The sequence below is a fragment of the Elgaria multicarinata genome, chromosome 2 (assembly GCF_023053635.1).
Source record: "Elgaria multicarinata webbii isolate HBS135686 ecotype San Diego chromosome 2, rElgMul1.1.pri, whole genome shotgun sequence".
In the NCBI taxonomy this organism is placed as follows: Eukaryota; Metazoa; Chordata; class Lepidosauria; order Squamata; family Anguidae; genus Elgaria; species Elgaria multicarinata.
In genome coordinates, this window is record NC_086172.1 from 126,358,284 (window position 1) to 126,430,372 (window position 72,089).

A 72,089-nucleotide genomic window follows, 5' to 3' on the forward strand; every position below is an offset into this window, starting at 1 on the left:
GTTGTGACAACCCGGTTGTGGAATGCCCTCCCCTTGGAGGCCCATTTAAAGCTGCAAGAGACTACTAGAGTGACCAGATAGAAAAGAGGGCAGGGCTCCTGCAGCTTTAATTGTTGTGATGAAGAGGGGAATTTAACCAGGTGCTGCATGCATAAGAAATGACACCTGCTGAAATTCCCTTTTCTACATAACTGTTAAAGATACAGGAACCCTGTCCTCCTTTTCATATAGTCACCCTACTGTGCAGCTATAGCCTGACAGTATTATATCATATACAAAAGGGCCCCCTTAGTTAATGCAACATCAGTCACCTTGTAAACTATCACCTATAAAAATAAAAAGCTTTTCCTGTTTCATTCTCTCTTAGAGGGAAATCTTACACATGTTTAGACTGAAAAAAGTCCTACAACTCCCAGCACCCGTCAGGTAGCACTTCTTTTCTGCCAAAACTTGCATGGGATTGTACCCTTAATTGCTGTTCTTGCTTCAGTGACAGATCCCAGTTAAAACACTTATGCAATGCTTATACCTCTTCTCCTGATCCACTTGTCTGAATAAGAGACACTTTTTAATTTTAATTTTTTTTGAGGGGGGGTAAAATAAATATGAATGGCAGCACCTTATATAAGATTGGGAAATAAATAATGATGATTAGCTAGACTAGTGTTGACAGATTTTAGCAGCAGTTGCTGAACACACTAAATTTCAAAATGAAAGGCCTGAGGACACCGTCTGTGAAGAGTAGAACATGCAGATACAATCTATGGATTGCTCCTTTGGGGATGAGAGAGTTTACCCCTGATGTTGTTTCTCCACTCAAGATGCCTGGCAGTAGTCACAAGAGAAATCACTCTTAACTCTTGAGGGAACAAGCAGTACTTTCCCCCTCTCTAGCCATAATTCCCATCAGGGTTTCTGGCAGCAGAAACCAAAGGAAGAATTAAGCCTATTGGTTATAGCAGTAGTTTTCAGACAGTGTTCCAGAGAAACATGGGCTTCCTCAATGACAAGGTCAGCAATAGAAGACAAGCTTTCCTTAGTGACATCTGCCCACCAATCTCCATCGTCCCCTGCAATGAGCAGTAGCAGGAGAGTGTCAGGTATGTTCTAGCTAAGGATGTCGTGGATATCTGGGTTGGAGCTTGGGCTCAGAGAGTTATGGCCAGCTTGGCCCCTTGGACATCAGTTGGGTAAGCTCAGGGATCCCTGCTTACCCATGAGCCACCATTTTGTGGAAAATCCCCGCTTACCAATGAGCAATCATTTTGAGGGAAACCATAGGTAGGTGATTTATGGAAATTGCCATTTGCGCAAAATGGCAGCCATAAATTGCCCCATTTATGCAAAATTGCAGGCCTTTTAATTACGGTGACCATATGAAAAGGAGGACAGGGCTCCTGTATCTTTAATAGTTGCATAGAAAAGGGAATTTCAGCAGGTGTCATTTGTATTAGGGCTGTGCACGGACCCCCCGCTCCGATCCGCACCCAATCCGCAAATTCCGGATCGGGCCCGCTCCGCCCCACGTCGATCCGCCTACGGGCCGCTCCACTCCGCTGCGGAGCTCCATCTCCGAATTGGAGCTCCACAGCAGCGCTGGTGGTACCAGGTAAGCCCCCTCCCTCCTCCCCCCTTACCTGCGTCCGTCGCAGTCCAGCGGCTGCTTCAACTGAGCCCGAGGACTCAAACAGGACTCAACCAGGTTTGAGTCCTCAGGTTCAGTTGAAGCCGCTGCCAGAACGCGACGGACTCAGGTAAGACCCTTCCCCCCTGCCCCCTTACCTGGCTCTGCTGCCATCGCCGCACGGACTGCAGTGGCAGCGGCAGCGCCAGGTACGCCCCCTCCCTCCTGCATCTGTTGCGGTCCAGCAGCGGCTTCACCTGAGGCCGAGGATTCAAACAGGAAGACCAGGCCGCAGTTGCATCCTGGTCTTCCAGTCTGAGCCTCAGCCTCAGTTGAAGTCGCTGCCGGACCGCAACAGAGGCAGGTAAGCCCCCCTCCCTCTGCCCCCTTACCTGGCTCTGCCACTGTCGCTGCATGGACTGTGGCAGCGCCAGGTAAGCCCCCACTTACCTTTTTTTCGGAGCTCCGGATCAAGGCGAAGGATCCACTTGGTCTTTATCCTCTTCGCCTCGATCCGCAGTCGTCCCCCCCCCCCCCGTCTCGCTATTGCTTCTATGCTCTGATGCGATGCGGAGCACAGCCCTATATGGAGAACCTGGTGAAATTCCCTCTTCATCACTACAGTTAAAGTGCAGGAGCTATACTAGAGTAACCAGATTTAAAAGAGGGCAGTGCACCTGCAGTTTTAAATGTTGTGATAAAGAGGGAATTTCACCAGGTGCTGCATGCATACAAATGACACCTGCTGAAATTCCCTTTTCAATACAACTGTTAAAGATACAAGAGCCCTGTTCTCCTTTTCATATGTGGTCACCCTATTTTAATTAGACCACTTACACCCAGGGCCAGGGCCAGACTATTTTGTGCCCTAGGCAAGGGGAGTTACTTGCACACCCACCCCAAAACAATTGCCAGCTTCAATTCAGCTGTTCAAGAAGAGTTTCTGAACTATTATATTTTCCTTTTATTGCGTTTTTTCTTAAAACAGCTAATTTGTATAAAACTGTGACCCTTAAAGGGCAGTACTGTGCTGCTCTGAGGTCTTCACCCTAGGTTGTTGCCTAGTTGGCCTAATGGTAGTGCCAGCCCTGCTTACACCTGCAATTTCGTTTAAATGGAGCCATTAAAGCCGGCATTTTGCACAAAAGGGTGGTTTCTGTAAATTGTTTACCTGTGGTTTCATGCAAAATGGTGGCGTGCAGGTATACAGGATGCTGCTCACTGCTCATGGACTGTCTGGTGGCTCACGCTGTGCACCAGCCAGTGTCAGCTGGCCTACAGGGATCCAGCAAACAGTGTATGAGGTGGGCACGGGTGAGTTCGCCCATCCCTAGTTCTAACATGCATTCTCAGCTCACAAAATGAGGCCAGACATGCCATGTTAGTATTTATTTATTGTTGTGGGGTGTTCTTCATCTCTGGGAAGTCTAGCTCTTCCTTTGATGAGGATTCCTTCAATGCGGGCATGACAATAAGCCGGGGAGGCTGGTAGCTCCAATTTTGATGGGGCTGTGAATCCATTCTAGGTTTTAGTTACAACTAGCCAGAAGTCTAAAGGAGCTACCCAAGATGCTGAACCCCATCCCCAAAATGGGTCCAGTACCTTGGATAGCTCCTTTAGACTGATAGCTGGTCGTAACTAAAACCCAGAATGGAATCCCTCCCCACCAATATTAGAGCCACCAGCCTCCCCTGACAATAAGGCTACCAATAGCTACTAGTCATGACAGCTATTGGCTACCTCCAGAAACAGAGATAGCTACAGCGCACCTCTGAGTTCCAGTCACTTGGAGACAAGAGTGTGAGAGGGCTATTATCCACATAACCTGCTTGTGGACTTCACGGAGGCATCAGGTGGGCCACTGTGAGGAAACAGAATGCTGGACTTTGGTCTGATCCAGCAGGACTCTTCTTATATACCTAATATAGTGGGGGCTGAAACAGCCCCACATCTATTTCCATCATAAAGCAGCAGTGATGGGAGTAAATGCAACAGGTGGAACTTAAGAATCACTCCTGCATTTAAGCTGGCAAATGCATACTCTGCCCGGACTGGGTGATGGTCGCATAATGCACTGGGGTCTATGTGTGTCATATGTCTCTGAATCAGGATTGGTCATTCTGACAATTCCACTGCTAGCATTCAGGGGATGTGTCAATCCTTAGGCTGGCGATATGCAGCCCAGAAGTCAGAATGGGTTTCTTTTCGCATCCGATAACTACTTTCTGACTTACCAGTCCATTACCTTTTAAAAAACCAAAATAAAACCAACACCTTGTATTACAGCAGCACCCCAAGAAACCTTCTCAGGTCTCTCCCAGCTAAAACGTCCACCCTCTGAGTGTTACTCAAATAACTGCCTTCTTCTTGGGAATCTACATGTTTAAAAATTATCCCGTGTAGTTTTATCTCCCCTCCACCCCCACCCTGCCCTGGAATGTGCATATGATCTGCTATGAAGTATAAAGTACCCTGGCAGATCTTTCAAGTCAAGTATGGACATGGACAGGTTTTCAATCCCATTTGCATTGGGTCTGTAACGTCAACAAATGCTGTCTGTTGCAGTCATAAACATGCACATTAAGCACATAATCATAGAAACTCAGACAGAAGAATGTCTGAAGATATCCTTGTCATAGTGAACCAATTCCCTTCTCCTGAGCCAGGGTGATTTTAATCTTTTAAAAAACTGAATAATCTTCTTTTTAACAAACAAAGCTGCACATACTTGCATTTGCTCAAATTTATCCCTGAATACCCTTACTTTGCCTCTCCTTCCATTCTCTCCTCACTGCCAAAATTATATTGTAAGTTCCCTTGGGCAGTGACCTGTGTTGTTGTTGCTGTTTTGCTCACGCTGCAAATTGCCATGTACATTGATGGCTCCCTTCAGATGACAAATAAGCAAAAAATAAAAACCAAACTAAAAAAAAAACTGGAAGCAGAGAATTACCCACCCACCCCAAATAGCCAATGTGTAAATTTTCACAAATTGCAAACAAAGCTTCAAAGAGAGGGGGGGAAGGAGAGAAGCATTTAGCATATATAGCTACTTTACACAGTGCCAGCGGCATCATCAGATTTCAGAAGTTGTTGAGCTGTAGCTATTTGGCATCACTCTGTAGCCCAACACCTACGACTACAAGGGTGGTGTGCTGAGCCTGTGTGGGGAGTGGCCTGTTTATTAGGGGGTGGAACCAGCATGAGCAATAGAATGCTGAAGGCCAAACTAGATGATATGTCAAAGGTATGACTGCATTTAATGTGCCTAGATTTTTACATTTAAAATGTGTGTGTGTGTGTGTGTGTGTGTGAGTGACTAGGATCAGAACTGTTGTACACAGGGTGTGGGGTTTAATGCTTCCACAGTAGTCGTCGTTCCCCACCCACCCCAAAAAAATTATGAGAAAATAAGTAGAAGATAACAGTAGGACTGTCAACCAATTAATGATTTGCAGTTTATTGTTTGTCTGGATTTTAGTGGATAAAGCGTTGGCCTCTGATAAGGGAGATATAGTTCAAATTTCAGCTCAGCCATGAAGCCGACTCAGTGACTTCGGACTAGTCACAATCTTTGGGCCTAACCTACATCACAGGATTGTTGTGGTTGCAATAGGATAAAATGGAAAAACCTCATTTGAGTCCATTTTTCCAAAACAGGCAATTGAGAGCAACTTCCTTGCCCATTGCAGACACCATGTCAGTTCTTGGCTGGGATGGAATTTGGAGCCAAGGTCTTGGGTCCAAGGAAAAACACTCTGTTCCCTGTAGGATGCTGTCTCATGTGCCATACAAAATGCAAGTACGGCAAAACTGTTGTCCTTCAAATAGCTCAGTGAACAGAGAAAACGCTTGCCCAGTTTTATATTTTAGAGACAGTTGATTCTAACACCCATTTCTGGAGGGAAATGTGCTATTTATTAGAAGAGTATAATATAATATAAAACACAGAGACTTCATCATTGATCTTGTCTTTCTTGTCTATAGCCCTGATAATTTTGGTATTCAAATTCTATATCAGTTGTGAATGGACTTTCATCCCCATTCTTCTTTTTATTTTATCTCCTTTCCAGGCTTCATCTGTCTAGCTTTTTCTGCACTAGTAAACCCTGCCACATGTGACGAAGTGCGTCATGCGCTGCCTTCTTTCCCTGAAGCAGTGTAGGAATTGGATGCCTCCTTTGGTGTGGACAGTGTGAGGTAAGTGTTGACGCCCATGACAATGAAAACACTGCTAGCTCCCTAGGGCAATTTCCTTTCACACCCCCGTCAGGCAAAGGAAATACTATAAAATTCAGCCCTGTGCATTTTATTGTGTGGAATTCATCAAAATGCAATTAAATGCTATCAACAAAGAGATTGAGTGAGACATTTATACCTGAATTGGATGTTGTTGCCAAAAGATGACTAAATGCAGCCTAGTAGGAATTTTGTATCCTCAGTTTCTATGAGTCACCTGTAATCTATATGATGAAGATGCACACATTCTTTCCCTAATTTCTGCTACATGTCATCTTTTGTTGCATAATTTCTCTCTCTCACACCCCCACAAGTCTTTCATTTAATCACACCTATAACTATTTGCATGCAATCTAACCTACATGTTCATGCAGAGGCATATTTGCTTTCTATGAATGTTAGACCATGCACACCCAGTCAATAAAAGATGAGGATTATTATTATTATTATTGTTGTTATTGTTATTATTATTATTTATTACATTTCTATACCGGCCCATAGCCAAAGCTCTCTGGGCAGTTTCCAAAAGGTTTAAATATCTCCTAGGAGTTGATTTGAATATCTCCCAAGTAGGCCCTTTTCTGCAAATGTGAAGACCAAGTCTTGGCAAGATGTTTCAGCTGTTATGGCAGTTCGGGTGAACTGCTCAATGTGAAGGGAAAGGTGTGTCCTGTAAGGACAAAAGTTCTCCAGTGATAAGGTGGGCTTTTGATAAACTACCCTATGTGAAATGGGCCTTTGTCAAATGTATTTAATCCTGGGTCTGCATTGTGATTCTATTTTCAAACACTGCTAATTTCTTCTATGATGCCAAACATATTTCCATTATTATAATGTGAATTTTCAAAAAGTAGGGCACAATCCACCATGCACATGTTCTACTGAAATGAATGGGAGTAGTGGAGGTATCGCAGTGGGGCTTGCACAAGACAACTCCCTGGTGGACCGTGTCCGTAAAACTTGTGATCCTAAAATAGATCACCTTCCACAGACTCCACACCTGCTGCTCAGATCTTTGCCAGTGTCTGTACTTGTGCATTTGCACCGCTCTATTATGCTCCAGTGGAGCGGGGCAAAGAGCAGAGCTCCCCCATCCCCGCCCCACATCTGTTTGTACTGCCTGGATCAGCCTACTCAGGTGGAACTCGACAAGCAAAATGGCAGTGTGTGATTGTGGTACACTGGGCGCGTCCTCTTTGGGCAGCAGCTCTAGGACTTCCATTCACCCCACCTGAGTCAAAGTGGAAACAGAGCTCTTTGGGCAGAGCTTTCCACACGTGCTGCTGCTACCACCAAGGAACTGGGCACAGTAGGAGAAGGTGAACAGCTGGGGATGAGGAGAGGCGGCTTGTGGCTACGTCCGGAAGGCGAAACCTTGAGAGAAATGGTTTGTTGTGGATGTCGGTGTAACAGGACCAACAAGGGGATAGCAGAGCAGGCCACCTCAGGTCAGAAGGCCCTGAAAGTTGCCACCGGGAAGAAAATAAGATTTCAAATTGTGAGAGTCCCATGTTATGTGTCATCCATGACTCTTGGCACGAGCACATTCCAAAATAAGGAGCATCTTTCATATGAGGTGCTGCGCGCCGGGGATCACCGCATCAGGCTGCTGCGTGCGTTGTGCCTGCAGCGGGCGCAGGAAAGCGCGGGCGAGGGCGAAGAGAACTCCCACTTCGACAAGGAGGCGTTCCAGGGCCGCAGAAACTCAGCGGGTCGCTCGAAGCCTCCGGCTCGGGAGGAGTCCCACTGAGCAGCTGGGCTTCCCTCTCTCCACCCCAGTCGCTGCTGCCATTTCATACAGCGAAGCGCATATGATCTACCTACAGCTCCCGCTTGCTGCCCGGGGGCCATAAGCCGGCACCACAGGCTTACGCGCCTATCGCCGCCGAGCGCGGCCGCTTGTTCCCGTCTTCCCGCTTTCTCTCCCTGTCTTCCCGCTTTCTCCGCAAGGGTGCCTGCGCCTTTAAGAACCCACTTACCTTGCTGTCAACAGCAAAGAAGGTGGGCTTTTTGGCCCGAGTTGTTGTGCGTTCTCTCTCTCTCTCTGCCTACGTCACCTCATAGATTTTCCTGCTCCTCTTTCCTGTTTCCCCTAATTCCCTCAGGCCGCCGCCGCCGCACTCTCTCCCGGTGCCTCTCAGAGCCTCGCAGGTCCGGGTTGAGCTCCCTTTTCTGCCGCCGCCGCCTCGCCTTCCTCTCCCCGTTCTCCTGTGTGCAAGAAGCTCCTTCCGGGTTAGCCAGAATTGCCCCCATCCTAATCATCCTCCCCATCATATCCCAGCACCCGGGAGCCAGCCAGCCAGCCAGCCAGCCAGCCAGTCACCCTTCGCCTGGAGGAGGAGCGGCGGCGGCGGCGGCGGCTCCCCACACCTCGCTGGAGGATGGGAGCAAGGAGCCGCGCCGCGCCAAGGGGTGGCACCAGCCCCAGCAAGCCGGGAGGCTGCGCCGCCTTGTGAGTCTCTTCACAGGCAGGCAGGCAGGCAGGCAGGCGAGGAGGCGGCGTCGCGCTCGCCCGCTGGATTCGCCGCCCTGAGGAGGAACAGCAGCGGAGCAGCGGAGCAGCGGCGGGCATGGAGCGGAAGAGCCCAGCTGCGGCGGGGAGGCTGAACCCGGGCAGCCGAGCAGCCGGGGACGGGCACTGCGCCCTGGGCAGCGAGAGCGGCGGGCCGGGGGCGGCGGCGGCTGCCCTGCACAGAGGCGACAGCCAGTCCGCCGCCGGCGCGACTGCGGAGCCCGACGAGCTGATCCGGAGAGCGCTGGACTTCAAGGGCCAAGGCGCGCAGTGCTACAAGGACAAGAAATTCCGCGAAGCCATCGGCAAGTACCACCGGGCGCTGCTGGAACTGAAGGGGCTGCTGCTGGCCCAGGAGGAGCACGACGGCGGCGGCGGCGCCTCCTCCTCCTCCTCCTCGGCCGCCGGGGCTGCGGGCAGCTCGGGCAAACTCACGGACGAGCAGCGGCAACTCCTGGAGAGCATCGAGGTCGACTGCTACAACAGCCTGGCAGGTCAGCCGGGGGAAGCTCCCTTCTTTCCCCGCGGGAGGGGGTGGAGGGGAGACCCCGTGCCCTCGCCCGGGCAGCTTGGACTACTGCGCTGCCGATAAACTTCGTCTTGGAAGCCGGACCGGGGGGCGGGGAGTGGGGCGCCGGGCACGAGGTTGGCTTGGGACGGGCGGCGGGGATGGCAGGTGCCGTTTCTCTCCCCCGCGCCTCCGGGAATCCTGGCTCTGGCGTGAATTGCGGCGGGGATTTTGGCCAACTCTTTCCATGGGGGTCAGAAGGCATCAGCAGTGCAGCTAAGGGGGCCAAAGTCCCGGGCCCGTCCAGGGCGGGGATGGTGGGGGCAAATGACCCCCCGGAGAAGGGCAGGTGCGGAGCCAAACTCCATTTTATTGCTGTGGTCGAGATGGTACTATGGCTAAAATGAAAAACTGTCCATGCTCAGAGGTTTCTTCGTTCGTTTGTTTTTAAATCAGGCTTGGCAAACAGTTTTCTTGTTGTTGTTCTAACATATCAGGAATGTTGAAGGAGTTTTAAAGCATGCAATCGAAGTTGGGGCGGCAGGATAGGGAAATATTAGTAGTGTGCTTCACAGATGAAGTAATACAGACAGCCGTGTAGAGGGGGAGGCTCTAGGAGACCATTAAGTCGAGCGACTAAAATTGCCTAGCTGCACCACTGGATGAAGCCATAGATTAGATAGAGAGATATTCAAGCTACCCCAAACTCTTTCTGAAGGTTTCTCCCAGACAGGCAACAGACAACAGAGAGGTGCCATTTACTTAGGATGGCAGGTGGTTAATTCTCAGAGGTCTGCTTTGTGTGCTGTCTCTGTTGTTGATCTTTCTGAGTATTAATAGCTGGAAAGCACAGAATATGCTGTATTGAAGCCTTCTTCTTTTTTTATGCTCTTGTGATTTACTTGTGTGAACATGCCAGTAGATAAATTCATCAGGGATGTACATGGAGCTTTAAAGCAAAAGGTTAGGTCCTTCTCCTCAAGGAGCCTACAATCTAAATTTTAGCAGCCGGTGGATTTTTCTCAAGAGGGGGAGGAAAGAAAGACTGAATGGAGGATAAGAGGAGGAAAACATCAGTTTTGTGGCACCAAAAAGACTAACAGATTTCTCCTGGCACAAGCTTTTGTGGACTAGATCAGCTGAGAGTAACACTTCATGCATCCAATGAAGCGGGCTCTAATCCATGAAAATACAAACTACAATAAATCTGTCTTTAAAGTGTGTTGTTTTTGTTGCAACAGACTAACACAATCTATTCCCTCTTGATTTTTTCTCTCTCTAGGGAAAAATATGCATGAATACAGCCCCACAGCAACATCAAAATTATTGTTGTTGTTGTTGTTGTTTAATAAAAATAGGAAGGGCACAGAAGAGGAGAAAGGCATTTTGGGAGTGGGGGTTGAGCTACTTTCCTTCAAGGAATAACAAGGGACCAGTAATGGTGTTATCCATGTTGCAGTGGCACACGCATAGGCTTAATTTCTGTATGGAGTGAGGAAGACAAAGAGGTTAAGCCAGAGGCTTCCTGGAAAAGAAGAAATATCCAAAGTAAGCCTTATAAAGAAAAAGAAAACATTTCCATAATTGCACTGTGGGGAGAGGGGGAGGGAGAAAGGGGGGTGCAGCATTTCGCATATCTGCCTTGGAACTTATAACAACAAACACAACAAGTGTATATCTAGCAATATTTTAACACTTAATGCTCATTAGGATTAATAAGAACAGTGACAACAACCTACAATGCATTGGGTTAGCCATCTGTGTTCTTTATATTTTTCAAGATTATTATTATTATTATTATTATTATTATTATTATTTATATAGCACCATCAATGTACATGGTGCTGTACAGAGTAAAACGATAAAATAGCAAAACCCTGCCGCATAGGCTTACATTCTAATAAAATCATAATAAAACAATAAGAAGGGGAAGAGAATGCACCAAACAGGCACAGGGTAGGGTAAAACTAACAGTATAAAAGAGTAATGTAAACATGAACTTGCAGTTTTGTGGGGCAGCTAATTTGATGATGGTAACTTTAAAGTGATCAGACGGTTCTCCAAATATTACAAGCCATACACTTATTCCTGTTTTTCTCCTCCCCCCGCCCCGCACTTTCTATCCTTCAAGCTTATACATCAGCCTTTTTCCTCTGCTGGTTTCCTGCAATTGTTTTATCACTGCTTCATGTCATTAGGAATATTAGAGAGAAAGTTGTCTGTTCTAGGATCAGTGATTGTCCAAAGCCACTTATATCAACAGAACGGTTTTGCATTGTACGTATAATAGCTAGGTTAAAATTTAATTTGTGCTGGCTATGGGACATCAATAGAAATAGGTAACCAAGCTTGGACATGAAAGAAAAAAACATCAACTTAATTTTTATGGTCTTCAGAACAAACATCAGTGTGCCAATATGATGAAGGGCCCTGTGCAATTTGAAAGCTCTCAAGAGCTTCTCCAAACAAAAAAGCATTATCCCCCCCTTTTGCTGTTAGGTAGGAAGCCTTGGTTCAAATTTCACCTCAGTCATCAAGGGGGCTTTAGGTGAGCTATTTGCCTTCAGCACTTCCCTTTGAATCTGCAATATGGAGAAATACTGTCCTACCTTTCAGTTTTGCTGTAAAGATTACTGTGATAATATATGTGATGCTCCCAGAATGCTACATAGAATAGATCGGTCTTCTTCAATGCAGTGCCTTCAGCTGTATGGACTACAAATCCCATCAGTTTCAGTTAGCATGGCTGTGGATGATGGGAGTTATAGTCCAAAACATATAGAGGACACAACTTTGGGGGAGTCTGGAATAGGTGCTATTATATCTCTTTTCTTTTCTTGTCATTGCACTGCATTTGCCATTGGCATCTACTCTAGTACAATACAGCAAATGGTGGGGAGAGGCATATTTGGAAGAATCACATTTTTCATTCTTGTATTGCAGTCTTTACTCAAACTGTACAGTTGAGGTGAGAGGCTTGCCCAAAAAGGAGATGCAGTTTGGTACCAAAACTCCAGTTGTGTGTGTGCCTGTATATGTATGGGTGTGTGATGATACAACGGGGAGAGAATTATTTCAGCAGTTGCACGTGAAAGTTTCTGTTCCTTGTCCTCCCTCTTTCTCAAGGGTTTAATTACTCATTTAATTAAACATATGCTATGAATGTACAAGAATCATAATAATGCACTTTTGTATACAGCAAAGCACTGACGACAGCGGTTTTTGTGGGCTGGATCCAGGCTTAGTCATACTTGGAGTAGAGCCATTGAAATCAATGGGGCTTGAGTCAGCCATGACTAACCTAAATCCCATTGTTTTCAACAGGTCTATTCTAAGAATGTCTGGGCCCAACCCTGTATATTTAAAGACGTGTTTGTCTGTTTAAATCTCACCTCTTCATGAGCTGCTCAACTGATTGCTGGAAAACAGCTGAGCGGCATGGGAGATTGTGTGTGTGTGTGTGTGTGTGTGTGTGTTTGTGTTTGAAAGAGAGGGAGAGAGAGAGAGAGAGAGATGGAGGTGTGTATGTATGTATGTATGTATGTATGACTGTCCTATGTATCTGTGTGTAGTTTTGGCTTTCGCTCTACTCACCACCAGCTCTGCATCCACCCACTGCTGCCTCCATCCACTTTACTCTGGGGGAATGTAGGCTCCTTTACCCCTGATCGAAGGCATAACATTATTGAACACCTACCACTACCACCAAGATGATGATGATGAGCTATGGGGAGGCAAAGACGTAGTCTGCTAGAATCAGCCACACTTAGCAGTCTGAGTAGTGCAATGGCAAATGGAAAACTCTGTCAAGGGAGGGTTGGATTAATAGCAAAAGAGTTATGGCCTGCTCCCATGAGCCACAAAGGGAGCCCCGAAAGCCTAGCAATCAGGATGAAAAGTCAGCTCATCCCCTTGTGCTGGGAGTATGATCCAGCCCTGCATGGTAGCACCTTCACACTGTGGTGGCCTACGGTTTGTGCCACTCAGAGAGGAGAGAAAGGGCTACGGCACAGAGCCCTCTGAACTTTTTCCTTCCCACAGGAACTCCTGAGAAATAAAGAATTTCCTTCTGAGCTCTTCACTCCTCCTCAGGCGTAGAATTGCACTTTGCAGTTACAGGATGGAGGTGTGAGAAAGCAACGATTTAGGACTGCTCTTTTGCTTCTTGCCCTTCTGCTCTTTGCTTTTAAGTCAGCTGTGATCTCCATGCATCTAGAGGGTTGCTTTGTACCTGCGGGGGCATCCGTTGACGCTTTGTCTCCCCATGTCCTGCTTGTTGAACATGTGAACAACCTCAAGCGGCAGGGATGGGGAACTGGTGACCCACCAGGTAGTGTTGGACTCCAGCTTCCATCAGCCACAGCCAGCATGGTCTATGGTCAGAGGTGATGGGAACTGTAGTCCAACAACACCTGGAAGGCCATGGGTGCCCCATCCCTGGTGTGTGGAGAGGGATTGGGTCCAAATGTAGTCAGATGCCATGCAAGCTCCGTCTGGTGTTTTGCTCTGCAGTGTCTGTTTCATGCATCTGATGTCAATAGCATTAGCTGGTGCGACAGGATCCCCCCAAATAGCTAATGCTTGTGGTGTTGCACTGGAGAACACGTAACGCTAGTGCAACATAATTTCTGTGAACAGCATGGCGTAGTTGGATACTTCCCTGTATTTCTAATCTGCCCAACAACCAGCATTCTCTGGGCAGGTTACAAAATTTGTGATGCATTGAAATGTGATTTCTTCTTTTCTCCAACAAACACCCTTTATTCTACCTGAGCATTTTGGAGAGAGGATTTCAATTGACATTGGGGTTTCTTTCCCCTCACTCTTCTGTATTTCTGTGGTCTGACATTGGTACCCTTATCAAAGTGTAATTCTGTCCATTTCCGGGTTGGGGAGGGAGGAGAGGCAAGCTCTGTGCTGCAGATTTGTTTCCATCTCACATTGCACTTCATGCTTACAAGGTACTATATAGATTGTCAGGGCTCTATAGCATTAATAATTCAGTCAATGCTGAAGTGCTCCCTAGTTTTGAAAAATAGAGATTGCAAACTGGAAATATTTGCATGATCATCAGTATAGCAAAGCCAGTCGAACAGCTCTGGAAAGGGAATAGGTTTGGAAAGATTGGATGGCGTGCTTGCAGCTTTGGAGCTGAGCATACCAGTTCCCAGGGCTGGCTCTAAGATTTGAGGGGCCCTTGAGAAAGACACCCTCAGTGGGTCCCTCCCTCCACGAATCCACCTTCTTACTACCATTGTCACCAGCCTCTATTGCTTCTCATCCTCTGTTTCATCATTATTTATCATTGCATTTATATTCCGCCCTTTTTCCCTCTTAAGGAACCCAAGGCAGCATATATAATCCTCCTCCTTTCCATTTTATCCTCACAACAACAACCCTTTGAGGTAGGTTGGGCTGAGAGTCTGTGACTGACCCAAAGTCACGCAGTGGGTTTCCATGGCTGAGTGGGGACTAGAACCTGGATCTTCCGACTCCCAGTCCAACACTTTAGCCACTGCACCACACTGGCTCTCATTACTGCCACTGATTTGCAGGGCCGGCAGACAACAGCCATTGAGCAGGTAGGCAGTAGTGTGTCTGCTGATCCTACTTCTCACTATTCCCATTGCCTGGGCCTCAGTGAGAGGCAGGTGAACAAGGAAGAAATAGCAAGGAGGAGTAAGTTCCGGAGGTTCTCGTCAGTGGGCCCCTGCTTGGATGTGGGCCCTTGACAGAGGCCCGCCTATGCCTACCCTTCACACTGGTCCTACAAGTTCCCTTGTCGAAAATGCCTCTCGAGGTGGCTGCTTTTCTTGGTTGTGCTACAGCAAGAGCAGAACACATTTCTTGCACTTTTCCGAGATGTTCCTGCAGAACTCTGCCTAGGAGTGGCAGCGGCAATGTACAACAGGCATCCCTTCACAGATATCACCAGCACATCATCTTTTTATGTGCAAGACGTGGGATAAGTTTGTGTCCCTTTCCATATGAATCCCAGGCTAGTACCTACTGCTGTATATCTGGTTTATGCAGACATAAATGACTTCATAATGGTCAGAACGCTTTCAGAGTTGTGTGACGGTGCCCTTTGTCCTGCCACTCATGGCTCTTCTGAGTGCTGTGGCACCAAGCTGCCCTTCTGCTCAGCTTGACAGCTCAAGCCATCTTGCAATGCCAACGCACCCTAATGAGTCATAATAATAAGCTGGCGTGCTAGTTGTGGTGCCTACGCTGGTATCATGAGTGTTAGAAACAGCTTGCTAGAGAGAGGACAGCATAATTCACCTTAGAGGCTAGGGCAGCCTGCTCCACAAAGCAGTGAAACTTAAATATACATTGAAGCTAATGAGAATAAATTAGCTGACTTCTAAACACTCTGGCATAATTTAGTGGTGAGTCAAGTCACCTTGTGACTGCTCCATACTGTATAAAATTCTCCCATAACACATGAAGAATATCTATTACGCTTGTGCTGGGGCTGCAAATGGAAAAGGCAATACACTGACTTCAACACAGCGTTCTAGAGTTAACTTTGGTGGTGTCTTAAAGTGATTGATATATCCTATCCTATCAAAATGTGATCTTCAAATGAAAAACTGCAGGCTACCACCTTAGAGCTGATGTCTGGTAAGAGAAAGAGTCAGGAGACTCCTGTTTAAAGCATGGGTGGTTGGGAACTGGTGGCCCATGCACTGGATGCAGGGTGGGGGAGGCATCGTGGCCACGTCCCCTGCACAGCAGTTTGGTTTTTAAGGCTTCCATTGGTGCCAAAATTAAAAACAATTGCGGGGGCAAGGGATTGATCAGGGGTGGTTAACCCTTCCTTCCTCAGCTGCAGACAATACATGGGACAAAAGTGGTGTGTGTGTGTGTTTGTGTGTAAAGTATGAGGGAAGTAACACTGCCTATAACTACTAGCAAGCAAAAATTAACTCTCAGGGTGGACTGAAACAAACAACAACAAGACTAAATCAAAAGTACTAAGAACTGGATTTGGTGAAAGGATAAAGATTTTAGGATAGGAATTACTTGGAAAGGAGAGGATTTTAGAAAATGATTGATTGGAATAAAGAAGGAATAGATAGGATAGATGCTAGGAAGAAGCACGTGTCCCAAACCTCCTAAATACACCCACAACTCTTTAAGTGTTCCTGTTCAGAAGGGAGAGGATTAGCAAAAAAACACAAAATAAGACTAGAAGCAAGTTGATATATTACTTCTACATCCCTCTCTGAAAGCACTGTGATTGGAGAGCCCTGTTGAAATCATCCTTGCTGACTAGTAACTACACCTGTTGGTCACAAAACTACAGCCCCCAATTCTCATTCCCCCTTCTCCCCTGCAGTGTTTTTCTTATATGAAAAGCTTGGGGAGAAATGTTGTCATTTTATAGACACACGCTGTCTGCCTGTCAATTGGCCTCTGTATCCCAGAATCACTCGCAAAGTGTAGAGAGGACCCAGATTTGCCTCGGGGTGATTTGGAGGACCCTTGTTTTGCTTTGGGTGAATCCTGAAATTGTCCAAATCAGCCCCAAATGGTTTGGGATTCAGGATTTGTCCAAATCTGATGCATAGTCATATTAAGAATAGGTTTGACACACGTCTACATGCATAATATAGTTATGCTGCCAGCATCCCTGGGATTCTTTGGTTTCATCTGCGTAGAGCCCCCTCAGGTTCAGATTTGGAAGATCCAGCATTCCCATGATTTACCCTGGCTTGCCAAAAAACAGAAAATTCTCTCTGGAGCCTTTTTGATCAGTACCACCACATACCAATGCAGCTGCATCCTGAAACTGCTTGGCCAGGAAGGACACCTAAAAACCCCTCATACAAAATAAAATCCCATCATTTCAGCATATGATTACAAGGCAAGCCATGCTTCGAGCAACCATTCGGTTATGACTCATTGCCTGTCTGTGACTTTGAGCCAGCAAAGGACGTGACCTTCTTTTGCCACAGTCTGAATGAAATGGTGAAATCGGGGTCGGGGGAAGGAGGGGGGAAGGGGCTGCAGAGATGTCCTGACGTCGCAATGAAAAGTAGCTTCCCTGGGTCAGTAGGTTAGACTCTAATGGCCTCATCCGTAATTACTTCATTCCAATGGGACCAAATAATGGGCTTTTTCTGCATTTTTACACACTGTCCTCATCCATTCTTGAGTCATGAGTCACACACCTTTCCATTCCTGAGCTATTTCTAACCACCTGGGTCAATCACACACGATTAACTGCTTATTGGTTTACACCGGTTCTTGCCCCTGCTCTTCTGATGTAGACCTTGGCTGCACTTTCTGCCAGTCATGGAAAGTGGCCCTAGACATGTATCAATGGATTTGCTCTTCCATGTGACGAAGGGTGGTCCTGATAGTCCCAGGACACTCCCCCCCTCCTCACACGAAGGAGCTCTAACCCAGCGGTGGGCAACTTGTGGCCCTCCAAATGTTTTGGCCTTCAACTCCCATCAGCCCTAGCCGAAATAGCCAATGGTGAGGGGTGGAATATGCATAGGTCCCCTTCTCCAAGCTGCCAAATACACCACAGCGAGCAGGGGGCATGGTTGGTGCTCTGTGCAGCCCCATGATTTATTAATTTTATTTATTTATTGCATTTTTATACCGCCGAAGCTCCCTGGGCGGTTCACAAAAATTAAAACCATTCAAAGTATAAAACAAACAGTATAAAAACATGATGTAAAATACAATATAAAAGCACAACCAGGATAAAATCAGCAGCAGTGCAGAAATACAAATTTAAGATACAAATTTAAAATAGCAAAATTAAAATTAAATTTATATACTGTTAAAATGCTGGGAGAATAAAAAGGTCGTCACCTGGCATCTGAAAGAATATAGTTTATTTATTTATTTATTTATTACATTTTTATACTGCCCAATAGCTGAAGCTCTCTGGGCGGTTCACAAAAAATAAACCATAATAAAACAACCAAGAGGTTAAAAGCACAAATACAAAATACAGTATAAAAAGCACAACCAGGATAAAAACCATGCAGCAAAATTGATATAAAATTAAAATACAGAGTTAAAACAGTAAAATTTAAATTTAAGTTAAAATTAAGTGTTAAAATACTGTGAGAATAAAAAGGTCTTCAGCTGGCGATGGAAGGAGTACAGTGTAGGTGCCAGGCGGACCTCTCTGGGGAGCTCATTCCACAGCCAGGGTGCCACAGCGGAGAAAGCCCTCCTCCTAGTAGCGACCTGCCTCACTTCCTTTGGCAGGGGCTCACGGAGAAGGGCCCCTGTAGATGATCTTAAGGTCCAGGCAGGTACATATGGGAGGAAGCGTTCCTTCAAATAACTTGGCCCCAAGCCGTTTAGGGCTTTAAATGTTAATACCAGCACTTTGAATCAGGCCCGGAGCTGGACTGGCAGCCAATGAAGTTGGAAAAGGACTGGTGTAATGTGGTCTTGTTGATCCCCTCACCTGTGCTTTTAATGAGTGAGAGGGTTTATCTCACTATTGAGATAGGCATCTTAGCAGCTATTAGCAGATTTCCAATTAACTCCAGAATGTTTGCAGGATTTATACTTCTTAAATAACCCAACATGATCCAAATGAAGAAGATAATCTACTATATCTCTTACCACTTCTAGAACTTATTTCTTTTTTAAAAAAAGAACCAAAACATCTTGATTCAGACATCCCATAAGCAGCGAATAATATTTTCTGTGGTGAACTTCTAGGGGCTAAAAAGGGACTTTTTGACAGAATCTTTAGTGTTGCCTAAGGCTTACTCTTTGCTCTATGGAGCAACGCAGCAACCAAGTGTTGGTCAATTTTCCTTTGCTCAGAGAAACTTAAAAGGGGGACAAGAACAAAGATGTTTATTGTGTAAATTCAGAACAGAGTTGTGAATCAACAGATCTGTGTTTTTCTGCCTAACTCTGCTACAAATATGCATTGTGGTTTTTGGCAGGTACTATCAAAATAAGATAATGAAGCTTACCATCTCACTAGGGGGTCATGAGGCTTAATGAATTAATTACATCAATTTTGGTTTTTATCTTAATTAACAGAACATTTTCTTTCTTAATCTAAGGGGTTGTTAAGTATCCCAGCTGGAAGGTGCTACATAACTGCAAAGCCTTACAGAGTATTAGTCAATAATCAGAAGGCAAAAATTAGCAACATTATACTTGAAAGAACAGGCCACAGGCATTTTAATGATGGGTGAATAGGTGAGGCCTTCAGTGCCTATAAAATAGAGGCTGGGAGCATCCAGTACAGAACAATGGCCTATCTTCACAACATAGTTTATTGGGGAGGGATGTAATTAATTTGCATTTTATATAGGGTGACCATATGAAAAGGAGGACAGGGCTCCTATATCTTTAACAGTTGTATTGAAAAAGGAATTTCAGCAGGTGTCATTTGTATATATGGCGAACCTGGTGAAATTTCCTCTTCATCACAACAGTTAAAGCTGCAGGAGCTATGCTAGAGTGACTAGATTTAAAAGATGGTAGGGCACCTGCAGCTTTAACTTTTGTGAGGAAGAGGAAATTTCACCAGGTTCTATGACATGACTATGACATTAGAAAAACATAAGTTATGTAAATGTAAGTCTTTTATTTTAAAAAATGACGGGGAAAAATTAGGATAGTTCTCCTGACTTAAATGAATGGGCACTGCACAAGAGATTATGGCCTTAGCTAGACCTACCTGTTAGCACACGACAGAGGAGGGAAGATCTCACAATGTGTTTATCGCAAGATCCCTCCTCTGTTTACATGGGAAGACCTCAGAAGGAGAGGCGTTGCGCCCACCATTTTATTAATATTAAAGGGCCAGCAGCGCACGAACGGTCATGCACAAAACGTAAGTATTTTTTTAAATTTAAATTATTTTCCCTGCTCCCCCCCACCCTACTCCTGATGGGTGCAGCTCCCGGCTCCTCGCAAGGAGCCGGGTCAACCCGTGGTGGCCGGCCACACATTCCGCGATCTCGGGCTCAGCTCAAGACCATGAAAAAACCAGGCCTAAAGGGGAGGGAGAGATCCTGGGGCAAGGGAGGGATCATCCCTCCCTGATCCTGGGATCCCCTGTGTGTCATGTGGACACACAGGGACGATCCCGGGGATCACCCCAGGATTTTGCCCCGACTAGCTATGGCCTATGTAGTTGATCAGACAGGCTGATTCAGACATTTTTAGTACGCAGTCACCTTTACAATCGCTATACAATGGAATTCCCCCTAGAAGGGGAATAAGGTTCAAGCATAATGGATTTCATAGCTGTCCTGCTCCCAGCAAACAGGATAACCGAATCACAGGGTTGCAGCTTGTTCTAAATATGGTGGCCATGGAGCCCATTACATGTTGCACCCCTAGTTTTTTCACATGACCAACAGAAATTCACCCTCTGACTTAACCTTGGACAGTTAAGATGAGGATCATCTCATTTATACTTCAGTCTCATGAATTCCTTCATGTTCCAAGCAGATAAATACTTTAAATGGCCAGATCTGACCAAGCCATGCAATTGCTCAGCAGCTATCTTTGACAAACTGGCTGTTGCCACAAATGGGATTTTTCATCCATATGCTGGAAAGTTTTGAGCCCCATTTCCAGATGAAATTTCCTTCGGAGGAAAAAGTACTGGAGACTCGCAGCGCCTCTCTGCAAAGCTGTTTGTTTACTTATTGACATGGCTGGAAAGCAACACTCAGCACAGGGACTTGCAATGCTATTCCCAAGACGCAATCTGTGCATGTCCCCAGAGCATAACAAGCAAAGAACACACCAGACTGTTCCTGCCAAGCATCTCTCCTTCCAATAGCCAAGGCAAGTCATTTTGAAACTACATCAGGCTCTTATTTGCAGCAACTGTGCTTAGTTTCCAGGAAACCTTCTCCATCCGCCTTCCCCAACTGCTAGGGTGACCATATGAAAAGGAGGACAGGGTGTTAGCATAGGTGTCTCCATTTTTAAAAGGAAACTGTGAAGCAGCCATTATACAGTAAGCGAAGTGTCACGTATGCGAGAATATCTCCTTGAGTGCATCCTTGCATCTGTCTTATCTAACATAAACAAGAGCCTCGGCTCCAGTGCTCCTGTGTCAAAGTTAACTTACTGTAACTTACTGTAAGGCAAAGGGATTGTTTAGCAAAAGATAAGAAGGCTCTAGTGTTACGTTCTGATTGGTTTATGCTGCAACAGGGCCCTGCCCCTTGCAGGCTTGAAATGCTGTGCTGAATTCCCTGTTCTCTGTCTGACTGCTCGCCTTTCAAGAGACTCAGATCTTGATCATAATCAATAAAGCGCTTTTGAACCCTCTGTCGCTGGAAGTGTGGAGTCGTGCTTAGGGGCTGTTTGGATTTCGTCCCTGGGTGAAGAACATTGATCTAACAAGGGCTCCTGTATCTTTAACAGTTGTATTGAAAAGGAAATTTCTGCAGGTGCCATTTGTATATATGGGGAACCTGGTGAAATTTCCTCTTCATCACAACAGTTAAAGTTGCAGGTGCTCTGCCCTCTTTTAAATCTGGTCACTCTAGTATAGCTCCTGCAGCTTTAACTGCTGTAATGAAGAGGGAATTTCACCAGGTTCTCCATATATACAAATGACACCTGCTGAAATCCTCTTTTCTATGCAACTGTTAAAGATACAGGAGCCCTGTCCTCCTTTTCATATGACCACCCTAGCAACTGCGTGCACTCCAGATGTGTTGGCCTGCAATGATGGAGATTCCAGGCCAACACATCTGGAGAGTATGAGGTTGGGGAAGGCCGCTCTCTGTCCTCTATTGGTGTGACAGCCATGAAGTTTTGTGATTCTTTGCCTCAACAAGGACATCATTTAATTTACGTGAATTTCTCCCTTTGATTACTAGCACCCAATTTGAAAAGTAAGCCATCCTCTTCTTTTTCACCGTTTGGGATGTCGCCTGGCAATAATAAAACTCGGTGATGGGAGGTTCGTTCTAGGGATGAAAGTAGACAGCGTCTCTATGCACACATCTAGAAGACGTCCTTGGCTTGAGCAGCTTGCTGTACAGTAGAACTATGTAATAGGATTCATGCCAGTTAAAATCCTGTTTGCACGGCCTGCACTGCATAATTTTTCTAACCCCTACCAGGACTAAAATCTCCATGGCCGCTTCTCCAGTATTGGAGAATCTTAGCACTTTAAGGGTGCAATCCTATGCATTTTTACACAGAAAAAAAGTCCTACAACTCCTACAAGCAGCAAAGGAACTCTTTTCTGTCTAAACATGTATAGACCTGCACCCTAAAATGTCTGAGGAGGGTGTCTTCATACAGGATGGCCATTTACACATTGCCAAAAAAAGAGGAAATTCATCAGCAGAAAAGAGGATGAAAGAGGAAACTAATCTGCATAACATTTGCATATGTAGATGCATATGTATAAATGCAAATTTAAAAATAATAACTATAATGTTAATAAAAATACAATATATCTTACCATAGTGGAGAAGACTGACTAGGCATTCACAGTGTCTGTTCAGTCTGCTCTCCAGGTGCAAACTGTTGATAGGGACTTGAATCATAGACTAGTAGAGTTGGAAGGGGCCAATAAGACCATCAAGTCCAACCCCCTGCTTAATGCAGGAATCTACCTTCAAGCACACCTGACTGACGGCTGTCCAGCTGCATCTTGAATGCCTCTAGTGTGGTAATTGGTTTCATTGTCGCACTGCTTTAACAGGAAGTTTTTCCTGATATTCAGCCAGAATCTGGCTTCCTGTAACGTGAGCCCATTATTCTGTGTACTGCACTCTGGGATGATTGAGAAGAGATGAAGGCCGTGGGTGCTATCCCTCCTTCTGATTCTTTGTCTTTAAACCAACATTGAACTGGATACCTTTTCAAAGAGAGGACATCTACAAAGAGAGGACTGTCCTCTGCTAACTCTTCAAAACAGAGGACTGTCCAACACTCAGTAGGACACCTGGCTGCCCTCTCTTCCTAGCTTTGGATGAACAAATCCCACTTCTCTATTAAGTCTATTTGTCATGCAAACAGGCCTTTTGAAATCTAACTTCACAGTCTTGAACCTAGAAATTCCCTTTTTAAGAAACCAAAACTAAAAACCATGAAACCTGATCTTCTCCAGGTGCTGCATTCTGTGCCTAGGGCAAATTTCAGTCTTAGTGTGGTTGGTGTTGCCTTAGGAATCTCAGAACACAGTCCTGCCTGTCAGGTGCTACAAAAGCACAATTCACAGGCAGGGATGTACGGATTGTGTAAAATCCATTCCATCTGCGTTTCATGGATTGTGCAGCGTCATTTGTTCTGATGTCTATTCACAGACAAATTCAATTCTCCACCCCCACCCGATTATGCAGAAAAATACGCAAATAATTCTGTAAGAAAGTTCACAACAATTTAAATTTTAGTCCTGCCCCTCCTATTCCATTCAACTTTTCCCAGTGAATATTTTCTAGCATGGCATATGTCTCAGCAGAAACTTGTGTATTTTCCTGTGAATGAATATGTAAATTTCGGGATAGTTTTTTAAAAAATCCACAAGTCTGCGCACTCGGCGTGGCCTGGAGAGGCCGGTCCACAGCAGATTCCGCAGGTTGAGTTCTTAGAAATCCAAACTCATTTTAGTCCATCTCAGTTTTCTCCACCATCTCTACTGCGCACAGGACTAGGTGTCATCAGTTCAAGAGCCCCAAATCAAGTCCTGCTGATACTGGGACCTGGAACCAGGAGTCGCCACTGTCTGGTCTGAAAGCAGCCAGCTATGATCTTCAATTAGCACCTGCCCCATATCTTTTAACTTAACTAAGGGTACAATGCTATGCATGTTCAGACTGAAAAATGTCCCACAACTCCCAGCATCCTCCAGCCAGCCATGGAATTGCAGGACTTTTTTCTGTTCAACCATGTGCAGGATTGGGCCCTAATTGATTGATTTTTAAACTGCCTATCAGGATTTTCCCAAAGGCAGCTTACAATAGTCAGTAAAATAATATAATATTATACCAACACAATACTCAAATAACAGCAGCACATAAATAAATCAAATTAATGCAATCAAATAAAAAGAGCATCAGCAGATAAAATAACACATTAAGCAACAACATTAGAATAGTGGCAACAGATAAGAATTAGAGCATTGTAAAAAAAAAAAATCAACAGCCAACTGGAATAAAAAGTGATCAAAGTCCCTCCTAAGGGCCAAGATGGAGCAGGCCAAATGTATTTCCCTGGGAAGGTATTCCAGAGATGTGGGGCTACTGCAGAAAAGACCCCGTTCCAGTGTAACAGCTCTCACTTGTGCACCAGAGAGCAGGACATCAGATACCAACCTTAAGGCCCTGGCAGATGTCTATGCATGCAGGCAGTCCTTCAGATAGCCTGGTCTGAAATGGTTTTAGGGCCTTAATACTTGCACCTTGTTGGGCTAGGAAATGGCTGATCTTGCCACAGCACAGCATTTATGACCTACGCAGGGATGGGGAACGTGTGGCCTTCCAGATGTGGTTGGACTGCAATTCCCATCATCCTTAATGGGAATTGTAACCCATCAACCTCTGGAGCACTTCCTGTTCCCCACCAGTAACCTACAGAAACTGCAGGAGTTGAGCTGTGTTGAATTTAATGAGTAGAGATCAGAGGAGCTGCTTTCCTTGCAAATGGGGGAGAGGCAACTGCCCACGTCCGGCCTTCCAGGGGAAGGGTTGCACTTCAGCAGCCGTGGAGCAAGCGGTTGCTTGTCACTCATGCTGCACCCGAAGATGTCCCGTAGAATTGTGCTGCGTTTGGATGAGGTTCAGCAGAGCTCCCCAACCTTTTCGGACCCACGGGCACATTTGGGAATTTGAGAAACTGCTTTGGGCACCACTGCAAAATGACTCCCATGTAGTCTGTGGCTAGTCACAAAATGGCTGCCATGGTGTCCTGCCTAGTCAACAGTGAGCTAAAGAGGGGTGGGTGAGAGAAAAATAGTGAGGGCAGAGGCTGGGAGGCTGACAGCAAGACAAAGGGGTGGAGAAAGAGCAAGGCTAAAGGCTAGAAAGGAGAGAGAGAACCCGTTTTGCACTTGGCTCGCTCCTTTAGAGTTCTGGCTGGTTCTGACTAAAACCCAGAATGGAATTACAGCCCCACTGAAGTTGGAGCCACCAGCCTCCACTGCCCAAAACTCCCCAACAGCCCTGGAATGCTGCCAACAACTTGCACCATCGTCCGGCTGGGCTGCCCTTTGCAATTTCCTTTGGATAATCTGCCTACCTTCACAGAGAGTTGTCATTCCTGTTCTTATGGAGAAAATACTGCAAGGGCTGCATTTTTCTAAGTATTTGCTTCAAAACATTTTTTTTTCAAATTGAAAGCGTTATGCAACTGATTCGCAGCTACATTCAAAGAGATTATTTCAGTCATTCTAGCTGGCTCACTGACGTCCAAAGTCAGCGAGCCTTCCACCTTTTATTAAGAATCCTTTTTGGTTGCATAGCATCATTTCTTGGCGAATGTCCCCAAACACTTTGGCAAACAATAGATTCAAAGATGCACCTTCCTCTTCAACACTTGCTATAATGGCTCTTTCCAATGGATCCGGAAAAATACAAAATATCCAGAGAGCCCATCGCTGGACCTCTTCAGTGAGCCTCTTGTGAGATTGGGGGGGGGGGGGGCATTTGGAGTTTTGCGCTGTTGTCCCTTGTTGTGATTATTGTGATGAAATAATGAAGTTCTATAGGAATCAGTCAGCACATTGTCTGAAAATTGCACAACAGACTGGCTTCCCCTAGGGCCGGAGTGTAGAAGCCCAGTCCAGGGCCCAGCCCAGCCCTCTGCAGTTCCCCAGAAGGCCTGGCAACCGTTGGATGTTTCCCCAGCTTTGGGGCAGTCTTTCCCCCCACTCTTAAAGGTTCAAATGCTTCTCTGAGGCCCTTTCTACTCCTCCCGGCCATCCGGGAGCGAGGGGGGAGGATCTTGGGATTTCCTGGTTCCGAGAACCTCCCCCTGGGTCCACACGTGGTGTGTGACATGCCGGGAGGAAAGAGGCTTGTCACGGCCACCATTTTTCCTCCATGAGCGGGGCCGGTTGTGCAAGAGCGAGGCCCCGCTCCAGCAAAAAAGTAACTGGGGGTGGGGGGGAAATGACCGCACACCTCTTAACACACACACCCCACCATTGCAGGGATGGAGGAATTGCTGCCACCCCATCCCCTGATGGGTACGGAACAGCACTGCACAGCTCCGTGCCCATTTCTGGTGCCGCGCTTAAGCATGAGTAACCACCTCCCGCGGTCTCGGAATGGTCCCAAGACTGCAGGAAGAATGGGTTTTTCTCAGGGTTTCTTTATCCCTGGGAAAACATGTGCCCATCCCCACCTGCTCCTGGGAGCCCCTGGGCATCATTTGGATGCACAGGGATTCAGCCATGACCGGCATGGACTATTGGGCTGGTATAGACACGGCTTTAGTTACTGACAGCGACCCAGTTCAGATGACATGCTAAACCATGGTGGTTAAGCATTCATGGTGGCTATGTAATCACAGTTTAAACACGCTCACTAACCATTTGCTGCAAAAGTGCCCTAAGCATTGCTTAGCGTGTTGTCTGAACAGGTCGAGTAAGAGCTTTAAACTAAACTATGCTGGTGTCTTTGGGATTTTGGCCCCATCACCTTTTGCCCTTGGCCCGACCCACCACTGGAATCTGGCCCCTGAGATCTTGGACTGAAGTAGGTTCTGCACCCCTGTCTAAAAGTAGCCTTTCCCAGTCTTGGATCCTCAGACGTTGAACTACATTTCCCATCCCCCCCCCCCCCGCCCACATACCATCTGCCTTGCTGGAATTGTAGTCAAACAATATTTGATGGCCCAAGGCTGGGAAAGGCTTCCTTGAGGATATCTTAGTTTGTTGCAGTAAAAACAGTTAAGAGTCTTCTAGCACTTTAAAGAGCATCACATCATTATGTGATGAGCCAGTGTGGTGTAGTGGCTAAAGTGTTGGACTGGGAGTCCGGAGATCTGGGTTCTAGTTCCCATTCAGCCATGGAAACCTCCTAGGTGACTTTGGGCCAGTCACAGACTCTCAGCCCAACCTACCTCACAGGGTTGTTGTTGTGAGAGTAAAATGGAGAGGAGGAGGGTTATATACACCACCTTGGGTTCCTTGGAGGAAAAAAGGCAGGATATAAATGCAATAATAAAATACAACAAATATGTCAAGTGCTTTCTGGGGACGGGGGGGGGGCATTTTGTTAGATGCATGAAATGGGACATTTGTACTTTATGGTGTGACAAAGAATGAGCACTTCCTTACATGTTGGTTCCCATATATCAGGTGCTAACAGGGCTCCAGCTCTGGAACATTTCGCTCATCTACCACCACTTCCATGGATGTGATCTCTTCATCATATTCAAGAATATCCTCTAGTAACTATACTATATTTCTGTGTATGATTGTGATTTTATACTTCTTTTTTTGACCAAAGTGTCCTGCTTTGTTATTGTTGTTCGGTCTGTTTGAAAAGTCAATTGTTTTTCTTTGGATTTTTAGCTATTGGGTGCTTAATGAAAATATTGTTCTAAAATTGGTGGTGTTGTAGGGGAGGGCAGGGAGAAGGGGGGGAAACTGCTTTGCTAGTGTGGTGTAGTGGCTAGAATGTGAGACTGGGAGTCGGGAGATCTGGGTTCTAGTCCCCACTCGGCCATGGAAACCCACTGGGTGACTTTGGGCCAGTCACAGACTCTCAGCCCAACATACCTCACAGGGTGGTTGTTGTGAGAATAAAATGGAAAGGAGGAGGATTATGTATGCCTTCTTGGGTTCCTTGCAGGGAAAAAGGCAGGATATAAATGCAATAATTAAATAAAATAAAAATAGCTTTGCGAGGTGAGATTTAAAAATCAGTGAACATAAATGCTGAATTAGTCAATCACATTGGCTTCCATCCAGTGTCTCATGGGCAGATTTCTGCTTTTGCAGCCAGGTGTCCCATTATTATTATTATTATTGTATTGCATTTGTATACCGCCCCATAGCTGAAGCTCTCTGGGCAGTTCCTCTCCTCACCCCTGTGCTCCCCTTGCATCCTCTCCATATCTGCCCCAGGGGGATCCCCCAATCCCTCAGAGCAGATGTGGGGGGCTACGGGGGGGGGGGGCTCTGTTCCACCATTGCTGTGCATTTTTCTGGTGGTCGGATAGAACCCATTATCAGGCTCAGAGAGGAATCAGAATTGGAGGAAGGGATGCAATGGTGCTTGCTGGGAAAGAGCAACAGAGAAGCAAAAGGAGGGTTTTCTGCTGGGAAGAGAAACTTGCCCGATTACCGAGTGGGGTTGCAAAAGGGTGGGGGGAGTAAATCAGGAATGAAAACGAAGAGCTTCAGCAGGTTTACCCAGGTGAATATTGATTTTGAAAGATGGAAGCTAGGTCAGAGATTACTGAGGTAATTAAAAAAAAGCGGGTGGGGGGAGAAACAGGCAGAGAAAGAGAGAGAGAAGGAAACTCTCCAGGGCATTTAACCTGCTTGATCAACAACAAAAACACTGAACAAAAAGAAATAGAAGAAACTTAACTCAGCTCACAAAGTGGGGGGATATTTATCAAAGCAGCATTTGCTCATCAACACAGAGTACTAGGCTAGCCACTGATTTACTGCTGTTTATATTATTTTAGCTTTTTAACAATGCAGCCAGTACCCAAAAAAGGGATAAAAATTATAATTAAACTGCAACACACTGAAACTCTGGAGAATGAGCAGTATACAACAGAGGTTGGCAAATGTCAGGCTGATGGGATCCACTTTGTTTTTGTTACTAGAACCCTGAAATCCACCAGCTGGTGTCTGAGGGCACGTCTACACGAAGGGTTTGCCCCAGGGTGGCTTCGCAGTAGCGACAAGTCATCTACATGACGCAGACGCCATTGCGAAGCCCTCCGGGGGCAAACCCCAGAGAGTCCACTCCAAAAAAGTCGGGCACTTACCCCCAACTTTTTTTTGGCAGCGAAGCCCATGGCACCCCCTGATCACTCACCATGGGTGGCCCCATGCCTATAAAAGTAAAAAATAAAAATGGGGGGAGGAGAGGAATGGGCAGCTAGAGGGAGGAGAGGTGGTTCATCACGAGTCCCTGCCCCCTCCCCTCATGTCCTCCTCTGGCTGCCTCGTTCCTTCCCCCGGTTTTTTTTTTATTATCAGCTGCGTAGATAAAGACAATAAAATAAAAAAGGGGGAGGAACGGCCCTGTTGCTCTCCTTCCCCACCCCAGCGTTTTTATTTTATTTTTACTTTTAAAGAGCAGGAAAGTTTGAACTTGCGTTCCTTCCCGTGCAGGTGCCGGGAAGGAACACAAGTGCGGGAGCAAGGCGCCTCACAGCACCAAAGCGCCACCGTAAAGACAGGGGCTGGTACTAAAGACACACACTTAGAGCTTCTCTACACATAAGGAAAATCCCACAGCTTTACTGCGGCTTTTGACCTCTGCAGTCTTTCCACCTTCATGACACGCTCCTTTACACGTATCCACATGATTTTGAAATTCCGTTCTTGGCAAACCTCCTTTGTGTTTAATGAGACAGTGCCATCCATGGTGAAATTATAGCACAATGCCAACTTTATACACAGAGGAAATTCCTCAATATCCTAGCAATAATTTTAAATACCACATTATCACCTATCTTTTTAAAAGCAAGATTACTGGGGTATAGCACAGGAGATGTCCTGGATGTTGATGACATCATGTAATGGACCTACAAATTTCTATGAGTGACCAATCACGAATGTGCAATAAATCACTCATTTACAGAAGCTCTTAGAATTAAAGCATGTCAAGCTCAGGAATTGGTTTTGAGTACCAGAACTGAACGGAGCTCATAGCCTTTCTACACACAAATCCATTCCTGGTTATTGCAAGCAGAGACATGTTGTCTGGGATACTATTTGAAAGTGCTGCTGAGTGATTCTTTCCTATTACTTTTAAGTCAATATGCAGAGTCCTGTCCTGCTTACTTCTGAGTAGCCATGCTTCCTTCTATAAATCCATTAAATAGAATTGAGGGGAGATGGATTTTTCGGCCCTGTACCTTTGGCTTCACTCACCACTGCAATGTAGGCCCCCTACTCTCTGGAGCTTTCCCAAAATAGAATCTGGCCCCCAGACCAAAAAATATTCCCCAAGCCTGCACTAGCTGAATTTGTGCTCTGCCTCCTAGGCACAGCATCAGGCACAAACAGCCAATAGGTAATTTCCCCCATGTAATACTTGGTGATGGTGACTGAATCCCTGCGGCACACTGCAGCAGCAGCAACAACAACACCTCCTGCTCCGGTCCTCTTGGCTGCTGCAGATACGAGCACTTACCTGGGGCCATCAGCGATGACGTAGGTTGCCCTTGCCTCACCCAGCCAGGCCTTGTAAACCACCAGAGAGCTTCGGCTGTGGGGTGGTATATTATTATTAATAATAACAATAATAACAATAATAATAATAATAATAACTATTTATTTATTTATTTATTTATTACATTTTTATACCGCCCAATAGCCGAAGCTCTCTGGGCGGTTCACAAAAATTAAAACCACAGTAAAACACCCAACAGTTTAAAACACAATTACGAAATACAGTATAAAAAGCGCAACCAGGATAAAACCTAAAGAACACTAAAGAACACCAGGTTGGTGCCTTCACCCAGGATCAAGTCCTGGGTAATTACTGGGGTGTGTGGATGGTTGGAGTTTGGCAGCTGACCTGGCATTTGCACAGCAGCAGCTGAAGTCTCGGGGCAACCAATTTCCCACCTAGAATTCCCAGAGCCCAGAGATAATTCAGAATTAAGGATAGCTCTCAGACTCTAGCATGTTTTCTCCTTTTCTTTTCTTAACACCCTTCTCCCTCTCCCCATAAACCCCTGATTGGGACATCCTCTATTCCTCCCGCGTTCAAAACTGTTCTGCCAATCACATATCTCAGCAGATGAAAATAATTGATTGGACCAGTTTGGACCCCTAGGAAAAAACTTCCACATGATGATCATGATGATAAATGTGCCCCCAAATTGCTAGGTCTCCCTTTAGGCCCCAGAATGTTAGAATAATGTGCCTGGTGTAGCTTGCATTGATTCTTGCTCGAGAGCCTACATGCCCAGGTTCATACACTTCTTGCTGCATTTAGTGCCACCCTCTATTAACTTTGACGGACAAATCCAGCCAAATTTTAGTCAGTTGATAGGAAGAGTAAATGAATCAGCTGCTAACTGGAAAGTGGCACTTATTTTTTAATTTCCCCATTCATCACAGCACGTCTACCAAGCAGCAGTATAGTAAACGGATCTAATTAACGCTAAACATGATCAAGGAGGCTCTAAGTAGCACGTCACTTGTGAGACGGTGGAAAAATCCTCTTTGTTTGCAGGCTTTTAGAAATGGGGAAACCTCTTAAAAGAAAGATGCTTTGGACTCCTTCAGCTCTTAGTAATCTGGGGGATGGGCACTGTAAGGCAAAGGCTACTTCCAGTGACTGCTGGAAGCACTGGCGAATTGTGGGGAAAAGGACACTTAATAGGTTAAAAGTGGAGTGTGATGCAGCTTTGTCATTTGAAACTGCCATATGCTACCAACAGACAGTGGCTGAGTTCACCCAAAATGACAACTCACACTCAAGCTTGAGTATGAGTTGTTGTGTTGTGTGAACCCAGCCACGTTAACAAATCATGTTTTGTTAACCATGAACAACCCACAAAGAGAACCCATGGTTTGCTGTTGGGTTATGAACTGAGGGTTATTGTTGGTTAATAAACCATGGTTTGTTAGCATGGCTGGGTCCACACAACACAACAACCCATGGTTCAGCTGCAACTACACTCAACCTAGAGTGTGGGTTGTCATGTTGTGTAAACCCAATCGGTGAAACTTTTCACCCAACACTTTTGATTGATAACAGCTCCTCAAGTTCTTGGCTGGAGTTCACAGCAGTATTTCCTAAAGCGATATTCCCTGCCCCCTGAAAGAATTGCTTGTTTGAGGAATGAACTATGGACCTCTCATACCCAAAGTATTTTTTTTACCATGGATCGACAAACATACCTGTAAAAATTTCCTATGGTGGAGGCCATGGGCCCCCATAGGCAAAGATCTGTCAAATTTTCTAGGATTAAACAAGGGCTCATAAATATACGCTGGTTTACAAGGGAGGGAGGCATAACTCAGTGGCAGAACATGTGCTTTGCCTGTAGCAGGTGCCAAGTTCGTTCCCCAACATCTTCATGCAGGAGTGGGGAAAACTCCTGTCTGAAATTGCAGAGGGCTGCTGCCAGTCAATATAGAGCAGCGGTGCACAACCTGCAGCCCTCAAGGCCCCAGTGTGGGCTCCCTGGACACCCAAGCGCCGTAAAAACCAGTGCTGAAAAAGCACTGGTAAAAACCAGTGCAGTGATGCTGATGGCAGTGGTAAATGAGGACTGGGATTGTGGGGGCAGGGAGGAGGCTGCCTTCTCCTTCCCCGCAGCCTGAAGGAGACCGGATTGCTCCCAAACACAACTGGGCAAGTCTCGGGGTCAAAGGACAGCCCCTGCTCCCACTGTACCTGCTATTTGACATTCAAATATAGAACAGCCGTCTCGAAGCTGTCAAGGGCTCTAGCATGAAATTCACACTTTAAAGGAAAAGGTGTTGGGATTGAGAGAGGGAGAGGCGGGGGAGGAAAGAAGAAAACCTCGCCGCACTCATTTCAAGCTCTGTTAGAACCGGGCACAAGAAATCTGCATTTGACAAAAAGGAGAGGAAAAAATACAAAATTTTTAAAAAATGCTTTTGCAGGAATTTTTTGAAACTGCTTAGTGAGTAACCAGCGACAGGTTGCTTTTGAAATCCACCATGCCTGCTCTGTTTTGGCGACAGCAACTATTTTTATAGTTTTACATTCCACTCTCACCTCCAAGCAAATCACCAAAGGCACATTAATTCCTCTGTGAAGCTCATTTCCCTGGGATTTAACTAGTTCAGACAGCATCTTCCCCCTCTGCTGGCTGCATGACTGGCTGCACTAAACTGGTAGGGACGGATGCGATGCGAGCAAAGGAAGAGGCTTTAAAGCTGCAAGAAATTCCTTGGCAATCCTTCGCTTGGTCCGGGTTTTCCCCCATGGCCCTGCTAATGCCCTCTTCTGCTGTTTTGGATGAGCAAGTAGAGATCTGCTCAGGCCCAGGGCCAATGAGATGTGATGTGCAAGGCAAACTTTACATAGAACATGCACATGTGGGGCATGCAGGAATTGTCAAGAAAGAGGAAATGCAGGGCCTGGCCAAGAGATTTTGCTGCCTGAAGTAGCATCCTGCTTGAAACACTGGAAAGTCAACACTTTATTTATTTATTTATTTATTTATTGCATTTATATCCCCCTTTCCCCCCCCCCAAGAAACCCAAAATGGCACACATAATCGTCCTCCTCTCCATTTTATCCTCACAACAACAACCCTGTAAGGTAGGCTGGGCTGAGAGTCTGTGACTGGCCCAAAGTCACCCAGTGGGTTTCCACGGCCGAGTGGGGAGTAGAACCCGGATCTCCCGACTCTCGTCCAACCTTTAGCCACTACACCACACTGGCTCTAAAGTTATTTGTCTACCTGGCCTCCTGTTTTCTACTCCCAACTAACAGCAGCTCTTGGGGGGTCTCTGGCAAACGTTTACCCCATCACTTGCATCCTGAGCCTTTTAACTGGATATGTTGGGGATTGAACGTGCTACCTGGGGTTATAGCTCTACCTCTGAGCTATAGGCCCACAAATGAGCCAGGTCCACAAGAAACGGGCAATGGTCTTCTGCTATGAAATAACCACTTTGCATCCATAGTGGGTTTGCTTCTTCAGCAGTTAGCTCTTCGTAGCTTTTAGTGTCTAAGAGGCTGAGCTGGGCGTGCCCAGTACAAATCTTGTCTCTCCCATGACCTTACTAGATGGTCTTAAGCAATTCAGTCTCCGTTCCTCGTTTGCAGCATGGGGATAATAAATACCGAACTGACAACTTGCAAGGTAGTCATAAAGGCAACTGAGATAATGTACGATATATGCTTTAAACCAGTGCCTGGCAGATGTGTTGGACTACAATGCCCAGCATTTATTTATTTGATTTGTACCCTGCTTTTCTATCATAAATAAATAAATAAATAAATATAGTGCTCAAGGTGGTTGATAATCACAAATAAAACTTGATTGAGACAACAATAAAAACAACTACATTAAAACACAATTAAAAATCTAACAACAGAATAAAAAATGTTGGTGCAGCATCGAACCTAACAGACCTGCCTGCTCTCCAAGGCCTGCTTGAATAAAAATAGATTTTTCTGCTTGCTGGCGGAAGGACCACAGAGAGGGAGCAAACTTAGGACATGTCTACACCAGCCATTTATCCCGGGATCATCCCTGTGCATCCAAATGACACACGGGATCCCGGGAGCAGGCAGGAATGATCCCTCCATTTTCCTGGGATAACCCTTAGGTGTAGAAAGGGCCTTAGCCTCTCTCAGCAGGGAGTTCCACAGCCTGGGTGCGGCCACTAAGAAGGCCACCACTGAAGGTGGTGCTCTTGAAAGAAGGGCCTCTCCATTAGCTCTGAAGACCCAGGCAAACTCATCCATGACCACGAGCCCTGCTAATGGAGGTTGTGGTCCAAAACATCTGCAGGGCACCAAGTTGGGGAAAGCTGCTTTGAGCAATCTAAAGTACTAGATATTATTACAGAAGTACAAGCATGACAAATTGACACTCCGTGCAGCAAGCAACAGCGTGAACAAGCATTGCATTTCCTCTTTGTATGGCTCTTGATAGCAGAAACTTCCTTCGCGTTGTACCAGAGGGAAGCAGAGTCGGTTGTGCAAAGCTTTGAGCAAGGAAACTGCCTGCAGGTGTTTTTTCCGACTAGGGAGAGTTAAAAGGGCACCATCAAAAGAGAAATCACAATAGTAGTATGATGCACGTCTTTGTATTCTGCAACCTCATATTATTTAGGGATTTGTTTGTTTTTCAAAAAAGAAGTCCTCCCTTTATTTTGATGTGCTTTGAAACTGCCTGTCACAAGTCAGCATTCTGTTTCTGTTCCCTTGCCTTTGTTAGTTCAAAGCTGTTTGCCTCTTTTGTAATATTTGTTTCCCAGTCCACAGAGGATTCCTGGCTCTTCTACAAGGAAAATGTATATGACACCTTGCAATGTATCTTTGCTGAAATTTCTAATTATAGACCATTTCTGTTGAGATTAGGGACTGAAAAGCTGGATTTGATGCTCAGGCGAAACGACGGTGCCATTTCCTGAGTCATCATTGTCTCACCTGGCTGTGCATCCTTCCCACACCAGTGGTGAAGGAGGAGCAAGAGCGGCTCTCTAACAGCCTACTATTGTTGGCCTTGTCTCCCCCTCTTCTCTTGCAGCCTGCCTCCTTCAAGCGGAGCTGGTGAATTATGAGCGAGTCAAGGAATACTGCCTGAAAGTCCTGAAGAAAGAAGGAGAGAATTTCAAGGCGCTCTATCGGTCAGGTGTAGCATTCTACCACCTTGGAGACTACAACAAGGCACTTTACTACTTGAAAGAAGCAAGGTCCCGGCAGCCAGCAGGTACTGGTGGAGAAGCCACCCTCAGATTGCATCTGTATTCATGCTCCTTAAAAAAATGAGTTTCCAAGAGGGACAAAGGCCATTTCTACTCCAGTCTGATAGTCTGGGCTGGTCACAGCTGCACAGGGACTCCCAGGGTCAGGGGGTCAGGGATGGGTTTTCCCAGGGATGAAGAAACCATGAGAAAACCTGCTTCTTCCTGTGGTCTCAGGATCGTCCTGAGACCATGGGAGGTGTGGGTGCCTGTCCCACCTGGAGCCACGCTTACTTGCGAGTAAGCGCAGCACCAGAAATGGGCATGGAGCCATGCAGAATGGCAGGGAGGGGGCTGGGGGGGGCGGTTTCGGGAGGGTTTTAAACTCACATTTCCGATGGAGCAGGGCCTTGCTCTTGTGTGACTGGCCCCGTTGCTTCAAAAAAAAAAAAAAAGGCACCCGCACCATCCCTGGAGGTGGCGCAGTCGTGTGGGCCCAGGGGGAGAATCTCGGAACCAGGAAATCCCAAGATCCTCCCCCTTCTCTCCCGGAAGTCCGGGAGGGGTAGAAAGGCCCAAAGTCTCCCCTCTTCACCCTAGTAGGATCCTCTGCTGATCTTTTCACATTTTTAAAAAGGGGGCAGAACGTCTGAAAAGAACTCCAATTTTGCAGCAGCTGGTCTTCCATATTAGCTGAAGGATTACCATCAGTCATACAACCCTACCCATATGCTGAGATCTATCTCAGGGGTCCTTCTGAATTGCTCACTGTTAAGATCAGTTAGGCTGGTGAACAGAAGAGAAAGGGGCATCTCAGTGATGGCCCCAACACGGTGGAACTCCATTCCTATTGGCTTATCCCCTTGTACCTTCTGTCTGTGTATTCAGGTGAGCCTTGAAGAACTTCATCTTCAATACTGCCATCAACAGAGTTCATAATTAGCTTTGTGTATCAGAACAGCTTCTCAATATCCTCTGTAGGTTTGTTAACACGGCTCTGTTTTCTTGTGTCATTTTGTGACACAAAATGCAATGAAAAAGTCTTTAAAAATAATTTAAAAAATAGAAACTGTCATTCACAGAGAGTGCACAGAAAGGGCAGTAAAAGATATTAAACTTGGCATGTATTTCCCTATCTCACAGGGGCAACTGCTGGTGTAGGCAGGGGAACACACAGCATAATGGCTGGGGCTGTAGTAGGAGCTGGAGCATTTCTAGGTCCCACAGAGCAGTTCAAGGCTGTGCTTACTACACTGCTTCAAAAGATGGGCTGGAGCATTCAATCCACTAAGAGGGAAAGCTCCCACCTGTTCCTTAGAACAAGCTCATTTTCAGAAGCAAAAATCTGATTCTATCTAAGTGAACCGTTGAGTGGCCCTCAGCTTAATTTCACAAGCCCTCTGCCAGCGGGCAGTTCAGGACTCTGGCAAGAGCGATCTGTCCTTCTCCTGGCAGCTGGCTGAGAGATACAACACATACTCATATACTCATATCAGTGTATGATAGCCAAATATAGTTCTAGGAAAGATTAATGAATAGTGTAGGCCAAATTTGATGTTCTTCTTGACTTGGCAGTGAGCCATGATGCCCTGTCATTTTTTTTTTTTAAAAAAATATTTAATAGCGACCAGTCTTTCAGACTTTCCAACATGTAACACAATTATAGCTCACCCTGTCCTAGGAAACTAGACTACCTTCAAGCCACTTTGAGCCAAGCAATCCCCTTGATTTTATGATGATGTTATCCAGGTCTTGAAAAACATTTTATCATCTTAGATGTGAGCCTCAGCATTTTGGGAACCAGCATCAGATTTTTAGGAACTGGTTCCCCACAAGGCTGAGGCATATTTTCAAATTCCTAGGAATCAGAGTCAACTTTCTAGGGCTGCAGGAACCAGATATTGAGATTTGTCTGGCTTGAAATTACCAACTCTTAGTGGAAGTTGCAGGAGAACTAAAACAAATCCCTAAAGGTGCAGGTCAGTTAACATAAAATGATTGTTTATAAAAAAAAAATTAGGAGATACATAAATCAGTTACATATACATTAATGTTATATAAAATAGAAATACATTATACATAAATAAAAACACAATACCCCCTTCAGCCACTAAAATCCTGTCAAACCGAAAGTTTTAACGTAACTCCTTGGAAGAAGATGTTGCAAATAACCCCACTGGAGGAAAGAGGGTTCAAGAGATGGAGGGAAGATGTCAAGAGAGCTTCACTCTGTTCTTCTTGTTCATACTTGAAGGTCAATCTCCAGAGGTCAGTCTGAGCTGACCACTGAAATGCTGCTGGGATGGTGAAAGGGCTATATAGAAATGTAATAAATCAATAAATGTTGAGGGTGGTTTGGTGGCCCTTAATGATCAAACAGAATCTTTTCCCTCTCTGTTTTGTAAAAGAATGGAAAGATATGAAACAGCAATTATCAAATTAATTCCAAAGTCATTCCCCCGCCCCCTTGTTCCTCCCATTCTTTCAATCTTGTTATTGCTATTTCTTACTCACCAGGTAAGTTACAAATCCTAAAGGATCCATGTCGCTCTAAAAATGCCGGTCAGAACGATAGTGTTTTTCTACGGTTGTTGAGTTTAATGGGTTTCTGTGGCAGCTGAGGGAGGGGTAGATATCCGTGAGGCAGCTCCATTCACCAGATGGGAAGCTGGGACTTTATACAAAGTATATGACATGATGTAAGGTCAACGTAGCTCGTAAGGCTAAAAAAAAAGGTAACGTTTTGAAAAAAAGAAAAGGATGCTATACTACTACAAACTTCCTTAACCTGGCACCCTCTGGAGGTGTTGGACCAACTCCCAAAATTCCCAGCCAATGCTATATTAGGCTGCTACAATATATTTAACCAGTGGAGGCTGGTGGCTCCAATGTCAGTGGGGTTGTAAATCCACTCTGGGTTTGAGTAAGATCTCTAAAGGAGCTCTCCAAGGTGCAAAGCACAACCCCTTTGGAGTTCTAACTGGTTCTGACTAAAATCTGGAGCAGATTCAAACACACACACCCTGACATTGGAGCCCCCAGCATCCACTGGGTTCAACCTTCCTCCCCCCACACCAAATATTGTCCATTGCATGTGCATCACCTAAAAGACTATTGGCAGTGTCCATTTGGGCAGTACCGATCAGCTCTTGGACCTGGGAACCGAACCCGAGATGACCTTCACAACTCCACTCCCCGGCAAGTTATCTGTGCTATCAAAACTGACGCCAGCAAGCACCTGATTGGGGGATAGGTGGGAAGACGCATCAGAGCCCTAACATGCGCCCAGGTTGAGGTCCAGGTCTGCTTCCACCAAAGACACACAGGACACGCAAGGTCTCCTCTGCCTTTACCGGGGCACGCCAACGTTGTCCTACGCTGCCCTCTCGGTATCCCACGAGGCGTTCTGCTTCCATCTGTCGTGTCTGAGCAGGATGCTGCCTGAAGCAGTTTCCACTCGGCTCAAACAGCTGCACACCCTATACTTGCTGCACCAATGTGTTTATACGCCCTTTCAGTCAAGCCTAGTTAGATTAGAGGCTGCTCTCTTTCCTCAGCATCTCAATTAGCCACAGGAAATGCCTAGCCTTGTCAAACTGAAAACCAATTAGAGGGGAGTACAGAATTATCCTCATTATGTGCCCCCCCGCCCCCCAGGAAAGCTAACTTAAGTTCAGGTGCTGGTCAACATTTCCAGCCATTGCATATTTCATCAGAATTATAACTTCTCCACACTTCTGCGCTTTTGTTTTAAGGCATAAAACCTGCTTTTCTTGATTTGTATAACATAAATAGTCATGGATATATGTTTTAAAAATGAGTTGCCTCAAAGCCACATTTTTTAAACAAGAACATTTAGGGCACAACCCGATGCATGTTTAGACAGAAAAAAGTCCTACAACCCCCAGCATTCCCCAGCTAGTATTGCCTGCTCTACGTGGGAGTGGCTCTCCAGGAACTCATGCAAAGAAGCCCCTTTTGCTTCACCTTAGAAATGTAGAATTATAGAATAGTAGAGTTGGAAGGGGCCTATAAGGCCATTGAGTCCAACCCCCTGCTCAATGCAGGAATCCACCTTAAAACATCCCTGACAGATGGTTGTCCAGCTACCTCTTGAATGCCTCTAGTGGGGGAGAGCCCACGACCACCCTAGGTAATTGGTTCCATTGTTGTCTAACAGTCAAGAAGTTTTTCCTGATGTCCAGCTGGCTTCCTGTAACTTGAGCCCATTATTCTGTGTCCTGCACTCTGGGATGATCGAGAAGAGACCCTGGCCCTCATCTGTGTGACAACCTTTCCAGTACTTGAAGTACTATCTTCTACCTGACCCTTTTTGTTGGAGATGCATCTCCTGCCCGACCCGCCATAGCTATTGGGAATCTGGATACTTGCGACAAGGTTGTTGGCAGGGAGCAACCTCGTCTCCTCCAGGCCTTGTCCAGTAGCACCATGGGGGCTAAACTGCTGGGCTCCATTCCTGTCCTGGCCTCACCCAGGTACATGAATTGTTGACATCAAGCTCCTGAGAGTTTCCTCTGAAACATCTCCCTGTAATTTTTGGCCCGTTATGAGCAACTTGTGGCCCTCCAGATGTTTTAGCCTAACTCTCAGGATCCCTCGCTATTGGCTATGCTGCTGTGGACTGATAGGACTTGTAGCCAAAAACATCCGGAGGGCCACATGTTGCCCATCCTTGTATGTGGGCCATTTCTTCTGAAGGCTCTATGGGTAAGTTCTGAGGAAAGAATGGTGCAATCAAGTAAATCTATTCCAGCTTCTTAAAATGGCAGGATATAGTACTGAGATGATAAGGGAGTTGAAGCACTCTGACCCAGGTATGGGCAACGTCTGGCTCTCCAGATGTTGTTGGCCTGCAAATCCCATCAGCTCTAGCCAGCATAGCCAATGTTGAAGAATGATGGGAGTTGCAGTCCAGTAACATCTGGAGGGCCACCACTCGCCCACCCCTGCTCTAAACACCACAGCGTTATGTAAACACTTGTTGTTACTATTACTACAGTCCTAGGTTTTTCTGTCTGTGAAATGGTGGCATTTATTCTTCTTTGCTTTTTGTGAACCTCACACGCTTGAGATATCACGAGCACGTAATGTCTTGTATATCTATTTAATAAGGATGCATTAGGACAAACCAGTGGAATATTACTTCTCTGAACAAAAGAATTTCTTAAATGGCCAGCAGGAATTTACTTCACAGAAGGCTCCTCTGTTCTGAAAGCCTGCTGCTGCTGGTGAAGCAAATCTGTGAAAGCTATTTATTTCCCTGCCAAGGGCTTACAGAGCTGCAGACTAACCTGCCCGAATTGCTTTTCCCTCCTGCCCTCTAACCTCAACCACAAAACACGCTGAGAGGAATCTGAGGTAATTGTGCAGTTCCCTCATTAATGGAGGCAGTTTGAAATCAGCCAGGAGCCCATTAAAAAGTTCATGGCAAGGTTTTTTACGTATATAAACCACGTGGGGCTGACACTAACTGGACTATTGGTCTGCCTATAATAGCGGAGACATTCTGCTTTGCTGTTCTGTGAGGATTTCTCTGTGCAGAGGGGCTCAGCCTCACCACTAGTAAACTCCTTCCTATTCCTTTCCCTGCAAGGAAAGTTGGCAAGGATTGGCCTGACCACCAGCCTTACATTTACTAAGTATTCCTCCTCCTCCTCCTCCTCCTCCTCCTCCTTCATTATCATCATAACAAACAGTGTGGTGTAGTGGTTAGAATGTTGGGCCAGGACTGGAGAGACCTGTGTTCTAGTTCCCATTTAACCATGAAGCTCACTTTAGGCCAGTTACTGACTCTCTGCCTAACTTCCCTTACAGGGTTGTTGTGATGATAAAACAGAAAGGAAGAGGGTCATGTATACCACATTGGGCTCCTTGGAGGAGAGGTGGGATAAAAATGTCACTAATAAATAAAATAAAATAAAAGCGTGCACGGCACTGTCGAGTACAAGAGGAAACGTCCCTGCCCAGGGAGCTTACAATCTAAAATGGAGCACAGAGGAAACAGCAGATGGAGAGGGAGAGAAATAGAGGCACCAGGGGTAAACAGGGTCACCATTGGAGGCTGTATCTGTTGCATGTGCATAGCCTTAGTTACAGGCTTAGTGGCAGCCTTCCTCAACCTGTTGCCCTCTGGATGTGTTGGATTGCAACTCCCACCAGCCCCAACCATTGATCATGCTGCTGAGTATGATGGGGATTGCAGTCCACACACATCTGGAGGGCAGCAGGCTGTGGTAGATGTATTCCACAAGGTGTAGTGAAGCCACCACTTTGGGTGGTTTTGAAAGGGGATTGGACAAATTCATGGCGGAGAAGGCTATCAATGGCTACTAGTCCTGATGGCTGTATGCCACCTCCAGTATCAGAGGCAGTATATCTATGTACACCAGTTGCTGGGGAATATGGGCAGGAGGATGGGTTACTGTGGACAGCTGTGTGAACAGAATGCCAGACTCGATGGGCCCTTGGCTGATCCAGCAAGATGCTGTTATGTTGTTATGGAAGGCTGCAGTTGGATATGGCAACCAGTTGGTTCTGCCAAAGGCTTCATGGAAAGGGGTTTTGAAGGTGGATTTGAAGGCAGTGAGAGAGGTGGCAGCACACAGGTGTTCTGGGAGGCAAGTCCAAGCATAGCGGCCACAAGGGGGAAAGCGTCGAGTCTTTTGATCACTGAGCAATGTACTGGAGAGTCTTTATTTCTTGAACCTGTGAGCTCCAAGTGTTACTGGAGCCAACAGGTTCGAGGTAATCCCCCTCCTCTGAGGACCCTCGTCTTATAAGGCAGGTGCACCGCCAGAAGTCTGCCATGACACCATGGATGATAGCAAAGTGGGGCATGCAGGAGAGAGCTGGGAGGTATTCCCAGCAAACACAGCCAGGATCTGGATTTGGGGCTTTGCAGTTATTAAGTGCAGCCTCCGTCCATCTTTCACAGATGCCTGAAATCACCACAAGGAGCAGCTCTGCCCTGAGATGTGCAGGCTCAGGACAGAGGCTGGGAAAGTGAGCCACTTTGGCAGTGGAAAGGGGGGCGTGGCTCGGTTGCAAACCACACGTAGTGCATTTGTGAAGTGTCACAGGCAGTCCTCCTCATCTTCAGATTAAGTGATCTCAATGGGGGATTTTGGTTGTTGTTGGTGTGTGTGAGTGTGTTTTGATGGGCAGGACTTCAGCAGCAGCTCCAGCACCACCTCCTCTTCCTCACATGAGGATAATATTAGGGAGACCATATGAACAGGAGGACAGGGCTCTTGTATCTTTAACAATTGTAGAGAAAAGGGAATTTCAGCAGGTGTCATTTGTATGCATGCAGAACCTGGTGAAATTCCCTTTTCATCACAACAGTTAAAGGCATAAGAGCCCCACCCCCTTTTGTATCTGTTCAAGAGGGCAGGGCTCCTGCAGCTTTAACTGTTGTGATGAAGAGGGAGTTTCACCAGGTGCTGCATGCATGCAAATGACACCTGCTGAAATTCCCTTTTCAATACAACTGTTAAAGATACAGGAGCCCTGACCTCCTTTTCATATGGTCACCCTAGATAATATAAGACTTTATATCCAATGGAAGACCTGTGGACATCGGTGAGAAATGTTTCTGCCATGTGACTTCCATCCCTTATTAGACTCTCCCAGTCACATGGAGAGTCTCTACATTAACACCAACTGCTACTAAGAATATTCAGTGCCCTCCAGCTGCTACTAAGAATGTACAATGATGTAAATAAGGTGTGCAGACTCCTTATTTACATCAGTGGTGGGCAACTGGTGCCCATCCAGATGTTTTAACCTTCAGCTCCCATGATCCCTCACCATTAGCTATACTGGCTAAGGCTGATGGAAGTTGTAGGCCAAAACATCTGGAGGGTGACAAGTTGCCCACCTCTGCCATACACGAGAGGGCTAATGCATGATAGGGCAAGACACTGGCATACAGTATATTACAGTGCCGCTTCATTTGGAAATGTTTCTCAGCTGTCTGCTTCCCCCCTATTTACAGCTACTTTGCCACCTTTTTTCTTCTTCTCCTTGTTCCTATTTCATTGTTCTTCCTCGATTAGTCAAATGAGCAATCCCAAGCAATAACGGATCATGCAGAGAATGGGGAAAATGTCATGGCACTACCTAGGCAATCAGATGCCACTGAAAACAGATGGAGCCAATTGAAAGACGGTAGTGGGGGTGGAGAGAAATAATGACTAGGAAAATTTCATCATACCCTGGGGAAAAAAATCCATCAAAAAAAGTGGTGCCATTTTTGATACAGCCAAAAATACTTTCAGCTTGATTGACTGAGCTAACAGTGACTGACAAAGAAAGAGATCTTGGGGTTACGGTGGACAGCTTGATGAAAATATTCATCCAGTGTATGACTGATGTGAAAAAGGCAAATTCATTGTTAGGCATAATTAGGAAAGGAATTGAAATTAAATTACCAATATTAAACTGCCCTTACAGAAATCTATGGAGCAACTACACTTGGGGCTTCTTTAAGCAAGTAATTTATAGTCTGCTCGTGACTGGCCACTCACAGAAGTTAACGGGTCATTTTGTGAGCCTCCTGCATGTCTCCCACACCTTCCCTCCATTATTCCGTTTAAAAATAAGCCTCAGAAAACCCAATTCTTCTGAAATATGCCTTGTGCATTCGAACTTGTGTTATAAAATGCCCACTAGAGGGTGGTGTCCCATTGAACTATGTGAGCTGGGAGGTTTTAAATTACAGGCCACGTGGTTGCTCCTGGTTTCAAATGTGGAAGAGAAGCAGGAAGCACAGCAATGCAGTTTTCCTTTAATCTAAAGGGCTTCTTGGAATACTGCATACAGTTCTGGTGACCACACCTAAAAAAAAGATATTTTAGAATTGGAAAAAGTGCAGAAAAAATGGGCAACTAAAATGATCAAGGGGCTAGAGTATCTCCCCTATAAGGAAAGGCTACAACATCTGGGATTGTTTAGTTTAGAAAAAAGGCAAGTGAGGGGAGTCATGATACAGGTGTATAGAATTATGCCTGGATAGGGAGACATTTCCCCCCCTCTCTCATCATACTTTAAACGCAAAGTAAATCGTCATATAGTTGCAGCACTACATGAACGCAAAGAAAATCACATTAAACTGTAAGAGGAAATAAGAAAACTGCAACGTTACAACTGGAAATTCTGGCATCCCCTATTAGTGGAAGTGTTGCGGGGAAAACCTATATAAACAGGGGCTAAAAATTGCTTTAGTGAAGGATTTCCCCAGCCCAGAGAGGGGATTGGTGAAAACAGATGAGCCCTGCTGTATCTTCCAGTCTTTGCTCCTAAGATTAGTTTTTCCTAATAAAGTCAAAGAGCCTGCATTATGACTCGCCAGAGAGATTTCTGGCTAGTAAGGCACCGAAAGTGTCTCGTGGCGTAAACCTGACTCAAATCTTGTTTTGCCTCCCAGCTCTTGAAAAGGGAACACATTTGAGAAATTATCCATGTGAATGAATTTGTGCTGTGGGTCATTGGCTCCCTTTCTTATTGTGCGGCTGGGAAGCATGGCTTCCAATTTGCACATTGTATGCAGCACGGTAATCCTCCCCCCACCCCTTCTCCCTCCACTTTAGCTATCTGATCGCTGCAAGCTTGAGCATGTGTGATTTCCTAGCCTGTCTAGGTAATTATCACTCACAGTGTTCACTGGGCATTCATTCAAGGTGTCAAATGCGTGCCATTGAGAAGTTCACAGGGGATACAAGATCTGTATATTTTTACAAAGGCAAAGAAGATAAGGTGTGTTTATTGTCCTGTTTTTATTTTTGGGTTAAGGTGTGTTAGAAGTTTTATGACCAATAGATATGATGTGTCATATACAATGTCACTCCAAATATTTTGAAATCTTCAGCAAAGTCTCAAATCCACTCCAAGGTCAGCCACTACGATCTCAGTTTCTGTATTTCTGAGCCAATGGCTTGGGCTCAGATCTACACCTTGAGTCAAATCGTTACAAATGTGGAATAAAAAGTGGGATATAACACTATGGGCATCTTCAGATGGGGCGTTTTTTCCCACAATTTACCGCTTCTTCCTGTTCTGGATTCTTTGGGGGATTTAAATGGGGTCTTTATATAGCCGTGTTGTTGTTGTTTTATGTGTTAATGCATAAAAAAGAGAACCATGTAAAAGCTGCAAAATCACCAAATCAGGTGTGATCAGGGAAAGGGGTCATGGCTATCTGGAGAACTGTAGAGGTATGGATTTGGCCCACAGGCCTAAGTTCCCCGCCCCTGACCTAGATGGTTGACAATGGCTCCATTCAGAAGTCACCTTAAACCATGGGTTTAACCATGGTGAATAAGGCAAAAAGCCTTATTCACCATGGCTAAACCCATGGTTTAAGGTGTCTTCTGAATGGGGCCAATGTGATGGTAAGTACAATTTACCAATTGTTTGAACAGTGAGATGGAGATGGTAGAGAAAAAGAAAAGGCATGCAACAGAGGTCACAATCCCAAGAATCTCCTTGGCAGAGAAAGTAATTTTTGACGTATTTTGTGCGTAGTAGAACATATGAAGAGCCTTGCTGGATTAGATTAAAAGTCCATCAAGACCAACAACAACCGGCTTGATGCTTCCAGGAAGGCCACACGCATGGCACAAAGGCAACAGTCCCCTGGTGTTCAGAGGCATACCCCTTTCATGATTAATTGCCATCAACAGATTTATGGACTATTGTGACACCTCCAGCAGCATGTCCAGGAAACATAACCCAGACCCACACAAATGAAGGACTGCGGCTATGCTGATTGGAATGGACTCAGTTTTCAATGAGTCCCATTGAGTTCTATGGTGCACAAGCATATAGGCTATAATCTGGAAGACCATTGGAAGGCTGCAAAACATGCTGCATGCCCCTAACAGTGCCGCTAGTCATCTCTGTAATATCTTGACCTTTCTTTGATGGGCATTTCACCCTTAGCAATTAAGAAATAAAATTTGAGAATGTGGTTTCACATGAATGGTAGTTGCTTATACATTTCAAGCAGGGAGCTATACTAAGCAGGTGTGTTTTAATTCTCTTCCTGTGCAGATACCAATGTTGTACGGTACATCCAGCTGACAGAAATGAAGCTTAGCAGATGTTCCCAGAGGGAAAAAGAATCGTTGTGAGAAGACACCCAGCTCAGTGGGCCTGAGTGGACACTTCCTCCCCTGAATGCCCATTGGATGGATGTGCTCCTGCCAACCCCTGGGCTCCACTTTAGTTGACAGTTTCTCTGCCCACTCCCATCTTTATGTTTGATCTGAGCTCGGACGAGTTGTTCAGTTTTAAAGAAGAGACTCCAACTCTGGATCTGGCTTTGGCTGTTTGCCAGCACGAGGACGACGACATTCCAGCCCTCTTAGCACAATTCCTACATTCAGCCATGTTCTGGGACATTGGCTGAAGGTTTGGAGGGAACAATGGAGAGAGATGACCTTTGCCTTGTGCTTATTTTTTACTGTTGTTGTTCCATCCACCAATCAACCAACCAACCAGCCAACCAACCGGAGGCTCACCCTTTCTCCTCGAATGTTGAGGTGACAGCAAATGAAGATAGCCTTCAGCCATCTCATGTGAGACGGACCCCCACATTGGCTGCTTCTCTGCACTTTTAGATTTTCAAGATCCAGAGAGAAGCCACCTCCATCTTGATCCCATGCCACTGAGACTCATTTGCAATACATTCTGCTTCAAGCACCGGGGGAAATATACGTTAAGCAACAAGCTCTAAAAACAGGGAAGGGCTTTGAGGACATGATGGAACCTGAAAGATAATGTGAAAGGACTGTATTGTTTGGGAAATAAAACTGTGGAATGATTAACTAATATTAAATACATATCATTTAACAGGCAGCAGCTATCCCATGTATGATTTTTTAGAACGCACACTTGGGCCCTGACACCTAGAGGGGCAGCATGACCTTGCAGCTAGTTTCAGCTTAGGCAGTGGAAACTGGAGCACCAAATTATGATTTTGCCACTGCCTTCATATGCATCTGTGGGCAAGTCACTCACCTTTTCCGTGCCTCAGTTTCTCCATCTGTATGCAGGGACAATAATGCCACCGTACCTCATAGGGGGTGTTGTGAAGATTTGTTAGTTGATGTTTGTACAGTGCTAAATATTATTATTGGCACACTGGACTGAGTTTGCAATCCTTACATCTTGTTTTGCTACCTCTCTACATCTTCTTCCTTTCATTCACACTTAGAATATGAATACTATTACATATATATATATATATATATATATATATATATATATATATACATACACACACACACACACACACACACACACACACACACGTATTTCTTACCTGCCTCTCCCTCTGGATCGAGGTGGGGAACAACATTGAATACAAAAATACTATAAAATGACTGCAAAAGATACAAAGTGAACAAACCATAATCCTAAGAGCCATGCAGTTCATTAATTATCTCAGTAAGGATGGAGCAGGCTGCAATTGTCCAAGCCTCCCCCCAAAATCCCCTGAACTATAGGGGATTTTAGGGCAAAATCCAGTCAAATGTGGTGCCTTTATTGATTTCAATGTGAAAACTAAGCACGTTTTTAACTGTCATTGCAATCAAAGTGCATAATTTTCATGGATCATAATTTCCAAGGCCCACAGTGCTCAGCATTTTTGCCGCTACAAACATATTTAGCTGCCTTATACTGAGCCAGGCCATGGGTACATCTAACCCTAAGGCCTGAGATCAAGAAGTGTTGGAGATTGAACGGGGGTGGGAGGGGGGGAATCTGCTCTGGATCTATCATTGAACTCTGGGTCCTAGACCTACAAAGAATTGATGTGAATTCCTGTGCGTGGGGTAACCCATTCTGTATTATCTGGGGTCTGCTTAAAGTTTTAAAGGTTGGAGTGTAGGGGAGGGGTTCTGCATTAAATCCACAGTTACTATTTTGTTGAAGGTGGTATTGGTTTGGGAAGTTTACATTTTCCAGAAATTTAAACCACTGGATTTTAAACCTAGAAAATGCAGTTATTCAAATGGGGCCACCTTGTGATTCAGAGTGTTCCTACATGAGGCTTTTTTGTACATTCATAATTGCTCACTCACAATAGTTTTAGGATCCTTTACACAGTGTTGTCATCCTCCAAGTCGTCTCCCAAGCTTTGCAACCATTATTGCAGAGGGTTTTTTCCTCTCATAAGGAAAGTTTAGCATTTTTTTCTGAATGGTGTTATAAAATCCCGTGTAATTGCATAATCCTGCTCAGCACTATCTAGTGGTTGTATAATGCAACTTACAGAAAGGCAGAGAAAGACCACCACCACCACCACCACCCAAAAAAAAATGTGTAAAAGAGCTGATCTTAATCTCACAAAGAAACTGCAAGCAAAAGCCCTGGTAAACATGCGGAATAAAGGCCATATGTAGAAATTTCCAGAAGCAACCAGCTATCATACATTTTCTGTGAGGTAAATGATAAGAAACACACTTTCCTGCCCATGCCCATGCCTGAACCATTTTGTGACTTTTAAAAGAAATGCTTTAAGACAACCCCCATTTGGGGGAAGACCAATATTAATAACAGCCAAGCCATGACTGAGGGTGCCAAACCATCATTCGTTTAAACATGAAACAACATTGTCAAATGCTGAAATTAGCCTAAAGCACATTATGTACAAGAGGCCAGGCAGTATTGTCATGTTGTCTGTAGGTCTAGGCAGATGTTCAGTCATGGGGCAGCATCCAATGTGACATGAGTGCTAACACAAATCTCCACAGATACTCACTACACAAACCCGACATGCCAATTGATCCAGTTGAGCTTTTAACTTAGTGCGCCACATGAGAGTCAGGCCCCACATGTGTTCCTTTTTGCCATGCCTTTGTAACCCCTACTCCCAAACTCAAAAAAAGAAAAGTGGACCAGTGATGCGTGGTGAAAATTGCCACAGCTGTTGGGCAGCTGTTTCCCACAGCTGGGCAGCCTACTTACGCTTGCTTTTCATGCAGCTAACTATGGGAATGATTGCCAGGTGACCGAGGGCAAGCACTGAGAGAGAGATGGAAAATTGCCACAGCTAGGAGAGGGGGGGAAACCATGGGCAGAACAGGCCCTAAAAATATTGCAATCGACACAAATAGAATAACTCTCCTTGCCTTTTCATAAAACAAATAATAATAACCAAAGTCCACAGAGTTTTCTAATTGTTATTAAAATGGAAATATTCCTAAATGGCTACTTGAAAGGTTTTGCCTCGCCCCTGTTCACTTGCTCAGGAGGATGCCCAGGTGAACAAAAACTGAGGGTTTCAAAAGAATGGAAGTGAACCACAGGAAAGTCTTTTACTTGAAACACAGAAGATTGCTGTCTGACATGGTGCTTTTTCCGTTAATATTCACTGTGGGCAGAAAAGAAAGAGCACCTGCAGATTTAATAATATCTCACTTCAGGTTTGCTGTTGGGCAGGCATACGTTTCTGCCAAGAGACCTCCAATAATATATATATATATATATATATATATATATATATATATATATATGCAGAGGAACACATCAAAGTAATTGTATGAGGGGAATAAGAATTAGCTTGGTTCCTAACTAAAGGACATGCCCCATGCAGTAACGAATGCCCACCCTCCTCCCCATGTATTTGCATACAGGTGAAGGAAGTTCTGGCTCCTGCAGAGGTGCCTCAACATGGTTAAGATCTAATGTGCAATAAAGGCTTATGGAAAGGAAGGGTTAGGCCAGGGTTAGAAAGGAGGGCAACACAGCAAAAATAAGGAACTTGATAGATACATCATTATGAGTCAGGCCTTTGAAAAGTGTAAATAATTGCTGAGCACAGCAAAATGTGGGACTGTTTCCAATCTTTAAAGCTGTTTTCATGGCATATATTGCATATTTCATCCATGAACTTGGCTGAAAACAAAGGGAACCTGGCATTGAAGATCTGCCTTCAGTCTGCAGAATCGAAATTTCATGGACTGCAGTGTTAATACCCTTTAATGTTAATCATTGTGTCAAAAGAAGCATATTCTTAACAGCCAAACAATTTTTCAAACACACATACACACACACACTTCGAAATTAGACAATATGAGGCAATTGTGGAGAAGAACATAGCAGTCATAGTTAAGATTCATCAGAAATACTTCAGGAACTTGCTCAAGAGGTAGGGGAAGATTTGTTCAATACTTTCTTCTAGTGCAGAAAAGAATATAGCTTTCATTTGTTTTATCTGAAACAACACCTTTGCATGATACCTACTTATTTTACCTTTTGTACCCTGCTTACTAAATCTGAGCCTGAGCACAAACTCTGTGCCCAGGCTCACATTTATGGTTGTCGCTGGTGTTTCATGCTGGGCTTGACAATAACTCCAAGAATACCTTGACCTTTTAACCATCTACTTTAATCTTCTCAAAATTGATACAGACTTGAAATTGTTTTCCTATAGTCTGAGACGACATTATACAAGATAAATTGCTAAATGCACATCTGAGCATCTGTACAAATGCAAATATTCACGAGGGTTTAGATGGTGTGGTAACACAGGTTGTGCTACTACAGGATGAATATATATATATATATATATATATATATATATATATATATATATTACCCACGTCTCCCTCTGGATTGAGGCGGGGTACAACACAAATGCAAAATACCATAAAATACATATAATTAATTAAAACATATAAAACTAATACATTATTAAAAAGCAGCACATTATTAAAGGGCATCTTAAAATTCAACTGGATAGGCCTGCCGGAAGAAATCAGTCTTTATGGCCGTCTTAAATTCCAGAAGACTCTTTAAGTTGGATCAGAACAAAGAAGCCGTAATATTGTCTAAAGAATTACTGGTATCGGCATGGTATGACGAACATTGCAGGATTACAAGGTTCGTTTCTAGCTTTAAAATGGACTAGCTTCGCAACTTGCTTCTTACTGTACTGAAACTACAGCTGTAGCAACGTGTGTGTGTGAGAGAGAGAGAGACAGACAGACAGACAGAATACACATCCTCAAATATAAAAAAGGGACTAACTACAGGTGATCCAAATTTCTTTATATTATACGAACTTTTGAGCTCCCCAGAATTCTTCATCATGTTAGTGGGGTTGGGAAGAGGAAAAAAGTTGGCCTAATAAAGGTATTGCCCTAATATGGATTTGGGAATTGTTTTTGTTTCCAACTTGGTTTTTCAGCTTTCTTTCTTTTTTGTCAGAGTTAAAGATGGAAGAGAGTCATTCGGGCAGCCTTCCCCAGCCTGGTGCCCTCTTGATGTTTTGGACGTCAACTCCCATCAGCCTCAGCCAGCATGGCGAGGAATCATGGGAGTTGTAATCCAAAACATTTGGAGCAGCTGCATTATGGTGTTTTGAGGATGACCTTGGTCCAATCGAGTTGAGACTCATATGTTAGCTATTTGCTACTCTACACTACCCTTTATATATACATTCATGCATTTTTCCTAATGTTGGCATTAAGCATGCAGTTTAAATGCATTGTAATTGCTGACGGAACTTTTAATGTTCACCTTACCCAGAAGGAAACATATGGACAAATCTCTTTTCTGATTTTGCTTAGCAAAGGCAGCTGGGGGATTTGAAGTTGGAGGTAAGTGCTGAGCACAAAGGATCCTTTCCTCCCTCCCTCCCTCTGCCTTTTAAAAGCTACAATGGCTTACAAGGGTAACTGATTTGTCAGCCATCCCCCCCCCCCCGGCCTTTTCTAGTTTTGACAACCTGAGACAGACAGCTTGGAACAAACTCAGAGAGAGCAGCTTACCGGGCAAATTGTAAGAGTCAGCTTGTTCAGAGGACCTTGCAGAAATAATACATAGTGGTATTTATGCATTTTGCAGTACAGCTTGCTATGCAACATTATAAAAATAACCTTTTCTTTCTCCTGTAGTATCACACAGAGTTCAGAGACAGTTTTGATGAGAGTTGTTTTGTAAATAGATTCCCATTAATCAGCAAGAACTACTCCTCGTGCGCTTTGCAGAGTAACACCTGCTATAGGGAAAAGACTGGCTACTCCTGCCAACAATTATTTTGAGAGAGAAAGAAAGCTAGAAGCATTTTATTGGGAATGTTTTCACAGAACATCAGCTCTAGGAAAAGTGAGCAAAATTAGGCCTTTGCCAGTCTCACCCAAACTTTAGACATAAAGAAGCACCATACTGGATCAGACCGAGGGTCCATTTAGTCCAGCATTCTGTTCACACAGTGGCCAACCGGGGGGGGGGGATCTACACTATTGCTTTTAAAGCGCTTTAAAGCAGTAATGTAGATTTCCCCCCCCCCCCAGCTGTCGAGCAGGAACCCTTAAGCAGGACACGAGTGCAACAGCACCCTCCCACCCATGTTCCTCGGCAACTGGTGCACACAGGCTTATTTCCTAGCCATTGATAGCCTTCGCCTCCAGGAATGTATCCAAACTCCCCCTTTTAAAGCCATCCAAATTGGCGGCCATCACTACATCTTGTGGCAGTGAATTCTATAATTTAACTGTGCGCTGTGTGAAGAAGTCCTTCCTTTTATTTCTCCTGAATCTCCCACCAATCAGCTTCATGGGATGATGCTGGGTTCTACTATTTTGAGAGAGGAAGGAAAATGTCTCCCTATCCACATTTTCCACACCATGCACATTTTTTTACACCTCTATCAGGTCTCCCCTTAGCCTCCTTTTTTCCAAGCTAAACAGTTCCAGCTGATGTAACCTTCCCTCATGGGAGAGATGCTCCAGCCCCTTAATTATTTTAGTTGCCCTTTTCTGCACTTTTTCCAGCTCTATAATATCTTTTTTTAGGTGTGGTGATCAGAACTGTACACAGTATTCTAAGTGTGGTTGCACTATAGTTTTGTATAAAGGCAGTGTGCTACTGGCCGTTTTATTCTCAATCCCTTTTCTTATAATGCCTAACATGGAGTTTGCTTTCTTTACAGCGGCTGCACACTGGGTTGACATTTTCATCCAGCTGTCCACCAAAATCCCAAGATCTCTTTCTTGTTCGGTCACCGCCAGCTCAGATCCCATTTGGTTATACTTGAAGTTGGGTGGTTTTGCCCCAACATGCATCACCTTACACTTGCTTACATTGAAACGCATCTGCCATTTGGATGCCCACTCTCCAGCTTGGAGAGATCCCTTTGGAGCCCTTCACAATCCCTGTGTGTTTTAACAACCTTAAATAATTTGGTGTCATCGGCAAACTTGGCCACTTCACTGCTCACTCCTAATTCCAGATCATTTATGAACAGGTTGAAAAGAATTGGTCCCAATGCCGATCCCTGTGGGACCCCACTATTTACTTCCCTCCATCAGGAGAATTGACCATTTATTCCTACTCTCTGCTTTCTGTTCTCTAACCAGTTCTTGATCCATAAGAGGACCTCTCCTCTTGTCCCATGCCTGCTAAGTTTGTTCAGGAGTCTTTGGTGAGGGACTTTATCAAAAGCCTTTTGGATGTCCAAGTAAACAGTGTCCACCGGATCACCCCTCTCTACCAGTCTCTAGCCTCCTCCCTTCCTTCTGTCTGTTCGGCTGTCTCCTTGGACTCAGCTGTCTCCTTCTTTAACTCCTCCTTATCTTCAACTCTTGATAATCTTGCTCCATCTACAACTCGGATAGTTCGCCCTTCTCAACCCCAACCATGGCTCACCTCTTCCCTCCGCTACCTTCGTTCTTGCTCCCGGGCAGCTGAACGCCTTTGGCGTAAGACCAGGGACCGGGCAGACTTTGTCCATTACAAATTTGTACTCTCCTCTTTCTCTTCTGCCATCTCACTGGCCAAACAGCAGTACTACTCAACGCTGATCCAATCAAATGCTAGGCATCCTCAGCGGCTCTTTGCGTCCTTCAATTCTCTTCTGAAGCCTAATCCGCCATCTCTCCCCGCCTCTCTGTCTGCTAATAACTTTGCCTCTTTTTTCAATGCTAAAATCCAAACTATCCGCTCTGATCTGGCCAGCTCTGCTCCTCTTCCAGTTCCTGTTCCTCATCTGTCAGCTCCTCCTGCAAATTTCTCTGCGTTTCCTTCGGTCTCTGCGGATGAACTGTCTACAATACTGCGCTCTTCGAAGCCTTCCACTTGTTCTCGTGATCCGATTCCTTCTCGCGTCTTTATTAATCTTATTCCTGCTATCCTCCCTTCCTTGCTACATATTATTAATCTTTCTCTGTCCTCTGGTTCATTTCCTTCTGCTTTTAAACATGCTACAGTCTCTCCCATTCTCAAGAAACCTACTCTTGATAGGCTATCTCTGTCTAACTACCGACCTGTCTCTTTGTTGCCGTTTGTTTCAAAGATCCTGGAGCGTGCGGTCTACTCTCGCTGTCTTGACTTTCTTTCTAGTAACTCTGCTTTGGATCCTTTTCAATCTGGATTCCGTCCTCTGCATTCCACCGAAACAGCCCTTACTAAGATCACCAATGATCTCCTTACTGCCAAGTCTAAAGGCCATTATTCTGTTCTTATTCTCCTTGATCTAACTGCAGCCTTTGACACGGTTGATCATGATCTTCTCTTAGATTCCCTTCATGACCTTGGATTTTGTGGCTCTGTCTATAACTGGTTTGCCTCCTATCTAGCGGGTCGCTCTTTCAGCGTGTTGACTAATGGCAGCTCGTCTTCCTCCTTTCCCCTTTCAGTAGGGGTTCCGCAAGGCTCGGTGCTTGGCCCGCTGTTGTTTTCCTTATACATGTTGCCCTTGGGCAAGCTTATTCAATCTCATGGCCTCCAATATCATCTGTACGCCGATGATACACAACTATATCTGTCATCTCCGGAACTTTCTCCTGATGTTCACGATCGTATCTCGGCATGTCTTTCAGATATCTCAGCTTGGCTGCTTCATCGTCGCTTGAAGCTTAACATGGCAAAGACTGAATTGCTTGTTTTTCCTCCTAAACCTTCTCCTCATCTCTCATTCTCTCTTACTGTCAATGATGTTACACTTACTCCGGTCAAGGAAGCTCGTAGCCTTGGCTTTATCTTTGACTCCTCGCTCTCCTTTATTCCTCATATTGAGGCAGTAGCTAAATCTTGTCGATTTTTCCTGTATAATATTGCCAGGATTCGATCATTTTTGTCTGTCTCTTCTGCCAAGACGCTTGTTCATGCACTGGTTATTTCACGGTTGGACTACTGCAACCTTCTTCTCTCTGGCCTTCCTTCTTCTCACATCAGTCCGTTGGTTTCTGTTCACCACTCTGCCGCAAAGATCATCTTCTTGGCTCGCCGCTCCGACCATGTTACTCCGCTTCTGAAATCTCTTCATTGGCTTCCAATTCACTTCAGAATCCAATATAAACTTCTCCTGTTAACCTTCAAAGCTTTTCACGGTCTAGCTCCTTCCTATCTTTCCTCTCTCATCTCACACTATTGCCCCGCTCGTGCTCTTCGCTCCTCTGATGCCATGTTTCTCGCCTGCCCAAGGGCCTCTACTTCCCTTGCTCGGCTTCGTCCATTTTCGTCTGCTGCCCCTTACGCCTGGAACACTCTTCCAGAACATTTGAGAACTACAAGTTCAACCACAGCTTTTAAAGCTCAACTAAAAACTTTTCTTTTTCCTAAAGCTTTTAAAACTTGATGTTGTGCAGACTTCTACTGTTACTTTCTACTGTTAGTTTTTCCCTACCCTGTGCCTGCTTACCCTACCCTGTACCTGTTTGCATTCTCTTCCCCTCCTTATTGTTTTACTATGATTTTATTAGATTGTAAGCCTATGCGGCAGGGTCTTGCTATTTACTGTTTTACTCTGTACAGCACCATGTACATTGATGGTGCTATATAAATAAATAAATAATAATAATAATAATAATGTTTGTTGACACTCTCAAAGAATTCTAGTAGATTAGTGAGACAGGACTTGCCTTTGTGGAAGCTGTGTTGATTCTTCTTCAGCAGGACCTGCCCTTCTATATGCTTACTACCGTAATTTTGTCTTTAATAATGCTTTCAATCTGGAACAGATGTCAAGCTAACCGGCCTGTAATTTCCACCTTAGATACACCTGGAGAATTTTGACAGCATAATTCAATTTTGCCACAAAGCCACCTGATTACATATTGTAGAGAAACATTCTGTGGCACAAGTGATGCCATGTAGTTGTCTGTGTCAGTAGTAGTGGTCATTTTAAGGACACTTGGTTAAGGATGCTTCCAGTGTATGTGGGCCCTCCGTGCTATTTGCATGGGAATAATGTTAATCAGGATGGACAGCAGAAGATGGAAAGCCAAAGAGAGTAATCTCAAAATCAATTGGCCATTCTGGCTAATGCACATTTGTACTTAGAGAATGCAAACACGCACACATATATTTTGGAGTATCATGTGACAGAATGGCCGTAGCCATTTGGCTATTGGGCAGTATAAAAAGGTAATAAATAAATAAATATTAGCCTCCTCTTCTCTACTGGCAGATTAATTTGGCCCTTGCCTTGAAATGTGTCACGACAGGGAGAATCCACAATCAGAGCTCCTGACACATTTTTCTTTCTTTGCTAAAAGCAGCTGCAGATGGCAATTGGCTCTTGTCTATAGCAGTTAGCCCCCCTACCCCAGTGCCATTTTGCCAATGTTTGCCATCCCCCTGAAGCTGGCATAAGCCATGGAGAGGGGTGAAACGTAGGGCTCATTTACACGAAGCAGAATATTCCACTATGAAACTGGTATGAAAGCGGTATATCAAAGGCAGGAGCCACACTGCTCCTTTATAGCGGTATTGAGGCGCACTGACAACTGTTGGGGCCCATTGACATGTACCATATATCGCTTTCATGCCACTTTCATCGTGTTATATCCTGCTTGGTGTAGATGTGTCATGGGCCCCAACAGTTGTCAGTGCATTTCAGTGCCACTATAAAGCGGTAGTGTGGCTCCTGCCTTTTATATACCGTTTTCATAGTGGAATATCCTGCTTGGTGTAGATGAGCCTGTAGTCAGTTAGTCCTCTTGATTTGCCACACCAGAAAGTGCCTGAGTCAGTACTGAGTCTCTGACAATGTGCTTTAAAGTTCCCTGTCCACAATCTACCTTTGCCTGCAAAAGTATGCTGCATGGCCTCTTCTCAGTAAGCTTTTATTAAAGTTGTTAGTTTTGCATCCTCTGGGTGGTTTTCTCTTTGTGATATACCTCAGGTGTACAGTAAAGATCTGCTCCCCCCCCCCAGTAACAGCAGTGTGTGCGTGCTTGCGTGTGTGTGTGTGTGTGTGTGTGTGTGTTCTAAACTGTGAAAGCTCTGCCTCCCCAGCACTGGGTTCTTGGTCAGTCAGAAATCCCTCCACATGTCTGTCTTTAAGCAAAGTGGCGGTAGGGAGGGATCCTAGTCTAGTTCCGGCCTGACAGGTCAACAGTTGTCATCCTGAAGGTGAGGTTTGTAGCCTCCAAATGCACCACCTGCTTATCACTGATCTCTTCATCATAGACAATAAAATGAGGGTGGCAGAAGGTACTATGGATGTTGACACACTATTATACAGTAATACCAAGGGAGAGCTTTTGTATAGTTAACTACAGCAAGACGTTTAAGGAAAAAGCAAGGGGGGGCTGGGAAAGAGAAAATTTAGGCATTTAAAGAAAAATAAGGGCACAATCCTATGCATGTTTAGACAGAAACAAATCCTGCAGCTCCCAGTGGAATGCTGGGAGTTGTAGGATTTGTTTGTGTTTAAACATGCATAGGATTGTGCCCTAAGAGTGTGTTTCAACTTAAAAAGGAACAAGAGGGGCCTGCAAGAAAACGTAATATTCTGGGGTGCTCCTGTTCAGGCAGAGTTCTAGCCAGCCATGCCCCTTTCCAGAATACTCCATCCCACTCATCCCCACTTCCCCTCCACCAGACAGCATCCATGCCCCCTTAGGATTTTTCTAAAACACTTTGCACTCTTGCAAACCTTGGGGCTCCCCTTAGCCTGCTGGTGCCTTCCATCTTCTTTGTGGGTGGTGCAGTTTCGGTTGCATAAGAATGAGCAATTAGTATTTAAGACAACAATTTCTTCTTAACTTGGGAAGAGGTCCTTGTTTGAACTGAGCTTCAAAACTGAAGTGACAAAATGCACACAACTAGAGCCATTCAGTTGTGCTCTCCTACTGACCTACATCCAGTGTTATGTAGGTTCTCTAATTGCTAGGCCCTATACATGTCTACTAAGAAGTAAGCCCCACTGAATTCAGTGGGACTTACTCCCAGGTAAGCATGTATAGGAGTGCACCTTTAGAATCGAATTTTGTACCCTTGCAACTTTGGCTTCTTTAGATTAAAGGGAAACCGTATTCGCTTACCAGTGCTTTGCTTCCTGCTTCTCTTCCATAATTGTAATGAGCTGAATTACATGGGAGGAGAGAGACAACCACGTGATCTGTAATTAAAATCTTCAGTGCTCGTAATATTGAATGGAACAGCGCCACCTAGTGGGTGTTTTGTAGCACAACTTCCTCTGCACACAATAGGAAATCTCAAGATATTCCAGAAGAATTGGGATATCTGAGGGTTTTTTTTTTTTTTTTGGTGGGGTGGGTGTTAATAGAATAACCAGGGGAAGGAATGGGAGACGTGCAGGAGGTTCATGATGGCATCAAAAGGACCTGTGAAGTTTCATGAGTGACCAGTCACGAACATGCCTTATTTCGTTCATGTGAAGAAGCCCTTCATATCTGTCTCTCTCATTAATGTATGTTTTTAGCTCTCTTTTTTTAGCAAAAAAAAGCTCAAAAGTACACAAGCAACACTTGGGTAGTCTGAGAACCAAAAGAAGAGGGATTTTAATTTGTTTTCAAAAGATCAGAGGCAGGGGCAGGTAAAGTTTCACTGCCTTGCATAACTTTCACCTCCTTCACAATTAGCATGGCCTTTTCAGTGGTGGTTTCCTGGCTCTGGCTGGAATAGGTTCCTGGTGAAAATTCAGCAGACTACCCTTTCAGACAGCAAACTGAAAACATTCTTTCAATAGGCTTCCAATACCATTTTAAATTAATTTTTTTAACAGAACTGCTGTTACTAGATTGATACTAGCAACAAACCTGCGTTTTATATTGATTTGCTTAACTGTTTTGTATTTCTTTTGTCTTGAGCAGAATAGAATAAGAAAGAATAATAGCAGCAGTGATAGCAAAAACAGTATAACTCTGGCAAATTCTCATATTTGCTTATTTTGCATAACTAGTGTAATTAGTACAAGTAGTTGTAGAATTCATATGTTCTCATCCCATAGCTGAAAATCTTGTTACGGCACCATCCAAGCCATAAAACCCCTGCCTCGGTAACTCAGCAGTTACTCCATTTTAGATAGCAGCTTCAATTTCTCCTTTTCTCCCTAACAGACAATTTACAATCTGGATAAGCAGGGAGAGAATAAGTGGGTTTTCAGTAGCAGATCATATTTCTGTGCGAACATCAGCAGATATGATATGGCTCTCAGAAGGGGGAGATATTGCCATTTTCAGGAGCCTCCCACCCTAAGTATAATTAGAAGACATTCTTAATTGGACTACGAAGATAAGTGATATTTTTCTTGCTTGTTCAGCTAATTTTATAGTTGAACAAGACATTTGCTTTCAGAGAGGATTGCAGGAAAGCAAGCGTCAGCTCCGCGCGCCCCATCTGAATCCAAACAGCAATGAGATTTCACAAGCCTTTATGCTAATTCACGCTCCCTACTCCCAAAGGTTCTCTTTTTCTGCAGTATCCAAAAGCCACTACCGACCACATTTTGAATCACTACCTGGCGTTCTTATTAAACACTTGAGTCGCATGCAAGCCAACCCCCACAGGAAGAAGAAAAATGGTCTGGAGAGGGAGCCTGAGGGGCTTCAGACCTTTTGGACCCTTGAGCAAAGCAGTAATATATCACCTCTGTAAACCCAGACGGCATGATTTCTGGGCTATGCAATACTTTTGATGCACCAACAATAGACCAAGTTAGTATGTTCACCCACAAGATGTTTGGGGATACTCTGGGCTCATCTACACCAAGCAGATATTCCACTATGAAAGCAGTATATAAAAGGCAGGAGCCACACTACTGCTTTATAGCAGTATTGAAGGGCACTGACAACTGTTGGGGCCCATTGACACATACCATATACTGCTTTCATAGTATTATATCCTGCTTGGTGTAGATGTGCCATGGGCCTCAACAGTTGTCAGTGCACTTCATTACCACTATAAAGCAGTAGTATAGATCATGTAGTGCACTTCAATATCACTATAAAACAGTAGCGTGGCTCCTGCCTTTTATATACCGCTTATATACCACTTTCATAGTGGAATACCCTGCTTGTTGTAGGTGAGCCCCCTATCTCCATATCCAAAGGATTCCTGTGGGAACTTTAGTGACCACAATGCGAGAAGAAAGCCCTGACGGATTCCTCACTGGTCCTACAGGTTGAAGAAAGCAAGTATGCTTGAATGCTCACATTACCACATCTTGCACAACCATTTTCATTCTTTCCTTAGAATAGTCCTTGACTGCAGCTCCCACAACCATCTCCTCTGAGTCAGCCCAATTAAAATTGCTAAGTGATTTTAAGCATTTGAGAACATTTTTGAGTATTAGCTATTTAAGGCTGTAGGCACAAGACAGAGTCAATGGGTATCTTTCCCCCTGCTGTATGAAATATGAATAGGGGGAGGGGACATTGGTTTACATAAGATTACAGAGTCAACTGAGAAGTAGCAACCCTAGAAATGGGGCCACTCTTACTCCTTACTCCATCTGAACAGAAAGGTAGCCATCAACCACACCTCAGGTACCTTGGTGCCTCCCAAGGGCAATAGTAGGGAAGAAGACAATGGTGCTATACTGACATCCACCATTGACACATTGCACATGTGCAGCCCAGAAGATTGCTTGAGGAAGATATTGCACAAGTGTTGCATCCATTCTAGAACAGTCATCCCAGGATTGTGCCATCTTTCTGTTACCACTGGCAACTGTTTAGTGGCAAGTGAATGTGCACATTTATCTCTCATAGTAAAAGGCACCTGTGGCACACAGTATTAGTGATAGCACAGAGAGCAATAGCACATCCTAGATGGCACTGTCCAGAGACAATACTCACTCACACTCATATACACACCTGCAAAATGATACCATACGTTCAACAATATTCTGACTAAGTCTAGAAAAGTTCAGGTGTTGGACTCCAGCTCCCATCATCCATCACCATTGGCTAGGCTGGCTAGGCCTGATGGGAGTTGCAGTCCAACAACATCTCCAGCCCTGACATATAGCTTCTGTGGTCTTAAAACACATCTACCAGAAGGCTAAATAGCAATGTGAAATGATGATGAATAAAAACACTGTGAATTGCTTTCCATCACATATTTGGAAAACACACTGGAAGGAACTGTAGAAATTCAAGCTGTGATTGTTGCTGAAGACAAGAACAGCCTCTGATGCTGAATAATTCATGTGAAGTATGAGGAACAGCCAATGAGTTGATGAACAAAAGCCGCGTACAATGCGACATAATTATGAAGTGGCAGCAGCAAGTGGAACACAGATGGGGCTTTTAGATCCACTGATTATGATGGCATCATCCACTGGGCAATAATGGCAGATGAGAAGACAAGTCTGTTTTCATCTTTAATAATGGTGCTTTGTTCCTGTCAGATGAGACTTTTAAAGCCGCTTGCAGTCTTTGATTACATTTCACACCGTCACTGTATAAATACCCAAGTAGGACTCCATTTTATAGAAGGGGGGGGGAACAATATTTAAATGCTTTCCTCACATTTAGAGGGCTCTTCGATGTAGTTGAGATGGTTCTACCCTTAAAGGCAGTCTAGAAATAATTGTAGAGAGATAGTTGGATTCTGCTATTGACTTTAAGCTGAAGAATATAGCTGTTCAGGGAACACCGATGCTTACTTCCACGCAATTTACGCTTTGCGAAGAAGGGGATGCTAACCTTGGGTACCCGTACTACTCAAGGTGTCCTGTACCATAATGGCCTAGAGGGGCCTCTTTAAATTTTGTTTAACCTCTTACATTGTACCCCATTGTTATGGTAATGTGGAATTGATTTGGGTCTTAGGGAAGGCAAATAAAGGGTGAGTATATGAACAGAGCTTCACAGTTGCACAAGAAAGGCCCTTAAGGAAGAAATTTTCCTTGGACCCGGAAAATCTTAGTAACTACAGGCCGGTAGCAAATGTTCCATTCCTGGGCAAGGTCCTTGAGCGGGTGGTGGCAGGCCAGCTCCAGACACTCTTGGATGAGACTGATTATCTGGATCCATTTCAGTCGGGTTTCAGGCCTGGCTTTGGCACGGAAACTGCCTTGGTCGCCCTGTATGATGACCTATGTCGGGAGAAAGACAGGGGGAGTGTGACTCTGTTGATTCTCCTTGATCTCTCAGCGGCTTTCGATACCATCGACCATGGTATCCTTCTGGAACGTCTGGTTGAGTTGGGAGTGGGGGGCACTGCATTGCAGTGGTTCCGCTCCTACTTAGCAGGACGGCTCCAGAAGGTGGTGCTTGGGGGACATTGCTCAGCCCCGTGGACTCTCCAGTATGGGGTTCCGCAGGGGTCGGTCTTGTCCCCCATGCTGTTTAACATGTACATGAAACCGTTGGGTGCAGTTATCCGGAGTTTTGGAGTGCGCTGTCATCAGTACGCTGACGACACGCAGCTCTACTGCTCCTTTTCATCCTCATCAGGTGTGGCTGTGGATGTGCTGAACCGGTGCTTGGCTGCGACAATGGACTGGATGAGGGCTAATAAACTGAAACTCAATCCAGACAAGACTGAGATGCTGCTGGTGGGTGGTTTCTCTGATCGGATGGGGGGCGTTCAACCGGTTCTGGATGGGGTTGCACTCCCCCTGAATGAGCAGGTTCGTAGCTTGGGGGTTCTCCTAGAACCATCTTTGTCACTTGAGGCTCAGGTGGCCTCGGTGGCACAGAGTGCTTTCTACCAACTTCGGTTGGTGGCCCAGCTACGCCCCTATCTGGACAGGGATAACCTAGCTTCAGTTGTCCATACTTTGGTAACTTCCAAATTAGATTACTGCAATGCCCTCTACATGGGGCAGCCTTTGAAGACGGTCCGGAAGCTGCAGCTTGTGCAAAATGCGGCGGACAGATTGATAGCTGGAACAGGGAGGTTTGAGCATATAATACCGATTCTGGCCCACTTGCATTGGCTGCCTATATGTTTTCGAGCCCAATTCAAGGTGCTGGTCTTAACCTATAAAGCCCTACATTGCTTGGGACCGCAATACCTGATGGAACGCCTCTCCTGACATGAACCTACCAGTACACTGCGCTCAACATCTAAGGTCCTCCTCCGAGTGCCTACTCCGAGGGAAGCTCGGAGGGTGGCAACAAGGGAGAGGGCCTTCACAGTGGTTGCCCCCCGACTGTGGAATGATCTTCCCGATGAGGCTCGCCTGGCGCCAACATTGTTATCTTTTCAGCGCCAGGTCAAGACTTTTCCCTTCTCCCAGGCATTTTAACAGCATTTAACAACGTTAAGTTTGTTTTTAATGGACCCCAGAATTGTTGTTTTTAAATGGATACTGTTGTTTTTATACTGTTTTTATGTTTTTTAATTTTTTGTATACTTTTAACGTTTACTATTTTTAATTGTTGTAAACCGCCCAGAGAGCTTTGGCTGTGGGGCGGTATATAAATGTAATAAAATAAATAAATAAATAACAAAAGCAGATGGAGTCCCAAGTGAAGTCCAGCATCACTAGGAATCCGGAGGGTAGAATGTTCATTGTACTAATTGCTCTTTTAGCCAAGATGTGGATAACAATTCCCATAATTCCTGACCATTGGCCACATTGGCTGAGGCTTATGGGAGTTGCAGTCCAAAATAACTGGTGGGCACTAGGTTGCCTAATCCTACAAGCATCCACTGAGAGGAGCATCCCTGTTAGCAACAGTTCACACTTCCCATGGAAACCCCACCTCTCACTTAAACAATAACAACGCAAAGTTGCATAGCTGGGAACTATTGTGGCCCTCTGCACACATATTTTGAAATACCACACATAGGTAACCAATGGCAGAACCTTCTAGAAGGCACCAAAGGTAGGGTGCTCTAGCACCTTTCTATCTGAAAATGAACCATTAAATTAAGGACTCTACTTGCTGTTTTTACATCCTGTTAATTCTTTGGCTCTGATCTGGGCATAATGGTATCAAATCCTGGTCAGAGCATCCTAGCAGTTAATGAGTACTGGGTCCATCTATACATTGCATCCATAGAGATGACCAAGCAGACACATCTTCTAGGAAGGAGAAAATGAAAGATGAGATGGAACACAGTCTCCTTCGCCCTCCTCCCCATGTAAATGTGTCTCCATTTAGATAACTTCATATCATCCATGTTGTCCAGATGTGGTTGAGGATCAGCTGTCTGCTACACTAATAAGTGTCAGCTCCATCTCATTTCTTCTAACATGACATGAAAGACCAGAGTTTTCAATTATGGACTTCTGTTTGATTAAAGGCAGACGAAAGAGCCAGCAGGACTCGCAGGAACAGAGGTCCAAGGCTTTACCAGTTGCCTTTCAGATACTTTCAGCCAGTCCACCAAGGGGTGAACTGAGGCAGAAGCTTATAATACTGTCCTCTCTCATTTCCTGCCAAGTTAACCATAGGTGGGAAACTTTAAGTGTATAACATGAACAAACGGAAGAAATTTCTTTCTGAGCTCAGAGACATGGAGCACAGCCAAAAAGCTAAAGAGAATGCTTTAATGGGTTTGGTAATGGTATTGATCACCTGTCATTTAAAAGCCAAATGGCATGCTTAATCAGACCTGCAGAAGTCTCTCCCATTATTTACTGCGCGAAGTGGAGATTAGATACCAAGAGGAATCATGGACTACACAAGGCAGCGGTAGAATAGAGGCACATCCCACACTGTCAGCCTTAGAGATGTGCTTGAAAAGGAGCAAATCCTGAACTTATTTAAGATAGTTCTGATTTAACTGTCCCATTATAGTTTCTGTACAAATCATTAAGGAACACTCAGCTTTCAAGGAGCAAACGGCTACTCTTTACACTGGAAAAGGGCCTTGATAAGTTATCTAGCAGCAAGCAGAATATACAAGAACAACTATTAGCTAGTCTACATTGTTCAGTAGCAGCTTACTTGCATCAAGTACAGAAGACTTAATCTTTTGCATCTCCATTTAAAAAGGTAACAGAAGAAAGAAAAGACGCTGGAGAACCAGAGTATGGATTGAGTATGCGTAGTCATCATGTGCAAACACTGCATTATGGCTTAACTAAGGGTTGTTAACCATGAACAACCCAGGAAGACAACTCATGGTTTGTTGTTGGGTTGTGAACTTAGGATTGTTCATGGTTAAACAACCCATAGTTAACCCATAGTGCAGGGCTCACAACCCATGACCTGTACTCTGAGTTGTTATTAAATGCAATCCAGGTCTATCAGTCGGAGTAGATAGCCTTGGGCTAGATAAATCAAGTGTCCACATAAAGGCAACTTCATATGACAATACATTTTCCAAAGCGAGGATTTGAATTTACCTCTCATTTTGCTACTCTAGCTTTTTAGACATCCGTTCCATTGCTGAGGTGGCCTGGGATACAAAGCAGCTTAGACTAATCAGCTTGAAGAGAGGAGTGATTGACAGGATTGGTCAACAAGATCAGTTCTTTTACAGTTTCATACAGCCTAGGCAGGTGAGGTTCCCCATTCCTTCTCCAAGTATCTATTAAGGACAAGGGAACACACAGCTTCCTAGACCATTTCCACACTGACGCCGACGCCGCCCTCTGCCCCACCACAAGAGAAAAAGGGTTCCTCCTGTCAAAGAATGCTCTTAATGGTACGGGACGTTTCCAATGGGGTACATTCAGGGCACCATTTATTTCTCCCCGTGATGCAAATATAGAATGACCGCTAAGTCTGTGAACACATTCCTGCAAGATTGCACACGAAAGCTTTCACAAAATGTAAAAATCCCCAAAGCAGACATACAGAAGAATTTCAGATATTATACAAAAGGGCTTTTCTACTTACTGTGTAGCTCCAGCATACACTGAACAGGAAGCTCTAGCCAATCCTCACTCTGATAAACTTGCCATGCAGGTATACTTATCAATGAATACTTATTAATTTTAAGGTACCCAATAAAAATTGTAATAATGAAACATGCCTCAGGGCTGCTTGATACCCAACATTTGTCCTAGAGAAGAAATTTCCTGTACAAAGTTAATACGCATGTAACACTTTCATCTGCGAGTCCGGTTTCTCCAATTAGATGTATTTAAAATGAGCAGCTATTTTTAGATCCTAAGAATGTAAGAAGAGCCACCATGGATCAGTCCATGAGTCCATCTAGTCCAGCATTTTGTTCACACAGGGGCCAACCAGCTGCCCATGGGAAACCCACAAACAGCACCCTCCCACCCAAGTTCCCCAGCAATTGGGGTACTTGGGCATACTGCCTCTGATAGTGGAGGTAGCCATCAAGAGTTTCATATTTTAGACATCTGGGTAATTTAGGGTGTAATCTTAGGCATGTTTAGACAGGAAAAAAGTCCTACAATTCCCAGCATACCACAGTCAGTGTGGCTGCCTGGAGGGATGCTGGGAGTTGTAGGACTTATTTCTGTCTAACATGCCTAGGATTGTGCCCTTAATGTCTCATTTATGGATTAGGAACAGAAATCAAATCCACAGTTCAGTGTATGAAGTATAGGGTTCAGAACCTGCAGAATTTATTGACAAGCAGTGTGTGTCTTGTAGTTTTAAACTAATATTAAAGCACAGATTTTATAGTGTTGAAGCTTTGGTTGTGAGGAGGGGTTGACTTTCACTACAAGTATTAGTGAAGCCATTCTCAACATGTATGAGAGCTTCATGGAAGATGAAATGGTTCTCCATTCTTACCTGATAACTTTACAGAGAGGAGTTGCTACTGCATGTACTGGTACACCAGTTATTAAGTATCACAACATACAACCTCATTTATGTTTTCAAAGACTTAGGCCCTTTCTACACCTAAGGATTATCCCAGGAAAATGGAGGGATCGTCCCTGCCTGCTCCCGGGATCCCCTGTCTGTCATTTGCATGCACAGCGATGATCCCGGGATGAGCCCTGGAAAAAAGGCAGGTGTAGAAACGGCCTTAGAGGGTTCAGACGCATTCCACATCTAACATGGCCCCTTCATGGATTTTTTTTCCCCTTGAGAAACTTGTGCCTTAGTGTGCTTTTGATCCTGAAAACAAATGATGGTCTGGTGCATTCAAGTCACTCTGAATAAATGTCCTGGTTGCAACTGGCTTTTATGAGGCAATAGATCTAAATGTGGGATATTCCTCTTATGCTCAGCCATCTATTGCATACAGTAATAGGATATCTACTGAAAAACTGTCTTGACATTAGAAGTAATGAAGGGGATATATTTCTATTCATGGTCTACCAGAATGCAGTCCCAAAGGCAGAGAGTAAAAATAAATAAATAGGTAGTATCTCAAGAGATTGGTCGTTCAGACACAAAAGGTTTAGCTATTTTCAAATCTTTTTTCTACACCACCAGAAACCTCTGGCCAAGCAAAGCCTTGCAGGTTTTTCATCTCTCCATTTCTTAACAACAGCTAGAATGTCTCTTGTAAAATTAGATGCATTTCTTGAATAGGATACCAGAACACAAATGAGAGGTGGTTTCTAGAATCTCGGTTATCTAAATTGACAACAAATTTAGTCATTGAAATATTTTAAATGCAGCTTTCACTTTGTGTTATTTTTGAACAGGAGAGGAAGGAAGAGATAAAAAATCTTATCCAGCAACTGGCTTTGCTGCATAATATAGCTTTCAAATGGTGGGATGTATTGGATACAGGACTGAAGCTGTAGCAGGGTCCATGGCTTCAGGAGGGGAATCTGACATTTCCTCTATGCCTAAAACTATCCCAGATACAAGTAGAACAACTCTTGAAAGTTTCATACAAATCAGATGTATGGTTTTAGAGTCCATTAAGGATGTACAAAAACAAAACAAAACACTTCCATGAGGGGAGGAGGAGGAGGAGGAGAAGAATTTTAATCAGCCTAAACCAATGTTCTCTGGGGGGATACTTACTTCCAGTAACTAAGCCCTTAGGAGGGACATTTTAACCTTTTAGAATGGGGAAAATGACACAAAAGCTGGGAAGGCACCCTACAATCAGTGGTTGGGGAAATGGATTGTGGCCCTTGGCGGAGCCTCAGAAGACCAGACATTTGGTCCCTGGGCCTGAGATTCTGCACCTGAAAGGGGACTGTATTGCACTGCTGCTTACATCTTTAAAAAACGAATCAAAGGAAATAAGCACCACAAGCAATATAAAAAGGGAATGCGCAATTTTCAAAGAACTATGAAAAAACTCTGGGTGACAGAGTGGCAGGGCATTGTTGTTTTATTGGTACATTTAAAAAGCAAGCAAACAAAATGAAGTCTGGTCATCTTTCACGAGCCCTTCCTAGACTTTCTGGTGCTTGCGCAGTTCCCCAGTGCTTAAGACAAAGCAACCATTTGCTTCCAAATCATTTTTACCAGAGCCCTGTTCTAGGGTGTCCTGTTGACCACTAGTGGTGCTCAATTTGCTATGTTACTCTAGCAATTGCATCTCATTCAAAAGATGGCATTAGCAGATGCATAAATAATAAAAACCTGTATTAGTAGAAAAGATGTGCACACATACCGATTGTTTCTCAGATGTGAACGAGTAGGAATAATTTGGGTGCCATACTCCAAATATACATCGTTTGCAAATCAAACCTAGGGGAATGGGCAACCAGTAAGTTTGATACTGGCAGCAAAGGAAATAAAGCCCAGCACTTCAGAGTAATGAAATTTCCACATGGATTGCTCAAGATAAGGCAGCAACAGTCTGCTGAGTCCTAGCAGGAATGTATAAACATTTCCTCTGCACTTGGCATCTTCAATTCCTTTAAAAACTCGGCTTAAAATCTAGTTAGTGGGGTATAATCTAGTGAAAAGTCGAATGAAGCTGCAGGATCAAGCGGATACCACCTTTTCAAAATGTATTACTTGTTTTGCAGAATCTAAATCCTTGGAGATTCTTTAGCCATAGCTGGAAGTCCTTTCAACATAACTCTCTTCTGCCTCTTTTGCCACCTTTCAAGGTGCCTGAACAGTCTTGTGGATAAATTCAGTGAAACAGCAAAGTCATGTCCCTTTATCAGTAAAAGCATCATCAAAAAGGAAGCCGCATCAGAGCTTCATTCCCACTTATCAGCTTTCACAGAACCATGGATGCTACTATAGGTATGTGAAAGTTATGCAGCTTTCAGTGTATTTCAAAAACACAAGCTTCATTATCAACAATTCAGAATAAACTTCACTAGCTATAACATCTAATGAGCAGGCAGCAGTTTCACGCAAAGCCTTGGTGTTTGTGTGCATGCATTTATCTGCATGTGCTTAAAAGGTTCATCTGCACCCCATTCTGAAATGTAATTAAGAGACAGGGAGGAAACTGGACCCTGAGAAATGATAGCCCTTTGCAATCTGTAGTAACAATGTTTTAAGAAGTCCTCCTCAAAAGATAAAAAATAGGTGCAGTGATTTACTAAGAAGAATTCCTTCAAAATAGGGTCAGTTGGGACATAATGGATAGACTATTTGCTAGCTACTTTTATTTATTTTACCACTAATAGTCCTGTGTGAAGGGAAAGAAAATTGCAGTGCATGAAGTGGGCTGACAAACCGACATCAGATGTACCTGGTTGGAACTGAACACTGGCACGCACAATTGATGGCCCTGGAAATGGTAAGCTGCTTTGTGGCCATGCTGGGGCGCCATTGCTAGTTACGTCACCACCACTTGTATACCGTGGAAACACAAAGGTCAGCTGCATTTAGCTTTTAAATTAAACCGAGTCAAAGCTTTCCAGTTCAAAGTCATGCAACTCCACTAAAAATGAGTATAAAGAAACACTTACTATTTCTGGAAATGGATAAGTGATCTGAAAGTATACGTACAAGAATGGGAAATCAACAGAAAATGTGTACTGTGGAGCCCGTGTTGAGGAGGCGTGCTGCTATGGACAGGGCTGGGGCTGGAGGAGCCATCAGATCTTTTGTATCCTGGCCTCTTTTCTCCCATCACTGGAACACCTTTTTGACCTCTACGAGTCCTCCAAGGCCACTTTTGCAACATCAGAAAGCAGGCACCGCTGGTCTTTCCATGGTGCTCTGAAGGAGTGGAGGAAGGGGGAAGGATTGGATCTTTATTTCCCCCCTCCTGAAGTTGTAGCAGAGTCTATGGCTTCAGGAGGGGAATCTGTGATCCCTGGGAGAACCTCCAGGGACTGTAAGTCTGCTCTCTATTATTTTTGGAACATTAACTGGCAATATAATAGTTCCAATAGAAATCTTTATTGTGAACTGTTTCCTTTCTTCTGTATAAAATTGTCATGCTAAATGCATTATTAAAATAATAAGAATAAAAGGAAACACTTTAAAGGGAAGTGAGAGGAAGCGAAAATTGCTGTTGAACGGAGAGAACATTTGCAAGCTTTTTACCCAATAAGTTATGAAATGCAACATTAACAGTGTAAAAACTCATGTCCCTTTCCACACTGCCTCTTCATTCAGGAACTGGGTTTTGTTAGAGAAGTAAGTAATATTAGAGGGCCTAACATTTGTGGCCATCCCACTCTCCACCCTGTTTTTTTTTTTAAATAAAACAAACGAAAAACAAAGATTTCACATTCCTATAAGTATATCAAAATAGAAGACACATATCATCGCTAAGTATGAAAGATCATACATTGTATCTGTAAATCCTTTAGGCTGAAGCAACTCTAGGAAGATAAGCGTAATTTAATTAGCTCATAAGACATTCAATCAATGAGGTTCATCAGACAAGCATTTTATCACACACTTGCTACTGCCCACTTACAGATGTTCACATGTCCTTTATATGACGATGTCCACCTCCCGCGTGCCTCCCGCTTCCCCTGTTCATTTTTCCGTTGCAAAATAGACCCCTTTTAATCCAACTTTTTCTTTAAAAAACGGAATGCGCCACAATCTCCTGCTGTGTGCAGGAAAAGCTGTGCAATAAAAACAGCCTCTGAATGGGCCATGTGGTCTTTACTTCCTCTTTCCCCTCTGGGAAGAATAAGGAAGTGCGGAGAAGAGACGGTAAGGAAACATGATTTCCCCCGTGTGATGATGCTCAATTTGAGGTACAAAGACAAACTGCTTCCGTTTCCAACTGTTCCATGGTAGGAACACCAAAATAGTCCTTTGACCCAGTTCAAAATGCTTTATTAAAGGTTAACACAATAACAAAAGCCTGAAAATGAAATGTGATTTGAAAATTTAGCACTTAATGCTTTGGCAATGAGCAGCACCTGAAAGGTTATGCCATCTATGTCTGTAGGAGGCCTGCCTCCTTCCCCTTTGTCCCACTGCTGAACAAGAAATGTGCAGTGAGTTTGCATGTGCAGGACACCGAAATGTGGGGGCGGAATATTGGAGATCCCGAATATTAGGGGACACCAAAGGCATGCAGGAGGTATATATGGATTTTGTAAAATTTACACTTTGCAGGTTGTCAGGTGCCTTTCATTCTGTCATCTTCTCACTGGAAGAATAGGATTTTTTTCTCTCAATTTCCCAAATTTGCACAAATTTGCTTTGACTA

At 44.6% G+C, this 72,089-nt stretch overlaps 1 protein-coding gene across 1 annotated transcript; it reads left to right on the forward strand.

The window, feature by feature from the left end:
- The first annotated feature begins 8,427 nt into the window (after positions 1–8,427).
- Positions 8,428–47,567, forward strand: TTC9 (tetratricopeptide repeat domain 9). Its single transcript, XM_063117603.1, has 3 exons — positions 8,428–8,870; positions 35,258–35,440; positions 46,488–47,567. Exons 1-3 carry the CDS (start codon positions 8,435–8,437, stop codon positions 46,565–46,567), a joined length of 699 nt encoding a protein of 232 aa, XP_062973673.1. The 5' UTR covers positions 8,428–8,434; the 3' UTR covers positions 46,568–47,567.
- Positions 47,568–72,089: the final 24,522 nt, after the last annotated feature.

Excerpts from the sequence above, each read along its gene's own strand:
- TTC9 (XM_063117603.1), top strand. The coding sequence starts at position 8,435 with ATGGAGCGGAAGAGCCCAGCTGCGGCGGGGAGGCTGAACCCGGGCAGC. Across the intron at positions 8,871-35,257 it reads CTGCTACAACAGCCTGGCAG|CCTGCCTCCTTCAAGCGGAG; the intron begins GTCAGCCGGGGG and ends CTTCTCTTGCAG. Across the intron at positions 35,441-46,487 it reads AAGGTCCCGGCAGCCAGCAG|ATACCAATGTTGTACGGTAC; the intron begins GTACTGGTGGAG and ends CTTCCTGTGCAG.